The 72,089-nt window shown below is 44.0% G+C and overlaps 3 protein-coding genes and 1 long non-coding RNA gene across 4 annotated transcripts; all 4 read left to right on the top strand.

The window, feature by feature from the left end:
- The first annotated feature begins 37,465 nt into the window (after positions 1-37,465).
- On the top strand, positions 37,466-40,758 carry LOC125531889 (protein FAR1-RELATED SEQUENCE 5-like). Its single transcript, XM_087535652.1, has 5 exons — positions 37,466-37,626; positions 38,579-38,843; positions 38,975-39,665; positions 39,787-40,244; positions 40,345-40,758. The coding sequence occupies exons 1-4, from the start codon at positions 37,583-37,585 to the stop codon at positions 40,155-40,157; spliced, it is 1,371 nt and encodes a 456-aa protein (XP_087391778.1). The 5' UTR covers positions 37,466-37,582; the 3' UTR covers positions 40,158-40,244; positions 40,345-40,758.
- Positions 40,759-43,733: 2,975 nt separating this feature from the next.
- Positions 43,734-47,941, top strand: LOC125518728 (uncharacterized). The gene is made up of 3 exons (XR_007288076.2): positions 43,734-44,409; positions 46,205-46,359; positions 47,533-47,941. It is a non-coding gene; the product is annotated as an uncharacterized LOC125518728 (long non-coding RNA).
- Positions 47,942-49,570: 1,629 nt separating this feature from the next.
- On the top strand, positions 49,571-50,559 carry LOC147960305 (uncharacterized). Its single transcript, XM_087533266.1, has 2 exons — positions 49,571-49,635; positions 49,722-50,559. Exon 2 carries the CDS (start codon positions 49,735-49,737, stop codon positions 50,557-50,559), a length of 825 nt encoding a protein of 274 aa, XP_087389392.1. The 5' UTR covers positions 49,571-49,635; positions 49,722-49,734.
- Positions 50,560-50,636: 77 nt separating this feature from the next.
- On the top strand, positions 50,637-70,736 carry LOC147960304 (uncharacterized). The gene is made up of 4 exons (XM_087533265.1): positions 50,637-50,750; positions 50,853-50,996; positions 51,106-51,352; positions 70,579-70,736. Exons 1-4 carry the CDS (start codon positions 50,637-50,639, stop codon positions 70,734-70,736), a joined length of 663 nt encoding a protein of 220 aa, XP_087389391.1.
- The last annotated feature ends 1,353 nt before the right edge of the window (positions 70,737-72,089 follow it).

The raw sequence follows: 72,089 nt of genomic DNA, 5'->3' as shown, positions 1-72,089 counted from the left end.
GGTGCCTAGAACACACAACAACAACCGTTAGCCATGTGCGGCGCCCCCCTCCACAGTTTACACCCTCGGTCATAGTTTTGTGGTGCTTAGGCGAAGCCCTGCGAGAATAACTTCACCGTCACCACGCCGTCGTGCTGACGAAACTCATCTACTTCCTCGACACCTTGCTGGATCAAGAAGGCGATGGACGTCATCGCGCTGAATGTGCGCAGAACTCGAAGCTGTCGTACATTCGGTGCTTGATCGGTCGAAGCTAGAAGAAGTTCGACTACATCAACCGCGTTGTCTAAGAGGTTCTGCTTTCGGTCTACGAGGGTATGTGGACACACTCCCCCCCTCTCGTTGCTATGAATCTCCTAGATAGATCTTGCGTGAGCGTAGGAAAATTTTTGAAATTGCATGCTACGTTTCCCAAAAGTGTCATCCTAGCCAGGTCTATGCGTAGATGATATGCACGAGTAGAACACAAAGAGTTGTGGGTGGTGATTGTCATACTGCTTACTACCAATGTCTTATTTTGATTCGGCGGTATTGTTGGAGGAAGCGGCCCAGACCAACCTTACATGACCACATTCATGAGACCGGTTCCACTGACACACATGCAACTAGTTTTGCATAAAGGTGGCTGGCGTATCTGTTTCTCCTACTTTAGTTGAATCGAATTTGACTGCGACTGGTCCTTGTTGAATGTTAAAACATCAAACTTGATAAATCACCGTTGTGGTTTTGATGCGTAGGTAAGAACGGTTCTTGCTAGAAGCCCGTAGCAGCCACGTAAAACTTGCAACAACAAAGTAGAGGACATCTAACTTGTTTTTGCAGGGCTTGTTGTGATGTGATATGGTCAAGACATGATGTGATAAATGTTATTGTATGAGATGATCATGTTTTGTAAGATATCTGACAACCGACAGGAGCCTTATGGTTGTCTCTTTATTGTATGAAATGCAAACACCATGTAATTGCTTTACTTTATCACTATGTGTTAGCGATAGTTGTAGGAGAAATAGTTGGAGAGACGACCACAACGCTACGATGGAGATCAAGGTGTCGAGCCAATGAAGATGGAGATCATGACGATGCTTTGGAGATGGAGATCAAAAGCACAAGATGATGATGGTCATATCATGTCACATATTTTGATTGCATATGATGTTTATCTTTTATGCATCTTATTTTGCTTAGTACGGCGGTAGCATTATAAGATGATCCCTTAAACAAAATTTCAAGGTATAAGTGTTCTCCCTGATTATGCATCGTTGTGAAAGTTCATCATGTTGAGACACCACGTGATGATCGGGTGTGATAGACTCTACGTTCACATACAATGGGTGGAAGACAGTTTTGCACATGAGGAATACTCGGGTTAAACTTGACGAGCCTGGCATCTACAAACATGGCCTCGGAACACTGGAGACTGAAAGGTCGAACATAAATCAAATAGTAGATATGATCAACATAGAGATGTTCACCATTGATGACTACTCTATCTCACGTGATGAACGGACATGGTTTAGTTGATTTGGATCACGTATCATTTAGATGACTTGAGGGATGTCTATCTAAGTGGGAGTTTTAAGTAATATGATTAATTGAACTTAATTTATCATGAACTTTGTCCTGATAGTTTTTGCATATCTATGTTGTAGATCAATGGCCCGTGCCACCATTCCCTTGAATTTTAATGTGTTCCTAGAGAAAGCTAAGTTGAAAGATGATGGTAGAAACTACACGTACTGGGTCCGTAACTTGAGGATTATCCTCATTGCTGCACAGAAAAATTATGTCCTTGATGCACCGCTAGGTGTGCCACCCCCTCTAGCAACTGCGGATGTTGTGTATGCCTGGTAGTCGCGTGTTGATGAATACTCGATAGTTCACCGTGCCATGCTTTATGGCTTAGAATCGGGTCTTAAAAGACGTTTTGAACATCATGGACCCAGTAGTTGAAGTTAATAGTTAATAGTTCAACCAAATGCCCGAGTTGAGAGATATGAAGTCTCCAACAAGTTCTATAGCTGCAAGATGGAGGAGAACAGTTATGTCAGTGAACACATACTCAAAATGTCTGGGTATCATAATCACTTGACTAAGCTGGGAGTTAATCTTCCAGATGATAGTGTTATTGACAGAGTTCTTCAATCATTGCCACCAAGCTACAAAGGCTTCATGATGAACTATAATATGCAAGGGATATATAAGACAATTCCCGAGCTCTTTGCTATGCTCAAAGCTGCGGATGTAGAAATCAAGAAGGAGCATAAAGTGTTGATGGTTAACATGACCACTAGTTTCAAGAAAAAGGGCAAGGGAAAGAAGGGGAACTTCAAGACGAATGGCAAGCAAGTTGCCACTCCTGGGAAGAAGCCCAAATCTGGACACAAGCCTGAAACTGAGTGCTTCTACTGCAAAGGGACTGGTCACTGGAAGCGGAACTGCCCCAAGTATTTGGCGGATAAGAAGGATGGCAAAGTGAACAAAGGTATATTTGATATACATGTTATTGATGTGTACCTTACTAATACGTGTAGTAGAGCCTGGGTATTTGATACTGGTTCGGTTGCTCATATTTGTAACTTGAAATAGGGGCTATGGATTAAACAAAGATTGGCTAAGGACGAGGTGACGATGCGTGTCAGGAATGGTTCCAAGGTCGATGTGATCGTCGTCGGCACGGTACCTCAACATCTACCTTCGGGATTAGTTTTAGACTTGAATAATTGTTATTTGGTGCCAGCGTTGAGCATGAACATTATATCTGGATCTTGTTTAATGTGAGACGGTTATTCATTTAAATCAGGGAATAATGGTTGTTCTATTTATATGAGTAATATCTTTTATGGTCATGAACCCTTGAAGAGTGGTCTATTTTTGTTGAATCTCGATTGTGGTGATACACATATTCATAATATTGATGCCAAAAGATGCAAAGTTGATAATGATAGTGCAACATATTTGTGGCACTACCATTTAGGTCATATTGGTGTAAAGCACATGAAGAAACTCCACGCAGATGGGCTTTTGGAATCACTTGATTATGAATCATTTGATACTTGCGAACCATGCCTCATGGGAAAGATGACTAAAACTTCATTCTTCGAAACAATGGCGCGAGCTAATGACTTACTGGAAATAATACATACCGCTGTACGCGGTCTGATGAGTGTTGAAGCTCACGACGGGTATCGTTATTTTCTAACCTTCACAGATGATTTGAGCAGATATGGGTATATCTACTTGATGAAACACAAGTCTGAAACATTTGAAAAGTTCAAAGAATTTCAGAGTGAAGTGGAGAATCATCGTAACAAGAAAATAAAGTTTCTACAAACTGATCACAAAGGCGAATATTTGAGTTACGAGTTTGGCCTTCATTTAAAACAATGTGGAATAGTTTCACAACTCACGCCACCTAGAACACCACAACATAATGGTGTGTCCGAACGTCGTAACTATACTTTATTAGATATGGTGCGATCTATGATGTCTCTTACCAATTTACCACTATCGTTTTGGGGTTATGCATTAGCGATAGCTGCATTCACGTTAAATAGGGCACCATCTAAATCTGTTGAGACGACACCGTATGACCTATGGTTTGGCAAGAAACCTAAGCTATCCTTTCTTGAAGTTTGGGGTTGCGACACTTATGTCAAAAGGCTTCAGCCTAATAATCTCGAACCCAAATCGTAGAAGTGCGTCTTCATGGGATACCCTAAGGAAACAATTGGGTACACCTTCTACCACAAATCCAAAGGCAAGATATTTGTTGCCAAGAACGGAAACTTTCTAGAGAAGAAGATTCGCACGAAAGAAGTGAGTGGGAGGAAAGTAGAACTTGTTGAGGTAATTGTACCTTCTCTCGAATTGGAAGGTAGCTCATCATAGAAAACCGTTCCCGTGATGCCTACACCAACTAGAGAGGAAGCTAATGAATGATCATGAAACTTCAGATCAAGTTACTACTGAACCTCGTTGGTCAACCAGAGCATGATCCGCACCAGAGTGGTACTGTAACCCTGTTCTTGAAGTCATGTTACTAGACCATGACGAACCTACGAACTATGAAGAAGCTATGATGAGCCCAGATTCCGATAAATGGCTTGAGGCCATGAAATATGAGATAGGATCCATGTATGAGAACAAAGTGTGGACTTTGGTTGACTTTCCCGATGATCAGTGAGCCATAGAGAGTAAATGGATCTTCAAGAAGAAGACTGACGCTGACGGTAATGTTACTGTCTACAAAGCTCGACTTGTCGTGATAGATTTTCGACAAGTTCAAGGAGTTGACTACGATGAGACTTTCTCACCCGTAGCGATGCTTAACTCTGTCCGAATCATGTTAGCAATTGCAACATTTTATGATTATGAAATATGGCAAATGGACGTCAAAACTGCATTCCTTAATGGATTTCTTAAAGAAGAGTTGTATATGATGCAACCAGAAGGTTTTGTCGATCCTAAAGGTGCTAACGAAGTGTGCAAGCTCCAGCGATCCATCTATGGATTGGTGCAAGCATCTCGGAGTTGGAATATACGCTTTGATGAGGTAATCAAAGCATATGGTTTTATACAGACTTTCAGAGAAGCCTGTATTTATAAGAAAGTGAGTAGGAGCTCTGTAGCATTTCTAATATTATACATGGATGGCATATTGTTGATTGGAAATGATATAGAATTTCTGGATAGCATAAAAGGATACTTGAATAAAAGTTTTTCAATGAAAGACCTCGGTGAAGCTGCTTATATATTAGGCATCAAGATCTATAGAGATAGATCAAGACGCTTGATAGGACTTCCACAAAGCACATACCTTGATAAAGTTTTGAAGAAATTAAAAATGGGTCAATCAAAGAAAGGGTTCTTGCTTATGTTACAAGGTGTGAAGTTGAGTCAGATTCAATGCCCGACCACTACAGAAGATGGAGAGAAAATGAAAGTCATTCCCTATGCCTCAGACATAGGTTCTATCATGTATGCTATGCTGTGTACCATACCTGATGTGTGCCTTACAATAAGTTTAGCAGGGAGGTACCAAAGTAATCCAGGAGTGAATCACTGGACATCGGTCAAGAACATCCTGAAGTACCTGAAAAGGACTAAGGATATGTTTCTCGTTTATGGAGGTGACAAAGAGCTCGTCATAAATGGTCACGTCGATGCTAGCTTTGACACTGATCCGGATGACTCTAAGTCACAAACCGGATACATATTTATTTTGAATGGTGGAGCTATCAGTTGGTGTAGTTCCAAGCAAAGCATCATGGCGGGATCTACATGTGAAGCAGAGTACATGGCTGCTTCGGAAGCAGCAAATGAAGGAGTTTGGATGAAGGAGTTCATGTCCGATATAGGTGTAATACCTAGTGCATCGGGTCCAAAGAAAATCTTTTGTGACAATACTGGAGCAATTGCCTTAGCAAAGGAATCCAGATTTCACAAAAGAACCAAACACATCAAGAGACGCTTCAACTCCATCCATCATCAAGTTAAGGAGGGAGACATAGAGATTTGCAAAATACATACGGATCTGAATGTTGCACACCCGTTGACTAAGCCTCTTCCACGAGAAAAACATGATCATCACCAAGACTCCATGGGTGTTAGAATCATCACAATGTAATCTAGATTATATGACTCTAGTGCAAGTGGGAGACTGAAGGAAATATGCCCTAGAGGCAATAATAAAGTTGTTATTTTATATTTCCTTATTCATGATAAATGTTTATTACTCATGCTAGAATTGTATTGATCGGAAACCTTAATACATGTGTGAATGCATAGACAAACATTGTGTCCCTAGTGAGCCTCTACTTGACTAGCTCGTTGATCAAAGATGGTTAAGGTTTCCTAACCATGGAAATGAGTTATCATTTGATAACGGGATCACATCATTAGGAGAATGATGTGATGGACATGACCCATCCGTTAGCTTAGCATATTGATCGTTCAGTTTTATTGCTATTGCTTTCTTCATGTCAAATACATATTCCTTCGACTATGAGGTTATGCAACTCCCGGATACCGGTGGAATATCTTGTGTGCTATCAAACGTCACAACGTAACTGGGTGATTATAAATATGCTCTACAGGTATCTCTGAAGGTGTTTGTTGGGTTGGCATAGATCAAGATTAGGATTTGTCACTTCGAGTATCGGAGAGGTATCTTTGGGCCCTCTTGGTAATGCACATCATAAGAAGCCTTGCAAGCAAAGTGACTAATGAGTTTGTTATAATATGATGTATTACGGAATGAGTAAAGAGACTTGTCGGTAACAAGATTGAACTAGGTATGTGGATACCGACGATCGAATCTTATAGGAGGGGAGCACACCAGCCCACAAGGTCACCAAGATTGAACCAGGGGAAAGATATGGGCCATAGGAGGGGAGCACACCAGCCCACAAGGGGTTCCCCCCAAGGAAGGAGGCCGAGTGGGAGAAGGGAAAGAGGGGATTCCCCCCTTTCCTTCTCTCCTCCCTCTTCCCTTTTCCCCCTCCGGCAAAAAAGGAAGGGGGGAGGCCGAATTGGGGAGGACCCCAAGTAGGACTCCTCCTACTTGGGGTGCCCCCTTGCTACTCCTCTCCATTTCCCACCTATATATACATGGGGAGGGGGCACCTAGAACACACAACAACAATCGTTAGCCATGTGCGGTGCCCCCTTCATAGTTTACACCCCCGGTCATAGTTTTGCGGTGCTTAGGCGAAGCCCTGCGAGAATCACTTCACCATCACCATCACCTCGCCGTCGTGCTGAGGAACTCATCTACTTCCTCGCCACCTTGCTGGACCAAGAAGGCGAGGGTCGTCATCGCGCTGAACTTGTGCAGAACTCGGAGGTGCCGTACGTTTGGTGCTTGATCGGTCGAAGCTAGAAGAAGATCGACTACATCAACCGCGTTGTCAAACACTTCCACTTTCAGTCTACGAGGGTACATGGAGACACTCTCCCCCTCTCGTTGCTATGAATCTCCTAGATAGATCTTGCGTGAGCGTAGGATTTTTTTTTTAAATTGCATGCTATGTTTCCCAACAGCAGGACTATGTTCTCAATGATACCTCAGCCCGATGATAACATAACTACCTTCCGTGGCAAACACATATGGGAAGTTTTTGCACCTGGACAGCTGATGGAGGGTGATGTAATGGACTTCCTCATTGATGATTGGAAGCGAGATCCCGAGAGAAATGTTGATTTCGCATCTGAAAATAGGATCTTGCTGAGTCCATATTTCATCACGGTAATGAATCAGATCGTTTGTTTCTGTGAAACAAGACTTCCTATTGTTTTACAAGTTTTGAAAATACTTTCCTTGTTGATCCTTTTCCCCTGTATATTTCTTTTTGGCTTTTCGCAGGTTGTTCTTGACTGTTTGTTTTACGGTGATGAAGATAAATAGTTTAATGTGGAGAGTGCAGTGAGAGATTTCAAGAGCTATGTTCAAGATTGGGAAGACTTGCTCAGTGCCAACCTTGTGAGATCTACTAGCTGATTTTTGGTTTTATTTGTTTGCTGTGATGCTGGTTTTTATTTTGAATATTTAATATCTCTTTTTGGTCATTTGTTTTTAGGTCATGATGCCTCTACTCAAACCTATGGTTTTACCAAAGGATTTGAAAGTGTCGCACTTTTCCTTATATGTCATGAATTGGTACCAAAGTACCGTTGACATCCTTGACCCTTTACCTTATGGGAAGAACCATCGTCCTTCAAAGAACACCTATGACAAAGACTGCGAGAAGATTGTGAGTGATATTTATTATCTTTACTAGATTAATTTTCCCGCCTCTTGTTTCTGCTTTTCCGAGACTTGAAATGTGTGGTTTCTTTTCTTTTTTATAGATCTCTAGATTGGTCCAAGTAATGAAGGTTGTGTATGGTGATGCTTAGTATAATGTGAGCAAGCCACCCAAATGGGAGGTTTTAGCAAAGAAACCAATGTTTGTCAAGGTTCCATTTCAAGGGCCGAATGAATGTGGCCATTATACTCTGAAGTATGCGGGAACCTATGATGGTGAAAAGATCATTGAGAACATTCAAAATAATGATGTAGGTTCTAGTTCAGCTTTCACTTTCCGTGTTTGGCTGATTGTCTATTCCTTTTTTATGTGTCATGATTTTTGATAATTTGTTTTATTGTTTTGCAGCCACATATTGTTGATTGGAATGTCGAGGATCTGTATACAATTGTGTTCATCCGGCATAACTAGGTTATGGCCACGGAGCTTCCCGAGGAGGTTCAGGCCTTGGTTCCTGGTGCATAGAAGAAATGGTTATCATTTGCGTAGTGAATGGGACACTTGTGTGATTTATGTCTTGAAAGCATTGTAGGCTTTGTATGTAGTGTTTGGATGTCTTATCAACTATGTAATAACCAGTATACTTTGTGATGTTTTTAAGTGTGGCACAACGTTTTACAAACTTTTTCCATGATGGGAATGTGGTTGAACAACAGTTTCACTCGTGTATGTTTTCTCTCGGATTTGTTTTGGTTAAGTTTTATTTTTGCACTGAAGTCTTATACACTAGTTGAACTGAAATACTTTTTTCAACTGCACTACGAGTTGTTGCCAAAAAGTGAGATTTGTTTTATTTTCATCTGTCCCAACCTAAGTTGGACCTTTATAGTTTCTGTACCCTCTTTTCTTGTACTTATGGTATAGTTCTGTGAGTACTGAATTGTAATTTCATATAGCGTAAGGCTTTTAAATTGGTGTCACAATAGTATTTGTGGATGTAGTGTGAGTGGAGTGACCCTTTCTTGTTATGTAGAACTGATGTCATATAATGTGTTAGAACTGAAGTTTTTTTGGGATTGAGATTATTTACGATGAAATTTTTACGTGATCTCTAGCCAGATTTTATTTAAATATAATAAATATAGGAAAATTGAGTGCAAAATATTTGTTTGAACTTCTTGCATTTTGGTAGTTGAACTTCATAGTAAAAGTTAAACCACTGGTTTAAATTAACTACATTTAACAGATAGCCCTATTAAGTTCATAATCATTTTTGTAGCATATGTATTTGAACTTTTCTATATTCAGTTTTTGAACTTTTTTGTACTAGTTTATATTTCTTTGTCACATGCTCTGGTTTTATTCAGTGGGCCTTATGGGGTGGGGTGAGGAGAGTTTGTAGAGGAGGGAGTAGAAGTTGTATTAGGCCCTTTTCCAGCCCAAATGGCCCGTGCGCGCGACTGTGGACTGCTGGCTATGCGTGCGCTCTGAGTTTAGTCCCACCTTGCTAGCCGAGGGGGCTCTCGACCGGTTTATAAGTGTAGCAGTGCCTTATTTGTCGAACTCCTCTGTATACTGACCTGGGCGCTTATACATGGCGCTCGCTCTCTGTTCCATGGCCTGTGGGCCCTTGTCGGATGTCCCGCACAGTCTCTATTACTATGGATTTGCCAACGATTCCTCGTGGGCTCGAGTCCAAGTGTATCCTCCTGTGCATGGCTGGCCTGTCCTTGGGAGGTCATCATTTTTGTTGTTGTTTGAAACTAGTACATCACTGGTCAATGTGGACTGATGCTTCTGTTGTTTGTTCTTGTGATTTTTGTCCTTGGTTGAACTGTAATATTTTTGATTTAGTTTTGGCCTTCTTTTTCTATGCTGTGATCATTCTCAAGGCATTATTTGGTATCATTATAGTACTTGCCATATAAATTAAGTTGTACTGAGATTTTAATTGTACTAGCACTGTGATAATTTTTATTTTTGTTGTTTGAAACTAGTACCTCACTGGTCAATGTGGACTGATGCTTCTGTTGTGGTTCTTGTGATTTTTCTCCTTGGTCGAACTGATATCCTTTTGATTTAGTTTTGGCCTTCTTTTTTCTAGGCTGTGACTATTCTCAAGTCATTATTTGGTATCATCATAGTACTTGCCGTATAAACTAAGTTGTACTGAGATTTCAAATGTACTAGTATTGTTATTCTTAGTGTGTCACTGTTTTAGGGAATGCAAACTGACGCTTCCCGTTCCTTTATTATTTTTGTAGTATAGATGTATTGTGTGTTCAAGTGTACCAGTGCTTTCACTCCTAGTATGCTAGTGACTATGAAATACGTACAGATGGTTCTTGGCTTTTCATATTGCAGTACTTAGTAATTTTCTAACGACTATAAGCATGATGATGTTAGTACTGAATGTTGTCTTCGGTTGCAACTTAGTCTTTTTAGTGTTCTTCTGAAACTAAAAACTAATTTTTAGTGTGATAGTACTACCATACAGTACTAAGCTGTACTGAGCGTCCAAGGCTACTATTTGTTGTTTTCCTTAGTCTGCCACTGTTTTTGTGGAAATATCCCTGTGTGATTTGTTGCTCCATGACTAGTGTTGCATAGTGATACGTCTCCAACGTATCTATAATTTTTGATTGCTCCACGCTATTATATTATCTATTTTGGATGTTAATGGGCTTTATTTTACACTTCTATATCATTTTTGGGACTAACCTACTAATCGGAGGCCCAGCCCAAATTGCTGTTTTTTTGCCTATTTTAGGGTTTCCAAGAAAAGGAATATCAAACAGAGTCCAAACGGAATGAAACCTTCGGGAACGTGATTTTCTCAACAAACGTGATCCAGGAGACTTGGAGTGGCCGTCAAGAAACAAGGGAGGAAGGCACGAGGCAGGGGGCGCGCCCTCCACACTCGTGGGCCCTCCGTTGCTCCACCGACGTACTTCTTCCTCCAATATATATCCACGTACCCCCCAAACATCTAGGAGCACCACGAAAACCTAATTCCACCGCCGCAACCTTCTGTACTCGAGAGATCCCATCCCGGGGCCTTTTCCGGAGCTCCACCGGAGGGGGCATTGATCACGGAGGGCCTCTATACCAACTCCATGGCCTCTCCGGTGATGTGTGAGTAGTTTACTTTAGACCTACGGGTCCATAGTTATTAGCTAGATGGCTTCGTCTCTCTCTTTGGATCTCAATACAAAGTTCTCCTTGATTTTCTTGGAGATCTAGTCGATGTAATCTTCTTTTGCGGTGTGTTTGTCGAGATCCGATAAATTGTGGGTTTATGATCTAGATTATCTATGAACAATATTTGATTCTCCTCTGAATTCTTTTATGTATGATTGGTTTATCTTTGCAAGTATCTTCGAATTATCAGTTTGGTTTGGCCTAATAGATTGATCTTTCTTCCAATGGGAGAAGTGCTTAGCTTTGGGTTCAATCTTCGCTGTCCGATCCCAATGACAGAAAGGGAACCGATACGTATTGTATTGTTGCCATCGAGGATAAAAAGATGGGGTTTATATCATATTGCATGAGTTTATCCCTCTACATCATGTCATCTTCCTTAAAGCGTTACTCTGTTCTCTTGAACTTAATACTCTAGATGCATGCTGGATAGCGGTCGATGTGTGGAGTAACAGTAGTAGATGCAGGCAGGAGTCGGTCTACTTGTCTCGGACGTGATGCCTATATACATGATCATACCTAGATATTCTCATAACTATGCTCAATTCTATCAATTCCTCGACAGTAATTCGTTTATCCACCATAATACTTATGCTCTTGAGAGAAGCCACTAGTGAAACCTATGGCCCCCGGGTCTATCTTCCATCATATTAATCTTTCAATACTTAGTTATTTCCTTTGTCGTTTATTTTACTTTGCATCTTTATTTCTCTTTATCATAAAAATACCAAAAATATTATCTTATCATATCTATCAGATCTCACTCTCGTAAGTGACTGAGAAGGGCTTGACAACCCCTTTATCGCGTTGGTTGCGAGGTTCTTATTTGTTTGTGTAGGTGCGTGGGACTTGAGCGTGATCTACTACTAGATTGATACCTTGGTTCTTAAAAACTGAGGGAAATACTTACGCTGCTTTACTGCATCACCCTTTACTCTTCAAGGGAAAACCAACGCAGTGCTCAAGAGGTAGCAAGAAGGATTTCTGGCACCGTTGCCGGGGAGATTCACGCCAAGTCAAGTCAAGATTTGACTCCCACAACGAGTCATTTCTGGCGCCATTACCAAGTCAACATATACCAAGTGCCCATCACAAACTCTTACCCCTCGCATTACATTATTTGCCATTTGCCTCTCGTTTTCCTCTCCCCCACTTCACCCTTGCCATTTTATTCTCCCTCTCTTCCTCTCTCCCTCTCTTTCTATCTGCTTCTTTTTCCTTCCTGCCTTCTGTGTGCTTGTTCTTCTTGCGACCTATTGCCATCATGTCTGAAACTGGGGAGGTTATCGCTGATAAGGATAATAATATGGAAAATTTTGGTGCTTTTGATGACCCTTTTGAAAACTCTACTATTTTACATACTAAAAAGTTTCGGATTGGTAGCGGTAATATCATTGGGAAGGGGGTTATCCAAGATTTCTTTACTTGTGCCGGTGCTTTGCCTTCTATGGGTAGTTCTATCCTTCATAGAACTAGTAGTCTTGCGGACGCTGTCGCCATGCTTGTAGTTGAACTCGAAATGCAATTTATGCACATGCATCCTTGCATACAAAGGATTTTCCTAGAATTTTCTAATATTGAGCATTCTTCTGTTAAGCGTGCCGCTACTATATTTTTGGCTCATGAGTTCAGATTTATAATAAAAGAGGCAGCGGATAATCGACAACATCAGCCACATGCATGGATCAACCTGCGTAGTTGATGAGCTTGTCTGGCAGCGGGCTGATCCCCCACAGTTTGTGGTCTTCCTCCTTGTCGATCTTCTTCTTCATTCCTTTGTCGAATGGGTGGATGACGCTGGCTGCAACATCAGCCAAGGAGTCATACTCTTTTCTGGTGGTTGGAACTCTCCAGTTGCGCTGAATGTCGATGAAGTTCTTGGGGTTGATCTCCAAACCAGACTTCTTCAGCATCTGTTTGTCAACTTTAATGTTGAAACCGACAAAGGTGTACAAATTCTGCTCCTTTAGGAGCTCTTTGAGGCGCTTGGGCTTGCAAGGGGAGACACATATTGAAGATTAGTGTTCTTTTTTGAAGATTTAATTCTTCTGTTTTTTGGTTTACAAGTGATAATCCATGAGGTAGATGCTTATATAGTATAAGTCATGGATGAATGTAGTTCAGAAACTAGTACACAACGTTCTGAAATTAAATTAAAGTACACCATGTTATTTTTCTTTTTTGGTATCTTTCAGTGACTCACCAAATGTTTCACCAAGTTCAAGAACCTATAACTAGAGTCAATGTAGCGACCAGACCTCAAACAGTCTGATCTCTGTGCTCCGGTGTCATCCTTGGATCAGTAATGCTGACACCACACAGTACTCGGAGGATTTATAGCAGAGTAGCAATCACACACTTATTACATCGAGTGTCTCAAAAGAGAACTTATTACAATAAGTATGGCTTAAGGCCATCTAATAACGATAACAGCGGAAGGCTTGGAAGATAAATGAGTCCATCAACTCCAACAGCATCACTGAGTATAGGACCATGACCTAAAAACTCCTTAATCGTTGTCTGAAAAGTCTGCAACATTAATGTTGCAGCCCGAAAATGGGTCAGCACATGGAATATGCAGGCAAGGTAACACATAGAGGGTAATGGAATGAAATAGCTATACTATATGCATATTTGGCTGGTGGAAAGCTCTATGGTTACAGTTTTGCGTAAAGCCAATTTTTCCCTACTACAAAGGAATAAAATTTAATTACTATCATGGTGGTTGTTAAACATTGAGAATGGTTGACAGCATTCTCAATCCCAATTAAGCATCATCATTAAACATAACACAACAAAATTAATTTAGAGTAACATGTTGAGATTCACATGAAAATCCAAGTACTAGATACTCAAGATGTCCATAACCGGGGACACGGCTAACCATGATTAGTTTATTACACTCTGCAGAGGTTTGCGCACTTTTCCCCACAAGACTCGATCGCCTCCGTTTGTTTTCTCGCACTACATGGTGTTTGAGAAGACGGATGACCGAGACATAGTCTTTCAGAAGCGCTAGCACCTTACGATGGGTAGACCGTACGACCTACATCCCCTACATCTTCTAGTCTACCACTTTAAGAGTTCGCACGACTTAGTCAACTATGCTAGAGCCCATAATAGCTTGTGGCTACACACGGAAGTTTCTAGTATGAATAGTCTCATGATCCCTTTGAGCCTGGGTGGCGGTCCAAAAGAAAACAGGCAAGTCCTGGAATACCCAGGTGCCTCAATCCACCCAGATGTGTGTTTAAGTTGCCACCTTAGATAAACCATTAATTAACAATCTCACATCTGTCATGGATTTCACTCACCCGATCCACGTCTACTAGCATAGCATGGCATAATAAGCAAACGTAGAAGTAACTCCCAAAGGTTTGATAATAAACAGGTAATAGGTACTACCTCATCTACTTCCCATCCCACAATTTAATTAGATCCTAATCATGCAATGTGTGAGGATTGATCTAATGCAATAAAACTGGGTAGTAGAAAAGCTATGATCAAAGTGTTACTTGCCTTGCTGATGATCCGTGAAACCTAACGATTTGAAGTAATAGGCGGCGCACTCCGGATATTCTATCGCAGACAAACAAACAAGCATACAATAAGTACTCATCTAATGCACAGGTAAAACTCAAATAAGAGATCTAACCAGAAGGTTCAACTTACGAACTCCGGTTGGCAAAAAGAATCAAATCGAACGAAGCAACGGAAGACGAACGGCGAAAGAAAACAACTTCGTTCTAGTAATCTGGATCTAGGGCAAATTTTACAGTAGCAAAACCTTGTTTAAGTTGATTAAACGGATAGAGGGTTTCAAGACGAATCCCTAGGCGCTTGAATCACCTGATTCCGATAAACGAGCGAAAAGTTAAACTAAAACGAAAATCGGATCAAGAATCGCGATCAGAAAAATCGCGGATTTAATCCGAGAAAAAGAAAAACGACGAACGCCGAAATTTTTTTTATCTTTTTTTCTGCACGGAAAACGAGGCGCGACGAACCTCGGGCGACGGGATCGTCGGCGGCGGCTCCGGCGGCGCGCGCGGATCAAGGCAGGGCTGATGGGTTGGGGCGGCTCGAGGCGGCGCTATTTAAAGGCTGTCCCCGGGCGGTGTCCCGCTTGGGTACGGCCCGATGTCGGTTCGTTTTTTTTATTATTCCGCTCAGAAGAAAAATAAAAAGAAATACTAAACGGACTCCAAAAATTCTGAAATAAATTTTCACGGGCTTCTAAAATCAAGCAGCACAAGGTGAACATTTATTTGGGCCCTAAATGCAATTTTGAAAAACGCACTTTTTTCCTAAATTCAAATAAAACACCGAAAAACTCCGAAATAAAATCTTATTTGATTTTTTTATTAAATCCTCAATATTTCTTTATTTTGGGAAAGTCATTTTATTCCCTCTCTCATATTTTTGTAATAGAAATAATCGATGATAAAATAAATAAAATCAAATGATCCTATTCTCAAAATTTGAGAGAACTCAAATATGAAAATAACGAAAATCCCCAACTCTCTCCGTGGGTCATTGAGTTGCGTAGAATTTCTAGGATCAACCAAAATGCAAAATAAAATATGATATGCATAGATGATCTAATGTATAACATTCCAAATTGAAAATTTGGGATGTTACAAACCTACCCCCCTTAAGATGAATCTTGCCCTCGAGATTCGGGTTGGCTAGAAAATAGGTGAGGGTGGTCTTTGAGCAAATCTTCCTCTCGCTCCCAGGTGGCTTCATCCTCCGTGTGGTGGCTCCACTAAACTTTGCAAAACTTAATCACTTTGCTGCGAGTAACTCGTCTGGCAAACTCGAGAATCTTAACCGGCTTCTCCTCGTAGGTCAAATCGTTATCCAACTGAATAGTTTCCAATGGCACTGTGTCTCTCAACGGTATGACAGCCATCTCCACGTGACATTTATTTAACTGAGAAACGTGGAACACATCATGTACTCCTGACAATCCTTCGGGCAATTCCAACTTGTAGGCGACTTCTCCCATACGCTCCAAAACTCGATATGGTCCTACAAATCGTGGTGCTAACTTCCCTTTAACTCCAAAACGCTTTGTTCCCCGAAGTGGAGATACTCGAAAATAAGCTCTGTCTCCGACTTTGTAAACTGTCTCCTTGCGTTTAGAATCTGCATAACTTTTCTGTCTGGACTGGGCTACCTTGAGCCTATCGCGAATCAGCTTCACCTTCTGTTCAGACTCTTTAATCAAGTCAGGACCAAACAACTGGCGGTCTCCAACTTCGTCCCATGACAACGGTGTCCTGCACCTCCTTCCATACAAGGCTTCGAAAGGGGACATCTTTAAACTGGTTTGGTAACTGTTGTTGTAAGAGAACTCTTCATATGGAAAATTATCGTCCCAACTAGATCCATAATCTAGCGCACAAGCTCTCAGCATATACTCCAAAATCTGATTGACTCTCTCGGTCTGTCCATCTGTCTGTGGATGAAAAGCTATACTGAATTCTAACCTGGTACCCAAAGTTTCGTGTAACTGCTTCCAGAACTTTGAGGTAAACTGGGTTCCTCTATCTGATACGATACTCCTCGGAACTCCATGCAGACATACTATCCTGGTCATGTATATCTTTGCCAACTTAGTACTGGTATAAGTGGTCTTTACTGGGATGAAATGAGCTACTTTCGTCAATCGATCAACTACAACCCAAATCGAGTCATAGCCTGAACGAGTCCTGGGTAATCCCGTGATAAAATCCATGCCTAACTTATCCCACTTCCATTCGGGTATCGGCAATGGTTGTAACAATCCTGTTGGCTTCTGATGCTCTGCCTTTACTCTCTGACATACATCACAAACTGCTACATACTCCGCTATATCCTTCTTCATTCCGGTCCACCAAAAAATATCCTTCAAATCCAGATACATCTTGGTATTTCCTGGGTGAATTGAATACGGTGAGTCGTGTGCCTCTTGCAAAATCAACTTCCTGATCTCCGGGTCATTGGGCACATAAACACGGTCTTCAAACCATAGGGTGTCGTGCTCATCCTCACGAAATCCTTTAGCTTTTCCTTTGCTCAGTTTCTCCTTTATAGCGGCAATCTCTTTGTCAGCTTTCTGAGCTTCTCTGATTCTATCCATCAAAGTTGACTGAATCTCCAATGTTGCTACATAGTCTCTCGGAACTATTTCCAAACATAGTTCATGAAGATTTTCGGCTAACTCCCTTGGTATTCCTCCCGTCATTAATGTATTGACATGGCTCTTGCGGCTTAATGCGTCAGCTACTACATTAGCCTTTCCGGGGTGATAATGCAATTTCATATCATAATCCTTGATAAGCTCCAACCATCTCCTTTGTCTGAGATTTAACTCCTTCTGTGTGAAAATGTACTTCAAACTCTTATGATCCGTGTACACCTCACAATGATTTCCAATGAGAAAATGTCTCCATGTTTTCAAAGCATGCACTATGGCTGCTAACTCCAAAACATGCGTAGCATAATTCAACTCATGAGGCTTCAGTTGTCTTCAGGCATATGAAACAACTCTCCCTTCCTGCATAAGCACTACTCCAAGTCCTCGACGTGAAGCGTCACAATACACCTCATAATCTTTGGTCTGGTCTGGCAAAATCAACACTGGTGAGGTAACCAAACGTTTCTTCAACTCCTAGAAACTAGCCTCACATTCCTCTGTCCATATGAACTTGGTATCTTTCTTTAATAACTCCGTCATAGGCTTCGCAATCTTTGAGAAATTCTCAATAAATCTCCGGTAGTATCCTGCGAGTCCAAGAAAACTCCGGATCTCTCCAACTGTTGTTGGGGCTTCCCACTTGGTCACGGTTTCAACTTTAGCGGGATCTACTTCTATACCTTCTCCAGATATAACATGTCCAAGGAATCCTACTTCCTTCAACCAAAACTCACATTTGCTGAACTTGACATATAATTGATGTTCTCTGAGCTTTCCAAGTACCAAACGCAAATGCTCCTTATGCTCCTCTTCATTCTTCGAATAAACCAGGATATCATCAATGAACACTACGATGAACTTATCCAAAAACTCCATAAACACTTTGTTCATCATGTTCATAAAATAGGCAGGTGCGTTAGTCAGACCAAATGACATAACGGTATACTCGTACAGCCCATACCTGGTGGTAAAAGCTGTCTTCGGAATATCCTGTTCTCGAATCTTCAACTGGTGGTATCCTGATCGCAGATCGATCTTGGAAAATACCTTAGCTCCTTGCAATTGATCAAACAGATCATTGATCATTGGTAGTGGGTACTTGTTCTTGATCGTTACTTCATTCAATCCTCGATAATCAACAACCATCCTTAACGATCCATCTTTCTTCTCCACCAGAAGTACTGGCGATCCCCAAGGCGAAGAACTTGGGCGAATATATCCCTTATCCAGTAACTCCTTAATCTGCTTCTTAATTTCCACCAAATCCTTTGCTGGCATCCTATATGGTCTCTTTGATATTGGACCTGTGCCTGGCAATAGCTCAATCAAAAACTCAATATCTCTATCCGGTGGCATGCCTGCCAACTCCTCTGGAAATAGATCAGGGAAATCCCTTACCACTGGTACTTCCTCCTGCACAACTCCTGTTAGGAAATTTACTTGAGTCCTCTTTGGCTCATGCCGGGATACATACTTGATCCTTCTCCCTTCTGGTGTGGTAAGCAAAATAGACTTACTGGCACACTCAATACTCCCTTCATACTTTGATAACCAATCCATGCCTAATATCACATCCAATCCTTGAGATTCCAATACTGTTAGGTCTGAGAGAAAAACATAGTTACAAATCCTTAATGGTAACCGATCACACCATAGACTAGCCACATACTCTGCTCCGGGCGAGGTTACTAACATGGGTGACCTAAGGGCTTGGGTTGGTAGGTTATACTTATCCACAAATCCCCTTGAGATGTATGAATGCGATGCGCCAGTATCAAAAAGAACGAGTGCAGTAAATGACTTAACCAAAAACTTACCTATTACTGCATCGGGCTGAGCTTCAACCTCCTCCATGCTAACGTGGTTCACCTATCCCCTGTTGAAAGGGTTCGGCTTCTTCCTAGAACTTCCATTACTATTTCCATTTTGTAATTCAGGACGTTCATTGGCAAAATGTCCGATCTTTGAACACTTAAAGCAAGTGACTTGGCTCAAGTCCTTCTTGGCTGGGGTTGAGGGGTTGGTGCGGTTCTGGCCGTTGCTTCCTCCATTGACATTTCCATTCTTGGTGCCATTGTGATTGTGCGAGCTACCTCCTCCATGGGTATGCTGAAAATGTCCTCCCGGTCTAGGGGTAAAATGTGGCTTCTGCTGAGCTCCTGAATTGTACTTTCCTTGTCCATACTTCCTCTTGCGATTCTCAATTTGCTGCTGCTTCCCTTCAATCATAAGAGCACGATCTACCAACTCCTGGTAGTTGTTGAAGGTTGCTACCATCAACTGCATGCTCAGCTCATCATTCAGTCCTTCTAGAAACTTCTCCTGCTTAGCTGCATCCGTAGCGACGTCATCTGGGGCATAACGTGCTAACTTACTAAATTCCTCCACATACTGGCCAACTGTCCTTCCTCCTTGGCGCAAGTTGCGAAACTCATGCTTCTTCATGGCCATAGCTCCTGCTGAAACATGGGCAGTACGAAAAGCCTGCTGAAACTGGTCCCATGTGACAGTGCCTACTGGGAAAGTGGCGGTGAAATTCTCCCACCATGATGTTGCGGGTGCTTCTAGCTGATGTGCGGCAAACTTCACCTTCTCCGCATCTGTGCATCCTGATGTGGTCAACTCCCTAGCTGTCTTGCGGAGCCAATCATCCGCTACTATCGGCTCGGTGCTACTGGAAAACACTGGCGGATTCAGCCTAAGAAAACGGGCTAAGTGGTCAACAGGTGGTCGTGGTGGGTTGTTGTTGTTGTTCCCCTGATTTTGATTCTGGACTAGCAATTGCATCAATGTGTTCTGCTGCTGGATCAACTAGGTGAGCTCCGGTGGGAAGGCAAATCCGAGGTCACGTCTCGGAGGCATCTGAGGGTTTAGAAAAGATGAGATATAAGAATAGAGGGGGTCTAAAGAGAAAACACTACCCATATGCACATGAGGCAAAAGCAAACAATTCACTTCAATCAATCAAACAAGGGCATACAATCGATCTATCTATCGCAAAAGTGCTTGGACTACTATATTTACATGGTGGACTACTACTACTGATGAGGTGGTCTACTAGAAATATTCTTCGGTTGCAGACTCCATGATATCTGCTCCAGCTTCATCAATATAGTCATCATCGCTACTATCTGGTTCCGAATCGGTGCCGTCGATGATGATGTGGTCTTCCGGGCTAATCTCCTGGGGTTCTTCGTCTTCATCCACTGGTGTAAGGTCTCCCATAAATATTCCAATCTTCTTGATCAGGTCGTCATTCTTCTCCACCAGTACTTCAATTTCCTCTTCATAATATTCACGTGTAGCCTGGAGTTCTTCCTCCAGTTCCTTGATTCTAGTCTTAGCCTTCTTCAGGTCTATCATGTCGGCGCACATCTGGTTCTCCTGTCGTCGAATGTGCTGGTTTAACTCCTGGATAAAAGCTGCGATTGATCTATCCTTCCTGGTGCTGATCATCTCCCAGTGCACATCTCGGCGCCCACAAATCTGGTAGATAGTATCCTTGAGATCCTTGCAGTAGACTTCTCCAATGCGTCCCATGGCGATGTGAGCTGCCATGCTCTTTCCTAGACTCCAAGTTGGTGCATCAAAAGAAAACTCTATGGGCTCAGTGACTGGCATGAACGTCCTTCCTGGAACTTGAACTTGAATCATCCAGCGCTCTTCTTCAGGTAAAGTGGCGCTGTAGGTTCCTGTGAAGCTTGGTACTCCTATGTTCAGGTATCTGGTGACTTCCTTCAAGTGTCATCCAAAGGGTGTATCTTCATCCGGTTGTGTGAACTTGTTCCTTGCATCCGCCATCCTAAAGAGTAGAAAAGATGAGAGGTCAGAAGAGAAGAGAGTGAAAAGTGTTCTAGGTCTCTAACTTAGTGGTCGTGTCCTACAGTCAGCGTGTGCTCTGATACCATCTCTGTAGCGACCAGACCTCAAACAATTTGATCTCTGTGCTCCGGTGTCATCCCTGGATCAGTAATGCTGACACCACACAGTACTCAGAGGATTTATAGCAGAGTAGCAATCACACATTTATTACATCGAGTGTCTCAAAAGAGAACTTATTACAATAAGTATGGCTTAAGGCCATCTAATAACGATAACAGCGGAAGGCTTGGAAGATGAGTGAGTCCATCAACTCCAACGGCATCACTGAGTATAGGACCACGACCTAAAAACTCCTTAATCATTGTCTGAAAAGTCTGCAACATTAATGTTGCAGCCCGAAAATGGGTCAACACATGGAATATGCTGGCAAGGTAACACATAGAGGGTAATGGAATGAAACAGCTATACTATATGCATATTTGGCTGGTGGAAAGCTCTATGGTTACAGTTTTGCGTAAAGCCAATTTTTCCCTACTACAAAGGAATAAAATTTAATTACTATCATGGTGGTTGTTAAACATTGAGAATGGTTGACAGCATTCTCAATCCCAATTAAGCATCATCATTAAACATAACCCAACAAAATTAATTTAGAGTAACATGTTGAGATTCACATGAAAAGCCAAGTACTAGATACTCAAGATGTCCATAACCGGGGACACGGCTAACCATGATTAGTTTATTACACTCTGTAGAGGTTTGCGCACTTTTCCCCACAAGACTCGATCGCCTCCGTTTGTTTTCTCGCACTACATGGTGTTTGAGAAGACGGATGACCGAGGCATAGTCTTTCAGAAGCGCTAGCACCTTACGATGGGTAGACCGTACCACCTACATCCACTACATCTGCTAGTCTACCACTGTAAGAGTTCGCACGACTTAGTCAACTATGCTAGAGCCCATAATAGCTTGTGGCTGCACACGGAAGTTTCTAGTATGAATAGTCTCATGATCCCTTTGAGCCTGTGTGGCGGTCCAAAAGAAAACAGGCAAGTCCTGGAATACCCAGGTGCCTCAATCCACCCAGATGTGTGTTTAAGTTGCCACCTTAGATAAACCATTAATTAACAATCTCACATCTGTCATGGATTTCACTCACCCGATCCACGTCTACTAGCATAGCATGGCATAATAAGCAAACGTAGAAGTAACTCCCAAAGGTTTAATAATAAACAGGTAATAGGTACTACCTCATCTACTTCCCATCCCACAATTTAATTAGATCCTAATCATGCAATGTGTGAGGATTGATCTAATGCAATAAAATTGGGTAGTAGAAAAGCTATGATCAAAGTGTTACTTACCTTGCTGATGATCCACGAAACCTAACGATTCGAAGTAACAGGCGGCGCACTCTGGGTATTCTATCGCAGACAAACAAACAAGCATACAATAAGTACTCATCTAATGCACAGGTAAAACTCAAATAAGAGATCTAACTAGAAGGTTCAACTTAAGAACTCCGGTTGGCAAAAAGAATCAAATCGAACGAAGCATCGAAAGACGAACGGCGAAAGAAAACAACTTCGTTCTAGTAATTTGGATCTAGGGAAAATTTTACAGTAGCAAAACCTTGTTTAAGTTGATTAAACGGATAGAGGGTTTCAAGACGAATCCCTAGGCGCTTGAATCGCCTGATTCCGATAAACGAGCGAAAAGTTAAACTAAAATGAAAATTGGATCAGGAATCGCGATCAGAAAAATCGCAGATTTAATCCGAGAAAAAGAAAAACGACGAACGCCGAATTTTTTTCTCTTTTTTTTCAGCACGGAAAACGAGGCGCGACGAACCTCGGGCGGCGGGATCGTCGGCGGCGGCGGCGGCGGCTTCGGCGGCGCGCACGGATCAAGGCAGGGCTGATGGGCTGGGGCAGCTCGGGGCGGCGCTATTTAAAGGCCGCCCCCGGGCGGTGTCCCGCTCGGGTACGGCCCGAAGTCGGTTCGTTTTTTTTATTATTCTGCTCGGAAGTAAAATAAAAAGAAATACTAAACGGACTCCAAAAATTCCGAAATAAATTTTCACGGGCTTCCAAAATCAAGGAGCACAAGGTGAACATTTATTTGGGCCCTAAATGCAATTTTGAAAACGCACTTTTTTCCTAAATTCAAATAGAACACCGAAAAAATCCGAAATAAAATCTTATTTGATTTTTTTATTAAATCCTCAATATTTCTTTATTTTGGGAAAGTCATTTTATTCCCTCTCTCATATTTTTGTAATAGAAATAATTGATGATAAAATAAATAAAATCAAATGATCCTATTCTCAAAATTTGAGAGAACTCAAATATGAAAATAACGAAATCCCCAACTCTCTCCGTGGGTCATTGAGTTGCGTAGAATTTCTAGGATCAACCAAAATGCAAAATAAAATATGATATGCATAGATGATCTAATGTATTACAGTCAATGATCCATGTGCTTCTTACTTCAAGTTTAGTTTTCTTTTTGTTGAATAAAAGACCTATACCAATGCTTCACCAAGTTCTTACTTTATTTTTTGCTTCTCAAAATAACATCAGACCAGGTTTAGAAACTACTTTTGTACATCAAGTTTAGGAACATCTTTTAATACATCATGTCTATAAACTACACTAGTGCATCAAGATCAGAAACTACGCTAGTACATCAAGTTCAGAAATTAATCTGGTGAAAAAATTTCAAATGCTAATCCAGTGCATCAGGTTCAAAATATATTATAGTGCATCTACTTGAGAAACATGTACTCGTGCATCCACTTCACAAACTATAGTAGTTCATCTAGTTGGGAAACAAGTTTAATGAAATTTTGAGGGAGTAGTACTAATAGAACAGATGAGTGAAGAGTAGTATTGTCGGTGTCAAAACCGGCGGATCTCGGGTAGGGGGTCCCGAACTGTGCATCTAAGGCGGATGGTAACAGGAGGCAGGGGACATGATGTTTTACCCAGGTTCGGGCCCTCTTGATGGAGGTAAAACCCTACGTCTTGCTTGATTTATTCTTGATGATATGAGTATTACAAGAGTTGATCTACCACGAGATCGTAGAGGCTAAACCCTAGAAGCTAGCCTATGGTATGATTGTTGTATATCTCTATCGGCTAGCCTGGCCCTGGTTTATATAATGCACTAGAGGCCTAGGATAACAAGAGTCCTAGCTGAATACGCCGGTGGGGAGGAGTCCTTGTCTTGATCACCAAGTCTTGTGGAATCTTCCATATATGCGGCAACTATCTGAACTGGCCCATGAGTATACGGCCATGGGGGTCCTTGTCCCAATCTAATAGATCGGGAGATGACGTGGTGAGTACCCCCTAGTCCAGGACACCGTCAGTAGCCCCCTGAACCGGTCTTCAAGTTAGGGACGCTCCTCGATTCTTCCGAACTGTTCTTCATCTTCGGTTGTCGGTCTTGAAAACTGGTTCAACAAATCTTCTTATCTTCGATCTTGAGGATCGCTGAAATGCATTCAACAAGTTTATACGTCGGGTATCCGAGGAGCCCCTTTAAGTTTCCGGCCTTTATCAATGCCTTGTTATTTTTATGCCACACCTCGGGTTTGAAGTTGTTCCCGGGAGGCAGTGTCCTCTTGCGTCCGAGCTCCAACGCCGGACTGCATTCGAGGTATCTTTTGCAGTCGAACACCAATGCCGGACTGCTTCCGAACTCCAACGCCGGACTGTGTCCAAGCTCCAACACCGGACTATATCTAAGATGTCATAGATCATCTTGGTACAAAAAAGTTGAAGGAGTTTAGCCGAGCTTAATGCCAGAAATACCCTCTATGGAGCCAGCCACTAGCGCCCGAGCTTTATGCCGGACTGCTTCCGAGGTGGTGCACCACCCCGACTGTGGGCCGATTTTTTGTCAATATTTTTTATTGGTGCAATTTATTCTCTGCCGAGATATACAGCCAGTAGCCCTCAAAGTGTGTATCGGTCTAAAACCCGAGATGCACCTGAAGGATGACGTAAGACCGCTGATCCCATTAGCCGCTGAGACTCAGGTTGATTTGCAAAATCGGCCTGAGGATCAAGTCCTAGGTCGGCAGAATACTTCGGGACACAAAAAGCGGCATGCTCAGTCCTCGAGACTCAGGTTGGGTGCGGCCGACCAACCTGAGGATCAAAATCTCCTCGGAAACTATATTGCACATAAAATTTTCTGCATTGGACAGGCAACGCAGTAGCCCCCGAGACACTGGTCGGGTGGCAACACCAGATCAGGGGATCGATGTGCCCCTTTAATATTTGTAAATAATAAGCCCGAAGCACAGTAGCCCCCGAGCCTTAATGCAGGCACGGGTGGCCGAATTAAGGATCGATATCCATAGTAAAATCACAAATTATGTGTACTGACTCTATGTATCCAAGTAGTTTACATCATTAATGCTCGGATCCGCATTGTACAAAAATTTGTTGACCGACCATCGGCTTCCACCTCCTTGGCCATTAGCCGAGGAGTGTTTGTCTTGCTTTATAAAGCCTTTATGAGGGCAAAGATTTACGACAAACAAGGCAATCTGACCATACGGTTTTATAAACAAAGGTACGCAGAGAGATATGTTATATTTACTATTTAACATAAGAATTGTCTTCCAAAGAAAATAGTCCCGCTATCGGTTCCTTCCTTTGGGTTGTCATGCTAAGCATGATCATGAAACCTCAGCTCTAATGTCAGAGCAAAATATCGAGGATTTAGTTTGGGAGGCCAGTTAATAGCCCCCGGCAGTGTTCGGCGACAGTCGAGGTCAAGCCGTAAACACTTCGGCCATTGTTATGAATGGCCCGTCATTTAACACAGTCATCGGATCACTGACCAATTTACGCTTATTGTGACAGTCAGTTTTCGGCTTTCTCCACTGAGGTGCTTAACCATGTGAGCTGGAAGCACAATCACAGTGGTTCTCCCTTTGCACGCCTAGCCGAACAAAGCGGAATGTAGGAAGCAAGTGCAGGAGCCGGGCAACCCAACTATTGACCGAAGACACAATTCGAAACCGATGCATATATAGCAATATCCGAGGATGTTTTTGCCGAATCTCTAAAGGTGTCCGGCGTTGCACTGCAAGACTTGTGCTAAAAACACACAAATAGTTTGAAAGTGCCATAAGCTTGGAAAACCAAAAAACGTCAGTAAAAACATGACGTCCGAACAAGATCAAGTGTTCGCTGCCGATCCGAAAATTGGCCTCAGAGAAAAAAAGTGCTTCTGTCATGCTTTAACATGACACATCCTATCTCAAGACTTCAAGCGGGTCAGCCTACGGCTTCAACCTCCTATCCTAAGGGCGGAGTATTTCTCATTAGGCCAGTTTAGCAAACTAAACTCTAGCGGCTTTGAGAGAGAAATTAGGCTCCCCGGCTAGTGACCACACGCTCGTGTCAAAAAAAAGAGTGATAAATAATAATAGTAATAAAAACTTTGCAACGACTAAGAAGAAGAACACTTATTATCAAACGGCTCATATAAATTTAAGAGCCCCCAAGTGACTTGGGTAAAAGAATTTTATGTATAATGATTGTATGTACCGAAATACTAATATCATATCTTTGTTCACCCGAACTTTAAACACGTCTTAACCGACCGTCGGCTTCTCCCCCTTCGGTCAAGGACCGAAAAGTGTTATGTATTCCACCTCTTGAAAATATCGACAATGTTTCCGATAACCAGGCAACCGGGCCATAAGGCTGTAACAGACAAAGCGCGCTCAGGGAACTTATGCTATATTACAGATGAAGTGTAAGAAGCATCTTCGAAGAAAATAGTACCCCCACCGATACCTTTCTTCGGTGCTCATTATTACTATGAGACTTGTGCAATAGATTTTTTGTACTCACGAGTTCCGTTGTGTGCCGACCATGATTGAAAACAATAAGAGTGCTAGCTTCCGGCTTCACCCAGTCTGAGGTCAGAGCTCGGAGGACCCGGTCATGACAATCGCAGAGGTGCTCCCTTTACTCCCTAGCCGAACAATCGGGAACGTAGGGGTAAGCACAGGAGCCAGGCAACCCACCTTGCAAATCGCTTAAGTCAATATGGTGCATATTGTGGCGTAATACACGAACAAGGAACGAAGCCGTACAAGTATAATCATATGCAAGAGGAAAAGCTTCATAAAGGAAGCCCCCAAATAAACAGGGTATTTGAATTTGTGCGTCACAAACAAAGTTTGGACAAGGAAAATTTTTTACAAGCAACTTTTTTCGAAAAAAAAGTATAATGCTTGGTTGAACCAAACACAAGTTAAAAATTTGAAACTTTGAGCATGAAGGCAACTTAGCTGGTTAATGTGTTCGGTATTGATGACGCGGCCCGAGCTTGATGCGGGACAAGGTTCCATCCCCCAAGCCGGTCCCAAGGTGGCGGAGCAAAGAGCTCGGCACTCCGAAGTGGTGACATAGCACGGCCAATGCGGGCCGGCAGAGTGATGCCGAAGTCCCTGGCATGGGGTAATGAAGTGTTGACGAAGCCCCCCGTCCAACCGAGGTGACGTGGTATGTCAGTATGCCGAGTTGACAGTACTGCCCAACCCGGATCATTTTCCTGTGCACAAAAAATAGTGCAAACCGGAGATAATAGTGATAATAATAATTAAAAAAATCGTTGCATAATAAATAATTTATGCAAAGTGAGTAATAAAATAAATATGTCCTGACGCCGAAGTCAATGTCGATGTAGGGCGTCAGCGTGATGCAGTGAAGGCGTGACAAAGCCTGAATTTGCAGGGCGGTCTGGGCTCCGGATGCTGCGTTCGCCGAACTATGTACGGCAACTGACCGAACCGCCACGCGACCGTTTTTAATGTGGCCTCTATTTGATAGACCTGTGTACAGATGATGGAACAAACTAGAGTAATAATTCCTTAAGAAAAAATAAACCCAACAAGCAAAAATTGTTAGGATTAAAAGCACCTGGTTTATTTGTTGTAGCATTCCGAAGAAAAGCGACTCCCAAAATCGGGAATCGATCCGCACACCCATTGCCTGATGGGTGATAAAGCGATGGCCTGGCAATGCTAGCAAAGGTTGGCTCGCCGAGGAAAAGCCCGTGGTCCAGCTAATGCGATGAAGCTGGTCGGCTGGTGACGCCGAAGTCTCGGAAGTAAGTTGATGAAGAGATGGTGAAGCCCTCGGTCTAGCCGAGGAGACGGAGCAGGTCGGTAAGAAGACGTTGCAGCTGCAGTGTCAGCCGAGGTGTTGAAGCAGTTTGGCGTGATGGACATCGGCTTAAAGAATCAACAGTGCGGCCATGCCGACGTAGGTCATAACTTGTGACGCGGACAATGCCAGTTTGATAAAGTGACCATGCGGCGATGCCTGTGTTCCCGATCCGTGTAATCCGTGGGGCGGCGATGTTGGTGATGATTTATCCTTCGCGATGCTGAACTCTTGTTCGGCTTGCCGAGATGATGATCGAAGGAATTGAGCTCGGCTCAATAAAGCGGCGACGTGTTTAGCGCAGGTCGGCAGCCGTGGAGCAATATTACCGGACTGGTTTGACACCAGCATAATGATGAAGACGACCTCAGGGGAGGCTTAAAAATTTACGGGCACGTGTTTAAAAATAATGCACAATACCCTAGAAGAGAATTCCTCTAAAAAGATTGTCCAATATCACGTTCATAAAGAAACATGAATTCGGGTCGGACCCGTATTCGCGCAGAAAACGGATCCGAAAATTGGTCCACTCATCGGAAGGTTCCCGGAGTTTGAACCGTCGGATCGAGCTGAAATTTGGAGGGGTGGTAGATATGGGAATTCCGCATTAGATGAACGGTTGGATCTTCCAAAGGACATCCGAGCTAGAATCTGTACACCACTCCCTAAACTCATCCAGATTCTCATCCAGATTTGACAGGGCTCCGGTATATCGTAGATTGTCGGAAATTCCTCCATCGGAACTCGACGAAATTTTGCATGGCTGTTGTAGACGTAATTCCGCACTATTCCACCAAATCAATCAGCAAACCAACACTCGAGGAGGCGGTGGCGGCGGATACGAGTTCGCTCTCCAGAAAAACAGCACGGTCGCCCGAGGGCAATGTTGACGTTGAGCCCCCGGGCTCCCTGGATGATTCCTCCATGATCTTGATAGAGATCGGAGTTGATGTTGATGAAGGCCCTCATCCGAACATTACGGTCGGAGGTAGGGCACAGTCCTCGGTCCAGCCAAGGTGACCGGCCGAGCCGGTGACGAAGAAGCTGACGTCGCAGTTGACCTGCGGGCGAGCCATCGATCCTTTTGCCGATCACACAGCGGAACTCTCAATGAAAGCACCAATGTCGGTGTCAATACCAGTGGATCTCGGGTAGGGGGTCCCGAACTGTGCGTCTAAGGCGGATGGTAACAGGAGGCAGGGGACACGATGTTTTACCCAGGTTCGGGCCCTCTTGATGGAGGTAAAACCCTACGTCCTTCTTGATTTATTCTTAATGATATGAGCATTACAAGAGTTGATCTACCACGAGATCATAGAGGCTAAACCCTAGAAGCTAGCCTATGGTATGATTGTTGTATATCTATATCGGCTAGCCTGGCCCTAGTTTATATAATGCACCAGAGGCCTAGGATAACAAGAGTCCTAGCCGAATACACCGGTGGGGAGGAGTCCTTGTCTTGATCACCAAGTCTTGTGGAATCTTCCATGTATGCGGCAACTGTCCGAACTGGCCCATGAGTATACGGCCATGGGGGTCCTCGTCCCAATCTAATAGATCGCGAGATGACGTGGTGAGTACCCCCTAGTCTAGGACACCGTCAAGTATGGTTCACCATTTTGTGGCCACTGCGATGTGGTACACCAAGCAGAGTTCCTCCATGCATAACTGCTGCCATCTGCGGAGGTTCATCTTTTCTGGTAAACTCCACATCAACTCCGATGAAGCTAGGATACAAGTCGCCGCCCTTCATCTTGAGCCTGCTGATCATCTCATCGGCCTTGACTAGTTCGCTGGTGCAGACGACCTCCAGCATCTCCTTGCCGTGGAGCTCAACCCCTATGAGGGTTCTGGTGTACTCGCGCTTCTTACCGAGGACATGAACATCGTCGTGGTTGCTGCTTTGGTCGGACGTCTTGCCATGATGACGCTTGGCAGATGATTCCTTCGCCATTGCCCTCCTTCGGCGATTGTGGGCTCGGAAGAGAGATGTTTGTGAGTTGTTTGTAGTGGAGATGGAAGCGATAATGGTGGTTTTTTGGAGATGTGGCATGGATGGAGTCGATTTGGGGCTTTTTGAGGGCATGGTTTGGGATGTGGGGGAGGCGGTTCGTCCCGGTCATGGGGGTAGTGGTCATGGGGTCGCCGTTGCTGTCTGTCGTGGCAATCGCCCAGTGGGTGGTGCGGGCGGTGGCCTGGAAGAACCAACCGCCTAGGCCAATTTCTTTGCCAGGGTATTCACTAGTCACACAGATGAGTCTTGTCAAGCTGTACTTATCAGCTGCTTATCCCACTTGCACGTCTCAGGGTCGGTGATGATGGCATTTTGTACTATTTAAGTGACGTATACTTTGTGATGTTTTCAGTGTGGAGGTTAAGTCTTATTTTTGCACTGAAGTCTTATACATTGCGAGTTGTTGCTCAAAACCGAGACTTATTTTATTTTCATCTATCCTAACCTAAGTTAGGCCCCTAAGATAGAGTGAGGGCTTTTGGTGGCCGGGCTATAGGCAGGCCACAATCTCGCCCCTTGGAATGGGCTTTGGGATTCGCGATCCGTCATTTCACTGCTGTGGGGTGGCAGGCCTAGTGGGTGAATTATGGTCTGTGATACAGCTAGGCTTCAATAGGCTTATTGTGTTCGGCCCATCACCCGTCTCTGTACCCCGGCCCGCGGCATGACCCCATGGCCTGGACCGCAGTTTTGGTACAGAGCGATCTTTGAAACAGCACATGTATGTGGGCCTAGTGACATGTGTGGAGCAGGTTGATCCATGCATGTGGGTTTTGTCGGGGATATACCCCGCGGCGTAAACCGGCCGGAAGTATAACCCGGCCGGACTAGGCGTTTCATTGGTAAACCGCCAGAGGATTGGCAGTTTACGTGATTGGCGGTTTACATGTCTGGCGGTTCACGTGTCTGGCGGTTCACTGGTATGACGATTCACGAGCCTGAAGACTCATTGGTGACCCGGCGCGTGTTCCAGATGGATGACAAGGACCAAGGCCCAGCATGCCGGTTTATGATAATGGTGGGCCGGTTTAAGAGGAAAGGCATGAGAAATATTTACCTTACAAGGAGTTACGACCAGGACTTATATCCGGTTTGTATTAGAGATAGACTAGTCCCAATCCTAATAGGACTCTACATGTAACCCGCCCCTCCAACATATATAAGGAGGGGCAGGGCTCCCCAAAAGGGACAAGATTCACAAGTTCCACAGGTTGGACAAGTTAGGTTTAGACAATAGCTCTCGAGATAGAGCACTCTTGTAACCGTGATCATGATCATCAATATCAATGAAGCAGGATGTAGGCTTTTACCTCCATCGTGAGGGGCCGAACCCGGGTAAAACATCGCGTCTCTCGTCCCGCTCAACCCCTCTCAAGCTACCATATAGATGCGTTGGCCTCGCGACTAAGTCCTGACACTAAGGACATCTGCCGTGACAGTTCCACGACAGTTGGCGCCCACCGTGGGGCCTGCGCACGGTGGTGTTGAGTTCTTGGAGGCGTCATCTCAGGGATTGAGAAGCTCCGTCCGGCTCAACGAAAAAGTTTCGGTCGGTTTGTTGGAGAGTTCCAGCCGGCTCACCGAAAAAGTTCCGTCAGGCTCATCGAAACGTTCCGCCGGTTCGTCGGAAATTTCCGGCCGGATCATTGAAAAGTTCCGACCGTCTCGACGAAAGGTTCTGTCTGAATCATCAAAAAGTTCCGATCGCCTCGACGAAAAGTTCAGTCTGAATCGCCGAAGGGTTCCAGCCGCATCGCCGAAAGGTTCTGTCCGAGTCGTCAAAGAGTTCCGACTTCGGCTACAGAAAAGTTTTGAATTATCAAATACTTCCAGATTAGTAAAAAGTTCCGGCCGGATTATCAAGAGGTTCTAGCTCAAAAGATTCCAGATTATCAAAATTTCTGGTTGGATTATCAAGAGGTTCCGGTTCAAAGGTTCCGGATTATCAAAAGTTTCGACCGGGTTATACAGAGGTTCCAGCTCAAAAGGTTCCGGATTATCAAAAATTCCGGTTGGATTATCAAGAGGTTCCGGTTCAAAAGTTCCGGATTATCAAAAGTTCCGGCCGGATTATCAAGAAACTTCGGTTCCAGAAATTCCGGTTCAAAAACTTCCGGCCAGGTTATGTGGAGACCTCAGGCATTACAAGACACAGAACCAATCAACTCTTTTGTCAAAACAAAAGCAGCACTATGCATTATCCGGCGCCAGCGTCCGGCAAAAAATAATAGGTGCTATCGTTTCTATGTATTTTATCAGTACATGTTAATTCATCCGACAACAATTACTCTGGCCTGTAATATTTTTACGCAGGGCAACTATTAAAAGAAAAAGGGGTGGTGTTATACCACGGATGCACGTTCGGCTGTATCGCGCGGCTTCACGAACAGGGTGTCGCGGTCTGGTTTACGTCAACATACCGGCTGACTCGCCCGTCTGCACCACCTTACAACACCACGGATGACTCGCCCGTCCGCCATGGCCACCGGTTCATGCGTCCACGCCGGCTTACAACGTGGAGGACAACTTGCTCGGCCGCACCGGATTACAACGCCGGGCCGACTCATCTGTCTGCTCCTACGGTTAACTCGGCCGTGATTAATTTTAGCATCACTGTGGTGATCATCAACTCGATGGCAGATAATTTCCGGCCTAGCACATCAGGTGATATCCATCTAAAATATATTTTATTAGCACATATTATTTTTGTCAAAGAACAGTTTACCTGTGCCTTGGTCTGCAATATTGTTTATGCAGGACAATTGTTCATTGCAAAAGCTATGGTTGTGTCATGGATGTATAAACTCGCGCAACCATTATGAATGCGCTAGTATCTTACCATGCCATCAAGCTCGGTGAATATATGTGCAAACCGCCATTCTGCAGACCGGTTTACATCAATATGACGTGGCTAAGTCGCCCGTCCACGCCGGTTTACAATGCCGCGGCCGACTCATCTGTTTGTGCCGCCTTTGAAAGCCGCGGTCGTATTTGCTGTCCGTCTCTCACGGCCTGGTCTACATCAACATACCGGGCCGCACCTGTCTGCATGAGCTGTTTATTGGGTATGAGCAAGTCACAGCTTGGGTAGCCCGGTTTTCTTTCAAATTGGAGACAAATTATCATCAACCGCCGTTTGCGCTGGATGGTTCAATGGGTAGGCGCACAAGTCGTCGCCACTACAGTTTTGATTAACTTCAAATCGCCAGTTGGAAGGAACCATTGGCCGAGTTGCTGACACGGCTCATATGGGATCATTTACAACCAGCAGCAGTCACCTCAACCTTCTATGGATTCACATCGTGCTATCAACACCAATGATATACAAGTTATGCCGGTTTATATCACGGTCAAATATGGAGAATCTCAAGCCAACTCCTCGAGTCACCTTGAGACTTGGGGGCTACAATGATATGACTTAGCAAACGTTGCCGGTTTTCAGTGAAGTCAAGAACCCAAATACGTTGGAGGGAAAGATAACCCGGTCCCGGATTCACATCGTGCTGTCAGAAGATTTCCGGATTAGAAAGTATATGACAGTTACAAAATCCCGACTCAATGAAGAAGTTTCGGGCCATCAGAAAAGGATTCCGGTTTACAATCTGGTACAAGGGAAATTTGTTCTCCGACAAAGCCCTGAACCTCTCAAATCCGGTTTAAGAATTTCCGGTTCAAAAAGGAATTAACTTCTCGCAAGTTCGAGTTTAAAGGCCGTCAGAAAATTTCCGACTAAAAATGAAGATTCCGGTTTAAAATCCGGTTCAAGGGAAAGATGTCTCCCACAAAGCTTCGAAGCTCTCAATATCCGGTTCAAGATCCCGGTTCAAAGAAGAATTTATCTCTTGCAAAAAGTTAAAAATTGCCGAAGAGGACCTGCTGCCACGATGCACGGTTCAAACATGGGTATCCCGCCTTACTGGCCTGACATATTATTGATCACATGGAGGCGTCTGCTTCATAAAGCGGGGTCTCTGTTCTTTTACATCATGCGTGGTTACACAGAGTTGTTCTGTCTTAAAGCGGCCTCCGGTTTACCCCTTGAAAATTTTATAAACATCACTTGGGGGCTTGGTCGTGTCCGAATCGATGCAATACCTTTTGATAGGCGAAAGCCACCAGATCACTTGGGTACATGGTCAAGTCTGAACCAGTCACGCCTCTTGCTCAGTCTAAGGCCATAGAATCACTTGGGGGGTTGGTCGAACCCGAACCATTGCCACGCCTCTTGATCGGCATAATGCCACGGTTTCATTTGGGGACCTGGCTGACTTGAACCATAGCTACACCATTGGGGAGCTTGGTCGTGTCCGACCATGGTAACACCATCTGATCGGCTCAATAAGCCTCTTTTTGCAAATGGTTTTATCATTGCCTTTGCTTCAATATTTCCCTTGATAACTGTTTCTTTTATTTTGTTGCGTTTTTAAATTGACAATTCTTAAACCGGTTCGACTGTCAAATTACAAATTGACGGAACATGGTCAAATCTTAATCCGGAGGCTATCTGCCCGGTTTGATTTTCTGTTACCATCCTATTATGGAGTAAACCGGTGTTTATCAACCCGGCTCGGCTTTCAACTACAAGTTGTCAGTACACTATCAAATCATAATCCGGAGACTATCAGCCCGGTCTGGTTTCGACTATAAGTCGCCAGAATTGAATATGGATAAACCGGTGTTTATCACAACCCGGTACGGATTTATCATAAACCGGCACAATTATGGAAGGAGTTATCAGTACTCAAGATTGGGGTTATCACCTTTACTACAAAAAGTTGGTAAAACCAACAATGTGATTCAATGTCACAGGTATGATATATTTCATATTTGATTATTCTTAAGTGCAGCCTTGGTTATAAACCCGGGTTATATGTTGGGCATTATGACCCGTCTGGCGGTAAACCGCCAGGACACTTTAAACTTGTTGTATGCAGAAATAGGTTTGTTAAACCGACCTGGCTTTGGACTATAAGTCGCCAGTATATATATTTGGATTGCGCCATTGGAATCATGCGCTTATAAATCATTGGGTTATATTATTCAAATAGCCAAACTTGGCTGAATTTTCATTATGATATTGAATGAATAAGGTTTTCATACCGGATTATATTATCTTGAATAGCCAACATGGTTGGATTTTTATGGTTATTAATAACCGGTATTATTGAGTTTTCAAAGTTGCTTTAGCGCAATGGCTATTATTTTATCAAAGGATATGATTTATTCTACAATGGAAGGAATAGCTCCGAGTCGCTGCAGGCTTACAACCCGGCACTTGGGAGCTACATTATTCAAATTGAGATTACATGCAAGTCTCATGTCGCTGCAAGCATGCACCATGACACTTGGGGGCTAATGCAAAGTCATTTTTACTAGTCTTATTAAAGACCCGACTCATCATATTATAATGAGCCGACCCTTGGGGGCTACCAATTGCTCCTGTCAACAATTCAAGGTACACAAGTTTTCGTCCATAATATTGAAGGATCCATTGCTCAGTTGGTAAAGCACAAAACTCTTAACCTTGTGGACGTGGGTTCAAGCCTTGCGATGGAAGCTACATTATAATATGTTATTTTCATTGAAGTATATATCAAGTCCTGGTTCAGTATTATCTTACTAAGCCGACCCTTGGGGGCTACACGTTGCTGTTCAAAGTTTACAAGATTATATTTACAAAGTCCCTGCTCATTATTGCATAATGACCCGGCCCTTGGGGGCTACACTGGTTGAAGTTTTTATGAGCATCAAGCAATTACAAGTCCCAGGTTGCTGCAAGCATGACAACCCAGCACTCGGGGGCTACATATATGGAGTATTCAGTTTATATGATTGAGATGAACAAACCGGATTTCTTCAAGGTTGAAACACTTATTGGAGCAAGTCTTAAGTTATCATTATGTTCTCCTCTTAAGACTTGGGGGCTACATGTATTATGCATATATAAGGAGGAACATCTTCATTTTATCAGTTTTGAGCAAATCAGGAAGATCAATTACATGACCCGGTGTCGACAACAATTATGACCCGGTGCCATTAATATTTATAAACTGGCCATTTTGGTAATATTAAACCGGCAAGTTTTACATCTTCAAACCGGCTGAATATCAGATAAGTATTTTCAGACCCATATTTCTTAAACCGGCGCTTTGGGAGCTGAGTCAAAGGAGTTATTCTTCACAATATTTCTCAGTGACAAACCAATGTCGGCAAATTGATTATGAAGCTGGTCTGTTGACCCGGATTTCCCAGAAGGAGGAAATAACAAGGACTTAAGGATGATCAGGTACCGGTTTACAAAAATTCTTAACCCGGAGCATAACTTGTCAAATTTGTTCTTGTGTTTATTTTGCAACATAAGTTTACCATGGATAAATCCAAGCTAAACTTGGGGGCTAATGTCGGGGATATACCCCGCGGCGTAAACCGGCCAGAAGTATAACCCGGCCGGACTAGGCGTTTCATTGGTAAACCGCCAGAGGATTGGCGGTTTACGTGATTGGCGGTTTACATGTCTGGCGGTTTACGTGTCTGGCGGTTCACTGGTATGACAATTCACGAGCCTGAAGACTCATTGGTGACCCAGCGCGTGTTCCAGATGGATGACAAGGCCCAAGGCCCAGCATGCCGGTTTATGATAATGGTGGGCCGGTTTAAGAGGAAAGGCATGAGGAATATTTACCTTACAAGGAGTTACGACCAGGACTTGTATCCGGTTTGTATTAGAGATAGACTAGTCCTAATCCTAATAGGACTCTACATGTAACCCGCCCCTCCAACATATATAAGGAGGGGCAGGGCTCCCCAAAAGGGACAAGATTCACAAGTTCCACAGGTTGGACAAGTTAGGTTTAGACAATAGCTCTCGAGATAGAGCACTCTTGTAACCGTGATCATGATCATCAATATCAATGAAGCAGGATGTAGGCTTTTACCTTCACCGTGAGGGGCCGAACCTGGGTAAAACATCACGTCTCTCGTCCCGCTCAAACCCTCTCAAGCTACCACATAGATGCATTAGCCTCGCAACTAAGTCCTGACACTAAGGACATCTGCTGTGACAGATCCACGACAAGTTTCCTCAGCATTACCCTCTCCTTCACAGAAAGCTTGCGTCCGCGACTGCTCTCTTTTTCTAGACAGGCGCACTGCGGTGGCGATTCCCCACCAACGAGATGTCGACGGACGGACTGGAGGTCAACAAGTATGTTCTTGTTCCTCCAAGTTCTCTCCCCCCTAGTTCCTCCCCCACTTTTCTTTGCAAATCCATTCACCGATGGCGTTAGCTTTGACCGCAGGAGCAGTGGAGCTAACATCACCAGATGGAAAAGTGTTGTGTTCCCGATGGAATCCCAAGATTCCATGAGTGCTCCAGCCCCAGAGCTCGAGAAAGACGAAGAAGCAGCTGTGGTTGGAGATGGGCAAAGATATGAGGTGTGCTATGAAGCTACAAGCGGCTGGGTAAGGAGGTGCAGTTTTTTCTGTCCCCCAAGCATCTATTCAGCTTAAGAGATGCATTCTCGACATACCTTGCTGCTACAATCATGTGATGGATTATTTAGGTTTGACTGCGGAAATCCAAATGTAATATAGTTAATGGTTCCAGGTTGTTCATTTTAGATCTCTGAACAGATTTCTGGTTAGTCTTTTGGATTCTATGATTAATAAGACCAACCTGACATTGACACAAAATATCTATGATGTTTGGATTCCTAGCATGCTTTGTTGGATCTTGAAATTATGGGTGTTTTTTGTGGATTTAGCAGGCTGCAAAGAATAGATAGAATGAGTTATGTTAATCATGCGCGTGCATTTTTGGATTGCGTAACTAGAGCTGCTTTCTTATGGTGAAATACATAAATGCAAATTAGTAGGCGATACTAAACTATGTAGTTTTTTTATTTTAACCGTGGTGTCTGACATTTAGGCAAGAGTAAGCGAGATAACTTTTTGCGGTGATTATGGCTGGAGTACTTAGGCTCACCGTGCATGCAGACACAAAATATGTTATGTTTGGATTCTAGGATGAGTGTGCCCTTAAAAAGATGGCTGGTTGTGTATTCAAAATGGCTGATAAAAATGAGGATGAGTTATAACAATTATGATTGTGGATTTGGCTTTAGTAAGTAGAGCTGGTTTCTGATCGTGACAGGAGAAATGCATTTTTCCAGCTAATAGTGAGCTGGATATGTGTATGTGATTTCTACCGTGGCGTTTGATATCTATGTAGTTGGGTGCCATATCTCGTAATTTTTTTGGGTTTCTCTAGTCTCTCGTGGTAGTAGGTATCTTGATTATAAGAAGTTTTCCGTTGCATACAGATTCTTTTGCTGTTATTGATTTATGCTAGTGCTATACCATGAATAGATCACTAATTGATGGCTGTTCTTTTTGATGTGACGCACTGGCGCAGGGTGAGGCTCGGGAAAGCACCTGATGAGAGGGACATGAACCCCGACAGGAAAACACCACTTGAGCTTTCTGTCCGTGCTTATGCTGAAAAATGTGAAGGGCATGTCATCAATCCAACAATTGGCACAGAGTTTGACTCGTTGGATGAGGCATATGAGTTCTACAACCTATATTCATGGGAAACTGGGTTTGGTATACGGCTGGCGAAGAGCAGGCTAAATGTGCAGAGAACAAGATGTATGAAAGAGATTGTGTGTGCATGCGTGGTACGTCTCTGTAAAAAAGAAAAGCATTCGCTCATGCCGTTGCATAGTTACTATGCGCCGGAGTGAGTATGATATGACGAAATCCAGTGTCAATTTGAACATTGAGGTTGATATTTCTCTACTTTTTTCAGGGGTCCCCATTGAAGGAGAACAGTCGTTCTTCGAGGTGTGGTTGCAATGCAATGATAAGGCTGCTCCTATCAAAGGATGCAGGTTGGTACATATCAGAGCACAAAGCAAGGCACAACCATCCGTTGTCCATTACATGTGGACAAAAAATGCATTGGAAGTCGCATAGGCATATAGACATATACACCAAGGATCTTGTGAAGCAGCTCAGGGATAATAATGTTGGCCTTGGGAAGGTTTTCAGAATTGTTGGTAGTTTTTTTGGTTCCACGAAGAATGTGCCTTTTACAAAAAGGTCACTGAAGACATTGTGCAAAAAGCTCAACAAAGAACAGTCAGATTTTGATGCCGTCAAAACAATGAACCTGCTGGGAGAGATGAAAGCAAATGATCCAGACTTCAACTACACCGTGCAAGTCGACGAGGAGAGCCGCATGAAGACACTAATGTGGGTGACAAGTAGAGGGTGCGATCAGTACATGTATTTTGGAGATGCGATAACATTTGACACCACATACATGACAAACTTGTATGATATTCCCTTTGGTCTGTTTGTCGACATCAACAACCACTTCCAGAGCATAATTTTTGGGGGTGCCATGATGAGAGACGAGAAAGAGGAAACATTCAAATGGATCTTCAAGGAGTTTGTCTGTATGGTTGGTGGGAAAAACCCGCAGACAATACTCACAGGTGGGTGTGCCGAAATCAGGGGATGGGGGTTCGTATCGACATTATGTATGCCGCGATTTACATGTACAGTTCTCATGTTCTCATACTTTTCCCATTTGCTTTTGTTGTGATGCAATTGCAGACCAGGCACGCTCCATGGAGCTGGAAATTGAAGCAGAGCTGCCAAATACCGTGCACCGTTGGTGCAAATGGCACGTTTTGAAAAAGGCAAAAGAGTCCATGGGTGTTCTTTGGAGCAAGAACAACGACTTCAAGCTGGAGTTCCACAAGCTTGTGCATCACATGATCATAGAAGAAGAGTTTGAGGAGGGATGGAGGCAGATGTTGGAGAAGTACTATTTGAAGAAACATCCTTTTTTGACGCAGATATACGAGGTCACGCATAAATGGGCAAAGCCATATTTCCGAGGGGTGTTCTATGCTAGGATGACAAGCACTCGATGGAGCGAGAGCGCCAACCATTTGTTGAAAGGTTATGTGCCACCAGGGTGACCGATGCATCTGTTTCTGAAGCAGTTTGAGAAATTGCAATTTGACAGAGAGGCGGAAGAGAGCTTTCGAGAGAAGAGGACATCCCTGGTGAGTGCGTTGCAATTTCTTTTTTCATATCATTCTCCTGGGGTGCTTTCATTGTTTCTGCACCATGATAATCCCCTCTGCCTTGTGTTTCTTATCGCAGAGCGGTGTCTGTCTTAGGGTCAATCTTCCAATTGAGAAGCATGCTAGCAAAGTATACTCCAGAGCTATGTTTGAAAAGTTTGGCAAAGAATTGTATAAGTGTGGGGCACATGTGTTGGACGAGGTCGTGCCTAGAAGGATTTATAAGTCGACCCATGTAGAAGCGGCGAACAAGGAGAAATGGAGCAAAGTAGAATTCAAGATAGAAGTGAATGAATACGAGAGTTTTTTTAGTTGCGAATGCAGGTACTTTGAACATGCTGGGCTAGTGTGCTGCCATGCATTGCATGTGAGCTCGATTTTGCACCGTCCCCAGTTTAATTATGCTCCAGTGCCATGTTTGCTACCCTAGATGTGAGTCTCACAGAAATGATTTGTTCCCCCTTGTAATAGGTGATGGTTCATTTCCGATTGCAAAAATAGCCCAAAGCATATACTTAAAAGATGGACGAGAGAGGCATGTGACATTCTTCCTGAACATTTTGTTAGGTATCAAAGAGACCGAGGACCTCTAGCTAGTGATACATTCAGGCATCACACCATGTACATGAAAGCATTGGAGTGTGTCGTGCTAGGAGACAGCAATGTTAAGTGCTATGATGTTTTCATGGCTATGATGAAGGAGGTGCATGCGACTCTGCTTCCGCTTAGCATTGATAAAGATGGAATGGGGCTTGCAGAGAGAGAGAGAGAGAGAGAGATCAGCAGGTTGTAGAGAAGAAGGAACTTCCATCCGCGGAGGGCGATGCTATGATGAAAAAACATACTGGAGACGGTGAATCCAGTTGCTCAGCTGTTGGGCTGAATGAGAAGAAGAGGAAAAGGGGGAGGCCGACAACCAACAGGGACAAGGCTCCTTATGAGCAACAACTTAAGAGGTCGCAGTTTTGGACGATCTGCAGAGAGCAGGGGCACAAGTGCACAACGTGCCCCCAGTGAGGCGATTTGTCGAAGGCCCCAAGGAAGTCGTCGAAATGCACGAACTGTGGTGTGGTTGGACACCGGCGCAATACTTGCGGCACTAAGAAAAGTGGCCCATTTGAGCCAAACTTCCTGTAGGCAACTTGATTTCCTTTTGCACTTGTTTTGGTTGCTTTGTCTCATGTTTTTTAGACTTCATGTCATCCATGGATGAAAAGAACTCGATCATATGCGATCTAAATCAGTTGGTTAGGATGTATGCTGCAAATTAAAACGTGCGAAAATGTTGCCGCCGTCATGGCTTAAATTTTGCATCTCTTGCTCTCGGGTGTGGGGGCGAACGTAATTGCGCATTTTGCAAGTCGGAGATGCAAAGCAGTCAAGTTCTTGTGTGCCAGGTTCTGCTCCAAGGTGAGAGTCGTCCAAGGTGTTTGCTTTAATCCTATCCATGTACCACAATGGAGCCTAGAGTCAACATTTCTAGCCTAGAGTCAACATTTGTACACAGATGACGGCACTGCTGTCATATTTTGAAGTGACAAAAGCCTAGGGTTGGTAGCTTGGCGTAGGGTCCTCTAGTGCACTGTGCCCCCAGGCGCCAGTGGTGAGCACACGACCTCTGTCTTGCACATGTGTGCCCGACGTATGGAACAACCATTGATGGCTTGCATCAGATCGACGTGGGTGGGGTGCTGAGTTCCAGGGTCCATTACAAGGCATGGGCATGGCTCTGGCTTCGGTGTGGATAAGAAAAATGTTCGATGAAGAAATTCCTAAGTGAAAATCTCCAACGTTTAGAGAAAATGTCATCACGAAAAGAGCTGTTTTATGTGATAACAATACTCTTGTGCTTAGTGACCCGTGGGTGATGAAAATTTGCCCAACCGTTTGCCGCCCTGCTTATAGCTATGCGCCAGACTGCGCGGTCTCTATTGCTAGCTTGTGGGTGGTGGCGCGAGCACGCTTGCATCGACAGGGTTCTGAAGTGACTACTGATGGAAGCGCTGCCCCCAAACCTTTTCCTTTGAACTGATCTCGCTGCTTCACCGGCACGCCACCCGTGTCAGTTGTTGACAAGATCCATGGGCAAGTGCACCACACCGCCCATCTGTGCTGCACTTAATGGACGGGACAGGGCATACTATCTCTGGGCATAGGGAGTAGCCATCGTATGTGCGCTCCGTGGTTGATTTGGTGCCACAAAATTCAAATTCGTAACTAGATATGAGACGTAGATGGTATTGTTTGAAATTCGAAAATCGTGTTTGGGAGGGAAACCAAAATTTTCGGTGCTCTATTTATGGACGTGGCGCAGACACCTGGAAAATCATTCAAGCAGCGAGGGAGGGAACACTACAAGAAATATGCTCGTTTATGACAAAAAATAATGACCGTGGTCAGATTGGTCATGGATCTGTGACCAAAATTGACGAAATGGTCGTGTGGTGTCTAGCATGGTCCAAACCCTACAACATTACGACCATTTCTACCAGGAAGGTCATGATCTCATTGCACAAAATGGTCATAAAGATGTGTTGAACTATCCATATTCTCATTATTGGTCCTCCTTGACCAAATTAATAAGGTCATAGGCTTGAATAGAGATGACATGGCAGACACCTCAACAGTTTCACCTACATGTCGCGTATAGATGTCAATTTTGCCTACATGTTGAGGCCACAAAGTATAACTACACCTAGATATGAATTCACAATCCTTTTGTGTGCATTGTTTTACTTACTTGTTGTTCAAATTTCAAAATATCCATAAAAATGCACAAGTATCCGTTGAAATGACTTAAAAATAGCAAAATGACATTGATAAATGTCAAGTTTTGACATGAAAGGCATGTCTATATATCCGAATACGATGACGTCTATTTCACCCATGCTTCCATCTACGCTGATATCTTACTTTGAAAATAACTAAACTCTAAAACCCCATGATTTTAAAATTGAATATAATGGCCGATGCAAATCATGCCATCACCTAATCACATTAGAATGCATCAGTTGGTGATGCCATTTGACCACCATATCCAGTACAATTGTAAATGGTAAGGAACATTTTTTTACTTAAAATAAGAGATCACGATTCAAAGTGTTACAATGTGTTAACAAACTTCATAAAACATTTATTGTCATATCAAGGTTACATCATCAACAATTATCAGAGTATGTTTTATTTGTATAACTTTGCATCAAGATGTCACTTTGTATTTTACTCTAGTTTTTTTACTAGCCATACCATACTTTCTATGCAGTGTGGGGTAAAATAGAAGACGGGGCCCACGCTGCAGCTAGCGAACATGAAAGGATGGCGTGAAAAATAAAAAAGGAAAATCACGCGGAGTTAAGATCATTTTGGAGAATGATGGCGGGATCACGAAATTTCGGCTTTTGGAATGAGGGCGTTGTGCAAGTGGGCGGTGTCTTCTCCTCCACCCATTCTACATCACAGCCGCCACACAACCCTATCAGGCTCACCTCCCACTCCTCTCTCTCATTCTCCAAGATCCGCCACCGCCCCCTCCCCCACCAACCCCCTGCCGGCGTGTGACCTCTCCCGTCATCTCGCTGGCCGGCGAGCCTTCCGCCTCCCTTCACCGCCACCAGCTCCCCAGCATGGCTTACCTCCCTCTTCCCCGCTTCCTACACTGCATCTCCATCGGGCCCTCCTCGACCCCCTCTTCTTCTCCCCGGCCTCGTCCACCGCATCGGGCACCCATGGATCTGCCGCCACTTCTTAAGGGGTGCCCTCTGATGACCGATTCATGGTACTGCCAGCCAGATCCGCGCGGTGACCCAGGGGTACTGATGCCGTGCACCCAGCCGCCGCCACGCCCGACCACCAGGGCAACTGGACGGTGCTCCCGTCTGCGAGAAAATCACCTGCGCGGGCAAGGCGCTGAGCGCCGTGCTGGTGACGGTGCTACTATGCCTGGCCGCCATCACAGACGTGATTGTCGCCTCTAACGCTCCCGCCTACCGAGTGGCGCTGGAGCATCCATGCCTCTTCCATGCCGACCTCCGTTCCGTGCTTCGCCCCGTCGGCGCCCTGCTCGTCGCCTTCCTCCTCGGATCCTTTACGCACTACATCAACTCCGACCTGTGTCACTGCCGTCAACCTCCTCTCCAGCGGCAAGGTTAGGCCATCTCTCGACTCTCTTTCCAGTTTTTGTTATAACATTGTGTATTCGATTTGTTAATGGGCACCTCTGTTGGTGTATGCTTGGAAATGTTGTATCTGTAGTTCCACATTTTTTGCTTAGGTGTGGTAAAATAGAGATGTGATAATGGGACAGGGACGAGTGGCTATCAGGTGGGCAACACCCTGAATTCTTCACCACTGTCTACCTACTTTGAGATAGCCGCATTTAAGGATTTCTGAATTAGTCGAATACACATCCAATACGAAGTTATACACAGTGGTATCCTGGCATACTAGTGAATGCACACCAATTGCTATTTGCGGATCGAATGGGAAGAGATGAGCCATGTGATACTTGGCTGCACCCGCACTCTTCTTCCCCAGCTCAACATACACCACACCACACCAAACATTCCCTAGAAGTTACAGTCCAGAACATAACCATGGTTCACTGACTACATGAAAACGTAAAACACTTAGAGCTAATTAATGTGTCAGGCATATAATTACATGTTAATCCAACACTAGTTATTGTCAGTTACTATATTAAGCATAAGATTATTTTGCATCCCATTTCCGGAACCAACAGTGGCCAATCTTTGCATGAAAGAGAGAGGTTAAAGAATTTCATGGAACACGTGGAAGTCTCTCAATCCAAGAACCTCCAGTGCCTTGCTCTTGGATTCCACCATGGTCACTGCATCATGTCAGAAAACAAAATAAGTAAGGTTTTGACTTTGAGCAAGGACACACACAGGAAGCATGAATTTTCAATGAACACAAGAGTCTGGAGTGACTACTGTGCAGGGGGCTCACCCTACTCCACCCTCTCATGGCCCAAAATAAGTGTCGTTGATTTAGTACAACTATATATTTAGTACAACTATATAATAACCTTGTACTAAATCAACGTCACTTATTTTGGGACGGAAGGAGTAGAACACATTCGTGCAAAATATGCGATACCTCTGATTGTGGGAAACCCATTTTGGCTGCTATTAGTTCTTTTGAGATCTTGTGAATTCTTTCATAAGCAGTTAAAAATTTAGCACCATGTAAATTATAGCTTGAACAAATGCATATTTTTTAGTTTTTTTTCTCTTGATGCAAGTCTATGCAATTCTTTTGGGATCTTGTCACTCTTGTTGTAATTTCAAATAGTTTATGCAATTCTTTTCTTGTCTTCCCTTTTGTTCTGCTAATGGCTCAATCGCCTGAGATCTGATCTGCAAATTAATTGAAATTCTAGATGCTAGATCTTCCTCTGCCACGCTTCTTGGTTGCTGCACACGTGCGATTATAGTCTGTTGAGCTGTTAAGAATAAACTGATGATCCACTTCAGTCCTATAAACTAATGAGGTGTTTTATTTTGCAAGATATAATGGTTATTTGGCATATAGCTACATATCAAATATATGGTATTGTATTACAATTGTTACTATGATCATGCAATTGAACACATTTCTTGCCAGAACAATGGCTAGCCTGTCAATTATTATATCATATGCTCCAAGCTTTGTAGTTTCTGATTGTATCTCAAGCATTGTCTTCTGTATTTGTTTCCGTGGACAACTACTGGTGTAATATGCAAACAATAACATAGCTAGAGATGCTATGTTATAATTAATCACCATTTACTAAAATTTAGCTTCTGCTTGCTACTGGTGCAATATATTTCCTGTTTTTGTCTACTAATCATCAGTTACTAGAATATACCTTCTGCCTGCTACTGCTTGGTTCTTGACGCCACTAGTTTGTACTGAAACATGGAGACTTTACCCCTTGCAAGATAATTTGGTCATGGTGACCCATATGATGGCGATTTGCTCTGGCCATCTTAGTTCTGGCGGTGGTGGTGGCGCTGCTCCTATGATGGTAGGCTCGTCTGCCTCCCCTGGCCGCCGCCGTGGTGATGAAGCTCGGCCTAGGCTACAACCCCCTCCGGTGAGCTCCTCACGTCCCCTTCTACCCCTCCTACTTGCTCCATGATTCTATGCTCCGCATTTGTGAGGTGTAATTGTTCAATTTTGTTCATAGTCAAGCATTGGATGATATTGTATTTGTCACGATGTACATGGTTCATGAACTATGCCAACCTGCAGCTTGTTATACTAGTGATAGTAGGATAATGCAAGTTTTGACAATCCATACATATTTCCGCATGTTTAGTGTCTCTCCGGTTTCTGACCTGTCTGCCTTCTAACGAAGAGAAACCAAGAACAGACACTTTGATCGATGCATGATTCAACTTGTTCTCTATTTAAGGACCTTCTTATTTTTGTTACCGAACATTATGGATTGCTGCTGCGATCGAATTTGTTTCACTCATGGAGATTAGCTCCTTTACTTGCTCTGTTTTGGTTAAGATTGATGATCCATGGATAAGAACATGCACATTACTACTGAATCTGTTTCATGTCTCTGTCTACTAATCATCAATTACTAGTAGTTGGCTTTTACATGCTGACCATTGTTGATAGTTAGATACTAGGTATGTGATGCGCTAATTGTACACCTACATTTCCAAGTTCCAACTCCTATAGTCTCTGCTCGCGTTGGATTTTGTTGCCTGTGTAATAAAATTAGTGTATGTCTTTAAAGGAGTTCGTGATTTTAGTTCTGGTTGTGTCAAATCTTCACTATGTACCATCCTTAGTGTTTACTTAACCGAGGCATTGGACATCGGAATTCGGGCATGATGTATAATTTCAGTTCTAGATGTGTCCAACACAAACATTACTATCAATTATCAAGTTGATTCTAAAATGTCTTATTAACTTCAGTTCAGATGGTTATTTTTGGAATCGGTACCAGTTTATTGTTGGCCTGGCCTGTGCTTCGTACCTTGCTTTGGTTTCCTGTAGCAAGTAGTGCCTCAATACCTTTTCTATGTGGTGTCCATGGATTGAAATTTTGGCTGTATGTATTTATTATAGTATTGAAAATGGATCAAACCTTAAGTTCTTAGGTTGTGCATATGGCTACGCTCCATTCTTTTGTGCGTGTTAATTCAGTTTTGGTGTTGATTTGATGCCGATGTTTGGAAACAAAAAATTGATGGATGGGTTTATTTCAGTAGTCTAAATAGGTTAATCTTCTTGGTTTGTTGGCGTGCAGATGATTGATGAGCTGATCTTCTTCCACCAGTTGTAGCGGGAGTGATGCTGGAGCAGTACAACGATCATTAGATACATGTGCCATTTGGGCAGGGAGAAGCTGGGACGGCCCTAATGCAGTAACACCACCATGTGGCAAATCCAGCAGATGGACACAACATTGGTGCCTGGGTGATGGGATAATGTATGTGTACCAGTGACATGATATTTGTGCTTCTCTTCCAATCTATATTGTTGTGCACTTGTGTACTTGTTGGGCCTTTTTGCCGTGCACTTGCAATTTTAGAACTATTTTTTTGTTGTTGTGCACTTCTTGGTCCTTGAACCTTGCTGTGTATAGGAGTCAATGGATGATGTATTGTATTTCCTGTGATGTGTTACTGAAATGAAATATACAGTTTTTTTGGAAATATTGTATTATGTTGTACTTGTTTTCTAATGGGCCTATCCTAAGACGTGCATGCTTTTGACAAAATAATGCATTAGCCCAAATAAATCAAACCATTTCAATTAAGAAAATAGGTATTGGGCAGGGCCCATGTCGTTTGGATTGGGCTGTGAAATCTATGATGATTGGGCCGGGCCCATTTAGGCTAGATTGGTGGACTGGGCTATGAAATTTATGATGATTCCATTTGGTCACTAACAATGCCACGTCATCTCAACCAGGTCAGATCCTACGTGGCTCAAGCAAATGGGTAATGACCTTTCTGAAATTTTGGTCACAAATCTATCTAAGACCGAAATTCCAAAAAGGTAACATTTGTTCGTTCTTGACGGCCAACTGTTGACCATCTGAATTTGGTCAAAAAAAGGTCAATAAAAGATAACAATGACGAATCAACGACCAAAATGGGGAGTCACAATTGACCGTATTTCTTGTAGTGGAATGGTGCCTAGCAGCGACCCCATCAGCGCGCACTCGCCAGCTTCCCAGCTGACGGAAGTATCAGGCTCAGCATTGATAGTTGGGGGGATGCAGGTTATATCGTGGATCTCAAGCTTGCACTTTTCCGTTCCTAGGCATTGTTTCATCTTGTAACATGTTCTTGCCATGTGTTCCGATGCATCACCAGGTTCTCAGTGACGGGGTAGGGCTCGATGATCTGGTATTCCATGACCCGCTGTTGGACATAGAAGTCGTGAGAGATGAGGTCCTTCGCTTTTGCACCAACTTTCCATAAAAATGTTAAGTTTTTGCGTGTGGAGAGTGATTGTAAACTCCATCTTGTTGCTATTTTTCAGGCTAGCATTATGGGGCAAGGGCCGCCGATCCCGATGGGTCACCAGGAGATTGTTGGAAAAGTGAGTGATGTTTTCGTTGGCAGTTTTATTATGCCATAGGGATTTCGATAGCTAGCTCTTATTGCAGTAGATAACTGAATCTACAACTTTTTTAAGCAGGTTGATCTTACCGTGGAAGTGTCGTTTTGCTGCTTGAAAGAGGAGTACGCAGACTTCGATCCTTGCATGGCACATGCAACACAAATCATTGCATGCGCCCTGGACGATGGGGATCACATGTCAGCTACTGGCACTGCCGAGAATGGTGTTGAAGAAGATGACGCTGAGAGCCCTCCATGCAAGCGTCCCAAAACCTAGATTAGTTAGGCACTTTGCAAGATGTACGTGTGCGTACATAGTGGTTAGTGTTAGTCATGGTTTATGTCATGATTTGTGTAACCACGTTGTCATGTGTTCTGTTTGAAACCCTTTCTGGCTAGTCAATTATCGATGTGACGTAAAAAAAGCACTCTTGCCTCCATTGTTGTGAGGTTAACATGTAGTGATTAGTGGATCGGGAGAATTGATGTTAATCAAATTTGTTCAATGAGGTGAGGTGTCGCTCTCTCATTTGTTGAATGGAAGCAGGTGAATAAAACAATCCGGCTCCGCGCTAGTGGATGTGGATGGCTACAAGCGTGGACACATTGGTGGCCATTCGGTTAAAATACAATTGGAGGCACATGGTGCCATGTGGGCGGTGCATGTCTATATATGCAGTGCTAGCGGCAGAGAGATGCATTCAACGAAAGCAAACGAAGCACATCTTCACAAGCTGGGCGGAGGAGGAGGAACTGAAAGCTAACAACAAGTGCTAGTTGTTCGTCTTCTATCTCCTCCCCATTTCACATTCGCTCCTCTCTCATTTTTCTTGGTCTTCTTACGGTCGTGGTGTTCTTGAAACAGATTTGGATCGAAGATGGGCCGGAGACCAAAGTACTACTCGCCTACACTGCCGCCGGACGTGCCGTCTTCCTCGACCATGGTGGCTACGAAGAAGGTCCCCGTCCGCAACACAGCCTACCAAACTGGTATGCTTCACTCCATCGCGGGGGAGTGGAACCCAAACATGAAGGGTGTGTTTAGGGGAGCGAGGATGGATGAGTTATGTAAAATCAAGCTCCTAGGCAATAACAACCGTATCTTCTCAATGTGTCTTCTAGCACGGATAGACCCCCAAAACATGAAAATGGACATGGGTGATGGTAACTTTGTAGTGATAAATGGTAGGGAGGTTTCGAAATGCCTCGGGCTAGAGCCATGTGGTAGGAAGATAGATATTCCCGATGCTGCTTGTTTGGTAGACCGAGGAGCCTTGCTAGCAAGATTGCATGAAATTTTACATACAAAAATGCACAAGTCGTGCAAGATCCCGATTGTGAGAGTAAAGAACATAGTGCAAAATGCAAGCAAGGTAGCAATAGTTGGCGCTGAGAAGGAGAAGATGATGGCAGCCTGTACAATCATAACCACTTCCACTTTTCTTGTTCCTAGAGGAGCTCATCCCAAAATTTCCGACAAGCTGCTGCCTGTGCTTGCTGATCCAAGTCACATATCAGACTACGATTTATGTGATTATGTCGTCGAGGGGTTGAGAGAGGCTGCAACCAAGCTGAGGGAGGATCTTCTCCATGACCCTTCTCAGCTAATGCTTCAGGGGTGTCTCCTGGTACCACAGGTTAGATTTAGTGCTTGTTATGGTTTCTATTTTTTTATTTGTGAGCATTTGATGTGGCCCTGCTAGCAATGACAAGTTTTGCTTGTTGTTCATTTGCAAACATGAAATCATAGATGATTTTCTGCGACTACCACGAGCATGGGATGCAAGGGCGTGAGGGTTTGCCGCTGCCTAGGCTGGCTCACTACTCGGACACATTCATCACGCTCCAAATCAAGAAGCATGCAACGAGGAATGGGGTGGATGCTGGCTTTGAGGTGACAGCACTAGAGAACATTATGTTATTTAAATGCAAATTCTATCATTTATTACGCTGGAACTGCTGGGTTAATAAATTCCCTTTGATTGTTCGTCTGCAGGCTTTAGATATCCCAAGATCTCCCGCATTCAGTGTTGCTTCCGGGAGTGCAGCTCCAGCCCAAACCTTGAACACGCCAAGCCCTGGTGTGCATGCTCTTCCTGCTGGATTTGGCGTGACCCATGAAAAGGTGGTGGATCCACATGTGTGTATCAACTTTCTTGTTTGTTTCTGACAAAAATTGTCCTTCTAGTAGCTTTTTGTCGATCCCCCAATGAAAGTAGACTGACTTGTCTGTGCGTGTGCACGTGTAGATTCTAGCGGCGCTAAGGGAAGCAGTGGAGCACCAGTTCAGGAAACACGAGGAGGCGTTTGTCAAGATGGTTGATGAGGTGAAGGAGAATGTACTGGAAGAAATACGCACAAAGTCAGTTGCAAAACAACAGAGAGATTTAGAGGAAACACTTGAGGATTTCATGGAAAGGGTTAAGAGGCAAGCTCCGGTAGCTGCGACATTCCCTAATATCAGCCAGAGCTCGCATGTTCCAAGAAGGATGACAGGTGCGTGCTGATACGTCTCCAATGTATCTATAATTTTTGATTGTTCCATGCTATTATATTATCAACCTTTGATGTTTTATATGCATTTATATGCTAGTTTATATGATTTTTGGGACTAACCTATTAACCTAGAGCCCAGTGTCAGTTTTTGTTTTTTCCTTGTTTTTGAGTATCGCAAAAAGGAAAACCAAACAGAGTCCAATTGACCCGAAACTCCACGGAACTTATTTTGGACTAGAAGAAGGACACAGAGTAAAAGAGTTGGGCCAGAAGAGTCCCGGGCTGCCCACGAGGGTGGGGGGCGCGCTCACCCCCCTGGGCGCACCTCCCTACCTCGTGGACATCCCGGAGACCCCCCTGCCTTGTTCCCAACTCCAACACCTCTTATATAACCCAAAACTTCTGGAAAGAAACCTAGATCAGGATTTCCGCTGCCAGAAGCCTCCGTAGCCACCGAAAACCAATCTAGACCCGTTCCGGCACCCTGCCGGAGGGGGGAATCCCTCTTCGGTGGCTATCTTCATCATGCCGATGCTCTCCATGACGAGGAGGGAGTAGTTCACCCTCGGGGCTGAGGGTATGTACCAGTAGCTATGTGTTTGATCTCTCTCTCTCTCGTGTTCTGGAGGTGGTACGACCTTGATGTACCGCGAGCTTTTTCTATTATAGTTGGATCTTATGATGTTTCTCCCCCTCTACCCTCTTGCGATGAATTGAGTTTTCCCTTTGAAGTTATCTTATCGGATTGAGTCTTTAAGGATTTGAGAACACTTGATGTATGTCTTGCATGTGCTTATCTGTGGTGACAATGGGATATCACATGATCCACTTGATGTATGTTTTGGTGATCAACTTGCGAGTTCCGTGACCTCGTGAACTTATGCATAGGGGTTGGCACACGTTTTCATCTTGACTCTCCGGTAGAAACTTTGGGGCACTCTTTGAAGTTCTTTGTGTTGGTTGAATAGATGAATCTGAGATTGTGTGATGCATATCGTATAATCATACCCACGGATAATTGAGGTGACATTGGAGTATCTTGGTGACATTAGGGTTTTGGTTAATTTATGTATTAAGGTGTTATTCTAGTTCGAACTCTATGATAGATCGAACGGAAAGAATAGCTTCATGTTATTTTACTACGGGCTCTTGAATAGAACGATCCGAAAGGATAACTTTGAGGTGGTTTCGTACCCTACAATAATCTCTTCATTTGTTCTCCACTATTAGTGATTTTGGAGTGACTGTTTGTTGCATGTTGAGGAATAGTTATATGATCCAATTATGTTATTATTGTTGAGAGAACTTGCACTAGTGAAAGTATGAATCCTAGGCCTTGTTTCCTAGCATTGCAATACCATTTGTGCACACTTTTATCATTTGCTACCTTGCTGTTTTTATATTTTCAGATTACAAAAACCTATATCTACCATCATTATTGCACTTTTATCACTATCTCTTCGCCGAACTTGTGCACCTATACAATTTACCATTGTATTGGGTGTGTTGGGGACACAAGAGACTCTTTGTTATTTGGTTGCAGGGTTGTTTGAGAGAGAACATCTTCATCCTACGCCTCCCACGGATTGATAAACCTTAGGTCATCCACTTGAGGGAAATTTGCTACTGTCCTACAAACCTCTGCACTTGGAGACCCAACAATGTCTACAAGAAGAAGGTTTTGTAGTAGACATCAAGCTCTTTTCTGGCGTCGTTGCCGGGGAGGTTAGCGCTTGAAGGTATATCTTTGGATATTGCAATCAAATCTTTTAGTTTCTTGTTTTATCACTAGTTTAATCTATAAAAGAAAACTACAAAAAATGGAATTGAGGATACCTCATATGCTTCATCTTTTTAACGTCTTTCATGAAAATAAGGATTCCGATATTTGTGCCAAAGTGTTAGAGAAGAATGCATTAGAATGTTTGGCACTAAATATTTGGATGATGAGCATGATTGCAATGTTGTTAGTATGAATTCTTTGAATATCCATGATGCTAATGATATGCAAAGCCACAAGCTTGTGGATGCTATATTTGATGAATATGATATTTTTTGTCCCCCAAGTTTTGATGAGCAAATTTATTATGATGATAGCATGCCTCCTATTTATGATGATTATATTGATGAAAGTGGGTTTGGAAGAGTGTCAACTTTAGGAAGTGATGATCCCACTATTTTGGAGGATGTTGAATCTTATTGTGATAATTATGAAAGTGGGTTTGGAGAGGTCATGACTTTAGTTAATGTTAATCCCACTATTTTGGAAGAGTGTCAACTTTGCATACTTGTAGATCATGGAAATAATGCTTTATGTGATAGTTATATTGTTGAATTCATTCATGATGCTACTGAAAATTATTATGAGGGAGGAATATATTCTTGTAGGAATTGCAATAATATCAAGTTTCCTCTCTATGTGCATAAAGTTTTAAAGTTATGCTTATTTTGCCTTCCTATGCTAGTTGATTATTGTTCCCATAAGTTGTTTGTTCACAAAATCCCTATGCATAGGAAGTGGGTTAGACTTAAATATGCTAGTCATATTCTTCATGATGCTCTCTTTATGTTTCAATTATTATCTTTTATGTGAGCATCATTGAAATTATCATGCCTAGCTAGGGGCGTTAAACGATAGCGCTTGTTGGGAGGCAACCCAACTTCATTTTTGTTCTTTGCCTTTTGCTCCTATTTAGTAATAAATAATTCATCTAGCCTCTGTTTATATGTGGTTTTATGTTTTAATTAGCGTTTTTGCCAAGTAGAACCTTTGGGAAGACTTGGGTGAAGTCTTTGCGATCTTGCTGTAAAAAACAGAAAATTTAGCGCTCACGAGTTTTGCTGCCATTTTTTACTGGAGAGTATGATTAGGTTGATTCTTTTTTCAGATTATTAATAGATAAATTCCTCACGTCCACCAATTTATTTCAGAATTTTTGGGGTTACATAAGTATACGTTTGATACAGATTAGTACAGACTGTTCTGTTTTTGACTGATTCTGTTTTATATGTGTTGTTTGCTTATTTTGATGAATCTATGAGTAGTATCGGAGGGTATGAAGCATAGGTAAGTTGGAATACAGTATATATTACACCAATATAAATAAATAATTAGTTCACAACAGTACCTAAGTGGTGATTTGTTTTCTTATACGAACGGAGCTTACGAGTTTTCTGTTAAGTTTTGTGTTGTGAAGTTTTCAAGTTTTGGGTAAAGATTCGATGGACTATGGAATAAGGAGTGGCAAGAGCCTAAGCTTGGGGATGACCAAGGCACCCCAAGGTAATATTCAAGGAAAACCAAGAGCCTAAGCTTGGGGATGCCCCGGATGGCATCCCCTCTTTTGTCTTCGTTCATCGGTAACTTTACTTGGAGCTATATTTTTATTCACCACATGATATGTGTTTTGCTTGGAGCGTCATTTTATTTTATTTTACTTGATGTTTGAATAAAATACCAAGATATGAAATTCTTAAATGTTAGAGAGTCTTCACATAGTTGCATAATTATTCGACTACTCATTGAGCTTCACTTATATTTTTCGGAGTAGTTTGTCGTTTCCTCTAGTGCTTCACTTATATCTTCTTAGAGCACGGATGTGGTTTTATTTTGAAGAAATAGATGAACTCTCATGCTACACTTATATTATTTTGAGAGTCCTAAACAGGATGGTAATTTGCTTTGGTTATGAAACTAGTCCTAATATGATGGCCATCCAAGATGGGTATAATAAAAATTTTCATATAGAGTGCATTGAATACTATGAGAAGTTTGATACTTGATGATTGTTTTGAGATATGAAGATGGTGATATTAGAGTCATGCTAGTTGATTAGTTGTGAATTTGAGAGATACTTGTGTTAAAGTTTGTGATTCCCGTAGCATGCACGTATGGTGAACCGTTATGTGATGAAGTCGGAGCATGATTTATTTATTGATTGTCTTCCTTAGGAGTGGCGGTCGGGGACGAGCGACGGTCTTTTCCTACCAATCTATCCCCCTAGGAGCATGCGCGTAGTACTTCGTTTCGATAACTAATAAATTTTTGCAATAAGTATGTGAGTTCTTTATGAATAATGTTGAGTCCATGGATTATACGCACTCTCACCCTCGCACCATTGCTAGCCTCTCTAGTACCGTGCAACTTTCGTCGGTACCATAAACCCACCATATATCTTCCTCAAAACAGCCACCATACCTACCTATTATGGCATTTCCATAGCCATTTCGAGATATATTGCCATGCAACTTTCCACCGTTCCGTTTATTATGACACGCTTCATCATTGTCATATTGCTTTGCATGATCATGTAGTTGACATCGTATTTGTGGCAAAAGCCACCGTTCATAATTATTTCATACATGTCAGGACCCCGATTCCAAGTCACATCGATCTAGCCGGTAACACATCATATCACTTTGCGGCCTCACGCACGGTATTCCCACGGGTGTCGCCTTACCATGGCCCGGGACCGTTTGCGCCTTTTGGCTCATGTATATGATAGTGTCGCTAGCATCCATATGACAGAGAACCCGGGCCGACATGACTAGTCATGAACCCAAAGTGGCACTAACTTACGGGGACAGGCATACATGAATCAACATCGAGCATGTCGGTCAGCAGCGTGCGAATCCGGGCTGTAGCACTGGGCTAACAGGACTCCGGGAACCCGGGCTGTAGCAGGCTAGGCAGGACTCCGGATGTCACCGCGTGACATTTCCCCGAAGGGACAGACACATGAACGAAGTGAATCACATGCCGGCCAGTCAAGTGTTCCGGAGCAGTAGTGCTGGGCTAGCAGGAATCCGGTGAACCGGGCTGTAGGGGACTACTATGGCTCATGGAAGCACAAGACTACATTTCCCCATAAGAGAGGCTACCAAGGATAAACAATTAGGTTGTCGGATCCCACACATACCAAGCATTTCAATCATGCACACACTATGCTCAATATGTGCAATACAACATGGCATCACAACAAGCCTCTACGACTCAGAGTATTTATTCATTAGGCTCCGAGGAGCCAAGTAATACAAACATGGGTCTCATGACCCAACATACAGAGCATACAAACAACAAGCACATGCGGAAGCTTAACTTGTCTGAGTACAGACATCTACAAATGAAAAAGGCTAAGAAGCCTGACTATCTACCAGATCTTGCCGAGGGTACAAGATCGTAGCTGAGGCATCAAGCTAAATGTCGAAGTCCATTCGAAAGTACTAGTGAGACTGAAGTCTCTCTGCAAAAACATAAATTAAGCAAACGTGAGTACAAATGTACCCAGCAAGACTTACATCAGAACTATCTACATATGCATCAGTATCAACAAAGGGGTGGTGGAGTTTAACTGCAGTAAGCCAGCTTTGACTCGGTGGCTATCCTGAACTACGACTACAAGTAACTCTTTTGAGGTGGCACACACGAGTCCACATATTCACCATATCAATACACCACTATGGATCCGCTCCCGTCTCCCTACGAGAATGCCATCCATAGCACTCACGCTTATCTTGCGCATTTTAGAGTATCCACTTTTACTTGTCTATGAACTATGCAAGGGGTCCAAGTTTCCATATCTGAGGAATCCGGCTATTCGAATAGATAATGTTAACCCTGCAGGGGTGTACTTCTTCACACACGCTCTCGCCACTTACCACCATGTACACATCGTGTATCTCGGCAACCTTCAAGCGGAAGCCTGGCAAGGGAGTCGGCCACGACCTGACTAACCAACAAGTCTCTAGTCTAGGTTTATCGCCTATTCGGGTTCCATCCGCAAGGAGATCCGGCCGGGGTGTCGCTCATGGCCCCAAACGATGTGTGCAGGGTTCCCAAGCCCACCATCCGGGTGCCACTTGGTACACCGTGCCACTGTGCCTAGTCTATCCCAAGCCCACCTGTACCGGATGCCACTTGGTAGACTACTAACACTACCTACAAACACCAGAAACTAGTTGCAACTCCTGGACAGAGATCGAGTTGATTAATAAGTCGAGAGGGGTCGAGTTACCGGAACCCAATGTGTGGTAGTAACTGTTCATGGATCACAAACACAGAACTCAGTTCCTGAGGACGGCTGCAATGAGACAACCCACCATGTACTCATACATGGCCTCTCACCGCTACCTTTACCAAATTGTGTTCACACACTTAGCTCACACAGTAAGACATGTTCATCACCATTCCAATTCATTCCCGATGAATCGGACCTGACTCAACTCTAAGCAATAGCAGGCATGACAAACAAGCATGAATGAGTAGGCACACCAGGGCTCAAACAACTCCTACTCATGCTAGTGGGTTTCATCTATTTACTGTGGCAATGACAGGTCATGCAAAGGAAAGGGGTTCAACTACCGCATCATGTAACAGTTGAATCGTTCTTGTCCTAATGCAGTAAAAGAGTGCAGGAGCGAGAGAGTGCGATTGTATCAGAATGAACAAGGGGGTTTTGCTTGCCTGGCACTTCTGAAGATAGTATAGTTCTTCATCGGTGTCATCGATCTCATCGTCGGAACATCATCTACTGAGAGGGGACAATCACTGGCAACTGAGAAAGAACACAATCAATGCAATGCCACAATATGATGCATGATCATGACATGGCAATATGCTGTGATTTGAGCTAGTGCATCTAGCTATGATTTAAATGAAGTTGGTTTGAATACATGATTCAAATTCCAACTCCATATATGATTATTTAAATGCCCTTTATTTGTTTTGTCCAAAACAGAGGACAAACATTGTTCAAACATGCATGAAAATGGTACAGATGGATTCCTTTTTCTAATAATTTTTCATATATAAATTATTTCATTTGGAGTTATAGATTAATTTCTATGGATTTTTGAAGTTTTGGATATTTTCTGAAATAAATAAATCATTTATGATTTATATAAATCCCAGAAAATATCTTCTGTGCCAGCATGACATATCAGTGAGGTCAGCAGGTCAACATGCTGGTCCAGGTCAAACCTGACCAGTAGGGCCCACCGGTCAGTGACACAGAGTCAACTACAGAGGCTGACACGTGGGACCCGGTCAATGCTGATGTGGCCAAGTCAAAGGTGACAGGCGGGGCCCTCTGAGATTAGTGCTAGTTTAACAGAGAAGTTAAACTAATTAATTTAGGCACGGGGGCCCACTTGGCAGTGGCTCTAGGGAGTGATTAACTAGGTGTTTAGGCACTAATTAAGTGGCCACGTCGGCGGCTAACCGCCGGTGACACACAGATGCGGCGGCGGCACTTGTTCCGGCGATTCCGGCGATGGGAGGAGGCGGGGTTGGTCTCTACGGCTACTACACGAGGAGGCGCATCGATTGGTGGCCGTGTGCGGTGTCGGGTCGGTCTGCAGCGGCGACTGCGATGACAACCGCGGCGGACGGAGCACGGCTATGCGCGGGCGCGTGCTGCAGCTCGAGGGAGAGCGAACGGAGGCGCTAGGCAGCACGTAAAGAGCAGCAGAACCACGCAGGAGCAACTGGTTGGAGTGGAGGGGCTCGGAAGCACGGAGCTCACCGGCCATGGCGGCGGCCGGAGCTTGGGTTCGCGGGGACGGCAACTAGCGAATGGGAAGGGAGGGGGTGAGCAAGGGGGGAAGGGCAGGTGCTCACATCGGTCCATATGAGCAGCTCAGCCGGCCCGGGGAAGCTCTGGAGTGGACGGAGTGGCGGGTTCGATCTCGGCGAGCCGAGGTTGAAGAAGATGGCATGGACGTCGCTTCGGGGCGTCCAGCATTGCTCGACTCGGCCGGGAGGATAACAAGGTCATGGCGAAGCTCAGGGACACATCGGAAAGGCAAGGGGGTGGTTGTGGCTACGGCGACGACGAGCGGCGGCGACGGCAGCGTTCGGTCGCGGGAGAGAGAGGGCGGCAGAGGAGATGATGAGCGCGGGAGAGAGTGAGAGCGGTCTGGGGGGGGGGGCGTGGCGACCTCTAGGCGCTTCGGGGCGGCGAGGAGACAGGCAGGCAAGGTGGAGGAGGTCGGCGCGCGTCGGGCACGCGCCCGGCGTCCTTCTGGCGCAAGGAGGAGGATGATTGGCACATGGGCCTGTTGGGCTGGCTTCTCTCGTGGGCCAGGTAAGTTACATGTACTCCCTCCTTCTCTGTTTTCTATTTTAATTACTGTTTTCTATTGTTCCAATCTGTTTTGATTTAGTTCAAGCACTAAATCATTTTTTTCTTCTGATAGTTTTTGCAGGGACTGAAAGGAATATTCTAGAGCCCCTCACAAAATAATAGAATTATTGAAGTATTAAATATATTTATAACATATATTTGCTCCAACTCAAATACAATATGTATTAGTTCAAAGATCCAAAATGTCATGGAAAAATGTGCATCATCTCTGGTTACTGTTTCCAGCATTTTCCAAAAATGATGAACATTTTTAAGGCCATTTGGGTACATTGAAAAAAATATTTTTAGTTGAACCTATTTGAATTGGTTTAGTGCTAGGGCTTGGTCATCCCCAATTCAAACTTCCTTTGAAATTAAACATGATGCATGGATGCAGATGCAACTAATTACAAACAATTCTAAGGCCGTGGCAACTCACCCCCACTAAACAAGAATCTTGTCCCGAGATTCAAGTCGTGAAGTAAGAAGACAGAGGGAAACAAGCTAACACGATCTTCATGATCCAACCTGCACCTCATAGGAGCATCGATTCCTTGCATCATCTTGGTCTTAACAACTCTGCTTTCGAGTTCTTCATCAAACGCGAGGACAGAGACAACTCCATAGGAATCGATCTTCTTAAAGATCGAGCAACTCACGATCAATTCACAGAATGAGATGTTGAACATCTCTCGAGCTAAGACACGAAACATACATCCAGAGGGATGGAGTGAAACAGATGACGAAGATTCACTAGGTAGGCAACAATTCCACACTTAAGAAGGTGGTGAACGGCTGTCAATGTAGCGAGGAGTTGAGTTGCCATGATACCACAACGAGACATCTTAGAGGAGGTGACTCATAGATTTATTCCCTTAAATGGAAAAAAGAATTACTTTTGATACATAGATCATTGAAACTCTCTAAACCAGCCTAAGGAAAATTACAAACGATCGGTCGAAGGTGTTCGGAGAAATGGCATACTCAGACTAGAATGGATGATGTGGACTACCTTGTCGAAGACAACGCAATGAGTGATTTTTGCTTATCATTGGAGATGGATGGACCCATGGTAAGCCCACTTTGAGGATAATCCTGAGTAGTAATTACCGAGAGGGCAACCCATGGTTGGATTGGCACAATGGGGTGCAAGCTGGGAACAAAATGCAAATGGTGTGAATGTTCCAACCATCATATCTGCTTGAGATTCAGATCTGGTTAGAAACAGGATACTTCAGACTCAACATGTCTGAAAAGAAGAGTTGCAACCCAAATCGATGAGATGATGTTGCGAGATTCTCGGGAGATGAACTATGATAGCAAGCTCCAAGACATGAGCGGGTTCTGCTACTCGCATGTGAACACGTTGTCGCGGACAAGCATGACCACATGGTAGTCTTACAACGAAACACTACTGAGTTCTGATTGGAACCATCATTGAAATAAAGAAGTCTTGTGCATGTCCGTATGGGCCCTTCGGGAATAGCATTTGAACTTCTTATCCTTGAACAAATCAATCAGTGGCTTCGTGTGCTAGGGATACATATAGAATGAAGGTTGCAAGTCTCCAAACCATAGAATACTTCGCACATGTGCATGACTGACTTGGGATGATTCTAGAGGAAGCAAAACTAACTTTCTCGAATTCACAGCGACAACTTTCACCAAATGCACGTGAATCAGAGGTAGTAACTTTTTTCATCCAAACATATGCTTCATGAACGAAACATGAAGATAATGCTTATAAAGTTTCCAATACTAGCTGGATGTTCAACACGAATCATGGAGAAGGTAGCAATGTTGCTGATGGGCTCAACAACAATTCATCCAGGTTTCCATGGAGATGGAATTCCATAATTATGTGAACAAGTGATAGCATTGGTCAGACCCAAAAGATATAATGGTGTATGCTCGAGGGATCAACCACGAGTAAGACAGCATTATGAACATCGTTGGTTCTGATTTGATTTGATGATAGCCCATACTCAAATCAAAGTTTTGATACGACAATAGGTCCAACAACTGATCACAGGGACCAATCGATGAAGATATCATCTATCTTCAACACACGCAAATATATCCCTTGAGATGAACTAAGCTGGTAAGCTTTTATCTTCCAACTCTCCAAGTTATTGTTTAGCTTAACCAACTAGCTCAGGGGCTAACCGACACAGATTCTTGGAGAATGGCTGGTTTGCAAGAAACCAACTTGATCACGAACTCCACATAGCGATCAGGTGACAACCTGGTAATACTTCCGAGAAGATATTCAAAAAATCACGAACCACCGACGTGATACTAAGCTCGAGATTAATCTTGGTTTTCAAGGCAAGACGATATGATCAAAAGAGCAAGGGTTTGGCAAAATCCTAACCTGTTGATCGAAGAGTGCACCAGGAAATAAGGACTAGGTAGCACGATCAACCTTAGGGTGATGATTCAATAATCAGCACACTAAGAATGATATTAATGTCCATTAACTAGCAAGCAAAGGGTTGCTAGGAGTATTGATTTCACACATCACAATTCACTTGTCGGCATTCTGGTTACAGTAACACGGGAACCGATGAATGAACAATGATGGCAAGAAGTATCACTGCAACAAGAATTTATAAGAGTTGGTGCAATTATCATGACATTCCTGGCATCAAGAGGGCAATACTTCAGGGTAGAACAGAATCAAAAGCTGGATTGGCATTTTGATCTGCGGAATACAACTACTTTGACCCAATCCTAGATATGGATGAGGCACTGGAGTTTGTTTCTCCTAGTCATTCTGAAATAGAACGGCTCGATGGACCACAAGAATAATAGGCACCGATGAACAAATGCTCACATACTCTTGACTATCAATTGATAGATGAAGGTCGGAATATAACTGAAGGGGGACAACTCAAAGGAACATATAACTTTCTGAGTTGTGGATGCATAGATTAGTATGTCAAACGAGTTCAACATATTTCTTCCGGATAACCCATGCAGAAAGGTAGAGCTGACAGAATCACAATTATGAATGGAGAACTCCTCAGGAGTACTCTAATGGTGATCTTTTGGTTCAAAGAACTTTTGCCTTAATGGTTCATGGTATTTGGAAGAAGGAAATACCACGGACCTCGAGGACTATCGCAAAGGTTAATAATATCCTAAAGGAACTAGCAACAATATCAACTCGAAGTGAACAGAGTGATACTTGGGTCAAGAACACAGGAGTAGAATACCTACTACTAAATGGCATCACGAGATGCTTTCAAGAATGATGGCCAGAATCATCACACCGGGGATACGAAAACATTGCTAAATTACAGAGTGGTTCTCGAGGACACCTAGGGTCATAATACTAACTCCAACATACATGTCAAGGCAACAGAGTACCTCAACACACCGATTAGTGTGCTTAATCTGGCCCAAAAAATACAACGGGAACATGGAGGAAAGATTTGCAAGTGCATCAGACTATTTAGAAACCTGGGATGACTTGGACAGCATAACGGCTGTAAATGCTCAAAATGATTTGAGACATCCTACAAAAATGGTGGCATAGCCACTCAACATCACAAACTCAAGGTTCTGAGGCCAGCTATGAACATATGGAAGTAGTAGGAACTGAACTGAGGCTTGAACTCAACAATCCTAGGCAACTACGGTTTAGTAACACGTCATCCTGAGAGATAGAAGATAAGCCTAGTTCTTAACCCCGTAGAAAAGATAAGATGACTCAGATTAGAAGGTCATCAGGATAAGGAGTAAAAAGAGCCTTACGTTCCCATCCACAATCAATTCCCTTACATAACTAAAGCATTTCTAGACACGACTTCGACCAGTTGGCTTGGTAATCCTACAGGCAGTCAGGCTCTGATACCAAAGCTGTCAGGACCCCGATTCCAAGTCACATTGATCTAGCCGGTAACACCTCATATCACTTTGCGGCCTCACGCACGGTATTCCCATGGGTGTCGCCTTACCATGGCCCGGGACCGTTTGCGCCTTTTGGCTCACGTATATGATAGTGTCGCTAGCATCCATAGGACAGAGAACCCGGGCCGACATGACTAGTCGTGAACCCAAAGTGGCACTAACTTACAGGGACAGGCATACATGAATCAACATCGAGCATGTCGGTCAGCAGCGTGCGAATCCGGGCTGTAGCACTGGGCTAACAGGACTCCGGGAACCCGGGCTGTAGCAGGCTAGGCAGGACTCCGGATGTCACCGCGTGACATTTCCCCGAAGGGACTCACACAGGAACGAAGTGAATCACATGCCGGCCAGTCAAGTGTTCCGGAGCAGTAGTGCTGGGCTAGCAGGAATCCGGTGAACCGGGCTGTAGGGGACTACTATGGCTCATGGAAGCACAAGACTACATTTCCCCATAAGAGAGGCTACCAAGGATAAACAATTAGGTTGTCGGATCCCACACATACCAAGCATTTCAATCATGCACACAATATGCTCAATATGTGCAATACAACATGGCATCACAACAAGACTCTACGACTCAGAGTATTTATTCATTAGGCTCCGAGGAGCCAAGCAATACAAACATGGGTCTCATGACCCAACATACAGAGCATACAAACAACAAGCACATGCGGAAGCTTAACTTGTCTGAGTACAGACATCTACAAATGAAAAAGGCTAAGAAGCCTGACTATCTACCAGATCCTGCCGAGGGTACAAGATCGTAGCTGAGGTATCAAGCTAAACGTCGAAGTACATTCGTAAGTACTAGTGAGACTAAAGTCTCTCTGCAAAAACATAAATTAAGCAAACGTGAGTACAAATGTACCCAGCAAGACTTACATCAGAACTATCTACATATGCATCGGTATCAACAAAGGGGTGGTGGAGTTTAACTGCAGCAAGCCAGCTTTGACTCGGTGGCTATCCTGAACTACGACTGCAAGTAACTCTTTTGAGGTGGCGCACACGAGTCCACATATTCACCATATCAATACACCACTATGGATTCGCTCCCGTCTCCCTACGAGAACGCCAGCCATAGCACTCACGCTTATCTTGCGCATTTTAGAGTATCCACTTTCACTTGTCTATGAACTATGCAAGGGGTCCATGTTTCCATATCCGAGGAATCCGGCTATTCGAATAGATAATGTTAACCCTGCAGGGGTGTACTTCTTCACACATGCTCTCGCCACTTACCACCATGTACACATCGTGTATCTCGGCAACCTTCAAGCAGAAGCCTGGCGAGGGAGTCGGCCACGACCTGACTAACCAACAAGTCTCTAGTCCATGTTTATCGCCTATTCGGGTTCCATCCGCAAGGAGATCCGGCCGGGGTGTCACTCATGGCCCCAAACGATGTGTGCAGGGTTCCCAAGCCCACCATCCGGATGCCACTTGGTACACCGTGCCACTGTGCCTAATCTGTCCCAAGCCCACCTGTACCGGGTGCCACTTGGTAGACTACTAACACTACCTACAAACACCAAAAACTAGTTGCAACTCCTGGATAGAGATCGAGTTGATTAATAAGTCGAGAGGGGTCGAGTTACCGGAACCCAATGTGTGGTAGTAACTGTTCATGGATCACAAACACAGAACTCAGTTCCTGAGGACGGCTGCAATGAGACAACCCACCATGTACTCCTACATGGCCTCTCACCACTACCTTTACCAAATCGTGTTCACACACTTAGCTCACACACAGTAAGACATGTTCATCACCATTCCAATTCATTCCCGATGAATCAGACCTGACTCAACTCTAAGCTATAGCAGGCATGACAAACAAGCATGAATGAGTAGGCACACTAGGGCTCAAACAACTCCTACTCATGCTAGTGGGTTTCATCTATTTACTGTGGCAATGACATGTCATGCAAAGGAAAGGGGTTCAACTACCGCAGCATGTAATAGTTGAATCGTTGTTGTCCTAATGCAGTAAAAGAGAGTAGGAGCGAGAGAGTGGGATTATATCGGAATGAATAAGGGGGTTTTGCTTGCCTGGCACTTCTGAAGATAGTATAGTTCTTCATCGGTGTCATCGATCTCATCGTCGGAACATCGTCTACTGAGAGGGGACAATCACCGGCAACTGAGAAAGAACACAATCAATGCAATGCCACAATATGATGCATGATCATGACATGGCAATATGCTGTGATTTGAGCTAGTGCATCTAGCTATGATTTAAATGAAGTTGGTTTGAATACATGATTCAAATTCCAACTCCATATATGATTATTTAAATGCCCTTTATTTGTTTTGTCCAAAACAGAGGACAAACATTGTTCAAACATGCATGAAAATGGTACAGATGGATTCCTTGAATTTTTCTGATAATTTTTCATATATAAATTATTTCATTTGGAGTTATAGATTAATTTCTATGGATTTTTGAAGTTTTGGATATTTTCTGAAATAAATAAATCATTTCTGATTTATATAAATCCCAAAAATATCTACTGCGTCAGCATGACGTATCAGTGAGGTTAGCAGGTCAACGTGCTGGTCCAGGTCAAACCTGACCAGTAGGGCCCACCGGTCAGTGACACAGAGTCAACTACAGAGGCTAACACATGGGACCCGGTCAATGCTGACGTGGCCAAGTCAAAGGTGACAGGCGGGACCCTCTGAGATTAGTGCGAGTTTAACAGAGAAGTTAAACTAATTAATTTCGGCATGGGGGTCCACTTGGAAGTGGCTCTAGGGAGTGATTAGCTGGGCGTTTAGGTGCTAATTAAGTGGCCACGTCGGCGGCTAACCGCCGGTGACACACAAATGCGGCGGCGGCACTCGTTCCGGCAATTTCGGCGACGGGAGGAGGCGGGGTTGGTCTCTACGGCTGCTGCGCGATTAGGCGCGTCAATTGGTGGCCGTGTGAGGTGTCGGGTCGGTCTGCAGCGGCGACGGCGATGACAACCGTGGCGGCCGGAGCATGACTATGCGCGGGCGCGTGCTGCAGCTCGAGGGAGAGCGAACGGAGGCGCTAGGCAGCACGTAAAGAGCAGCAAAACCACACAGGAGCAACTGGTTGGAGTGGAGGGGCTCGGAAGCACGGAGCTCACCGGCCATGGCGGCGGCCGGAGCTCGGGTTCGCGGGGATAGCAGCTAGCGAACGGGAAGGGAGGGGGTGAGCAAGGGGGGAAGGGCAGGTGCTCACATCGGTCCAGATGAGCAGCTCAGCCGGCCCGGGGAAGCTCTGGAGCGGACAGAGTGGCGGGGTCGATCTCGGCGAGCCGAGGTTGAAGAAGATGGCGTGGACGTCGCTTCGGGGCGTCCGGCGTTGCTCGACTCGGCGGGGAGGATAACAAGGTCGTGGCGGAGTTCAGGGACATGTCGGAGAGGCGAGGGGGTGGTTGTGGCTACGGCAACGACGAGCGGCGGCGACGGCAGCGTTCGGTCGCGGGAGAGAGAGGGCGGCAGAGGAGAGGATGAGCGCAGGAGAGAGTGAGAGCGGTCCAGGGGGGGTGCGTGGCGTCCTCTAGGCGCTTCGGGGCAGTGAGGAGACAGGCAAGGTGGAGGTGGCCGGCGCGCGTCGGGCACACGCCCGACGTCCTTCTGGCGCAAGGAGGAGGATGATTGGCACATGGGCCTGGTGGGCTGGCTTCTCTCGTGGGCCAGGTAAGTTACAGGTACCCCCTCCTTCTCTGTTTTCTATTTTAATTACTGTTTTCTATTGTTTCAATCTGTTTTGATTTAGTTCAAGCACTAAATCATTTTTTTCTTCTGATAGTTTTTGCATGGACTGAAAGGAATATTCTAGAGCCCCTCCCAAAATAACAGAATTATTGAAGCATTAAATATATTTATATCATATATTTGCTCCAACTCAAATACAATATGTATTAGTTCAAAGATCCAAAATGTCATGGAAAAATGTGCATCATCTCTGGTTACTGTTTCCAGCATTTTCCAAAAATGATGACCATTTTTAAGGCCATTTGGGTTCATTGAAAAAAATATTTTTAGTTGAACCTATTTGAATTGGTTTAGTGCTAGGGCTTGGTCATCCCCAATTCAAACTTCCTTTGAAATTAAACATGATGCATGGATGTAGATGCAACTAATTACAAACAATTCTAAGGCTGTGACAATACATGTCACTCATGAGTCATTGCACATCCTGGTACACTGCCGGAGGCATTCATATAGAGTCATATTTTGTTCTAAAGTATCGAGTTGTAATTCTTGAGTTGTAAGTAAATAAAAGTGTGATGGTCATCATTATTAGAGCATTGTCCCATGTGAGAAAAGGATGATGGAGACTATGATTCCCCCACAAGTCAGGATGAGACTCCGGACGAAAATTAAAAAAAAGAGAAAAAAGAGGCCATAAAAAATAGAATGCCCAAAAAACAAAAAAATGAGAGAGAAAGAGAGAAGGGGCAATGCTACTATCCTTTTACCACACTTGTGCTTCAAAGTAACACCATGATCTTCGTGATAGAGAGTCTCCTATGTTGTCACTTTCATATACTAGTGGGAATCTTTCATTATAGAACTTGGTTTGTATATTCCAATGACGGGCTTCCTCAAAATGCCCTAGGTCTTCGTGAGCAAGCGAGTTGGATGCACACCCACTTAGTTTCTTTTTGAGCTTTCATACACTTATAGCTCTAGTGCATCCGTGGCATGTCAATCCCTACTCACTCACATTGATATCTATTGATGGGCATCTCCATAGCCCACTGATACGCCTAGTTGATGTGAGACTATCTTCTCCTTTTTTTCTTCTCCACAACCACCATTCTATTCCACATATAGTGCTATGTCCATGGCTCACGCTCATGTATTGCGTGAAGATTGAAAAAGTTTGAGAACATCAAAAGTATGAAACAATTGCTTGGCTTGTCATCGGGGTTGTGCATGATTTAAATATTTTGTGTGATGAAGATAGAGCATAGCCAGACTGTATGATTTTGTAGGGATAGCTTTCTTTGGCCATGTTATTTTCAGAAGACATGATTACTTTGTTAGTATGCTTGAAGTATTATTATTTTTATGTCAATATTAAAATTTTGTCTTGAATCTTTCGAATCTGAATATTCTTACCACAATAAAGAGAATTACATGGATAAATATGTTAGGTAACATTCCACATCAAAAATTCTGTTTTTATCATTTACTTACTCGAGGACGAGCAGGAATTAAGCTTGGGGATGCTTGTTACGTCTGCAACGTAACTATAATTTTTGATTGCTCCATGCTATTATATTATCAACCTTGGATGTTTTATATGCATTTATATGCTATTTTATATGATTTTTGGGACTAACCTATTAACCTAGAGCCTAGTGCCAGTTTTTTTCCTTGTTTTTGAGTATCGCGGAAAAGGAAAACCAAACAGAGTCCAATTGACATGAGACTTCACGGAACTTATTTTTGGACCAGAAGAAGGACACAGAGTAAAAGAGTTGGGCCAGAAGAGTCCTGGGCTGCCCACGAGGGTGGGGGGCGCGCCCACCCCCTTGGGCGCACCTCCCTGCCTCGTGGACAGCCCGGAGACCCCCGTGCGTTGTTCTTGACTCCAACACCTCTTACATAACCCAAAACTTCTAGAAAGAAACCTAGATCGGGAGTTCCACCGCCAGAAGCCTCCGTAGCCACCGAAACGCAATCTAGACCCGTTCCGGCACCCTGCCGGAGGGGGGAATCCCTCTCCGATGGCTATCTTCATCATCCCGGCGCTCTCCATGACGAGGAGGGAGTAGTTCACCCTCGGGGCTGAGGGTATGTACCAGTAGCTATGTGTTTGATCTCTCTCTCTCTCTCTCTTGTTATTGAGGTGGTACGATCTTGATGTATCGCGAGGTTTGCTATTATAGTTGGATCTTATGATGTTTCTCCCCTTCTACTCTCTTGTGATGAATTGAGTTATCCCTTTGAAGTTATCTTATCGGATTGAGTCTTTAAGGATTTGAGAACACTTGATGTATGTCTTGCATGTGCTTATCTGTGGTGACAATGGGATATCACATGATCCACTTGATGTATGTTTTGGTGATCAACTTGCGAGTTCCGTGACCTCGTGAACTTATGCATAGGGGTTGGCACACGTTTTCATCTTGACTCTCCGGTAGAAACTTTGGGGCACTCTTTGAAGTTCTTTGTGTTGGTTGAATAGATGAATCTGAGATTGTGTGATGCATATCGTATAATCATACCCACGGATAATTGAGGTGACATTGGAGTATCTTGGTGACATTAGGGTTTTGGTTAATTTATGTATTAAGGTGTTATTCTAGTTCGAACTCTATGATAGATCGAACGGAAAGAATAGCTTCATGTTATTTTACTACGGGCTCTTGAATAGAACGATCCGAAAGGATAACTTTGAGGTGGTTTCGTACCCTACAATAATCTCTTCATTTGTTCTCCACTATTAGTGATTTTGGAGTGACTGTTTGTTGCATGTTGAGGAATAGTTATATGATCCAATTATGTTATTATTGTTGAGAGAACTTGCACTAGTGAAAGTATGAACCCTAGGCCTTGTTTCCTAGCATTGCAATAACGTTTGTGCTCACCTTTATCATTTTCTACCTTGCTGTTTTTATATTTTCAGATTACAAAAACCTATATCTACCATCATTATTGCACTTGTATCACCATCTCTTCGGCGAACTAGTGCACCTATACAATTTACCATTGTATTGGGTGTGTTGGGGACACAAGAGACTCTTTGTTATTTGGTTGCAGTGTTGTTTGAGAGAGACCATCTTCATCCTACGCCTCCCACGGATTGATAAACCTTAGGTCATCCACTTGAGGGAAATTTGCTACTGTCCTACAAACCTCTGCACTTGGAGGCCCAACAACGTCTACAAGAAGAAGGTTGTGTAGTGGACATCACGCGCCTGAGAAAAGTTTATTTTCTATTATGGGTAAATAAATTCACTGTAGAGTGCATAGGAGGGTGCATGCATAGTGCTGGTGTGTTTTGTTTAGAATGTGTGTGCTGAAGAAAAGGTGGGCCATGCCCGGTTTAGTGTGGCATGCATGCGGTATGTGTCACGAGTTTGTATGGGGGTGGGCCATGTGTTTCCATGCACTAGTTATTCTAGTACGTCGCTATCTCTGTTTAGGACCTGGTCGTTAACAACCAGGCATCTAATCCGTTTGTTTTATTTGAAATAGACATTGTCACCAATCTTGCAGCAACTTCACGTGAGGCAGCGCGATCTCTCATGGCTGTTGTGGTCCGTAATGAGGGAGCGAGTGAGCAACCTGGTGTGTTTGGTTGGGATTATCGAAGCATTTCCCATGTCAAAATTATTGTAGATTGCAAAAGCTAATTGTTAACTGTTGATCCAGTGCCCGAAGCAGATGCAGTTGCTGTCAGATTTCGGGTTCCGGCAAAACCCTTGAGGTTCGAACTTTGGGGTGCGCACGAAGATCTCTCCTCCCCCTAGCTCACGCTCTCACCACAATCTCAAAGCTCAGCACGTCGAACTCGCAGAACAAAGGACACAAGTTTTATACTTGTTTGGGCCACCGTTGTGGTGTAATACCCTACTCCAGTGTGGTGTGGTGGATTGCCTCTTTGGCTGAGGATGAACGAGTACAAGGGAAGAACAACCTCCTGAGGAGAGGTGTCCTTGAGCTCGATGAGCTTGTGTGGTTGAGGATGATCTGAATGGTACAAGATCAGTTTTCCTTTCCCATTCCTACTGTGGTGGCTAGTCCTATTTATAGAGGCCCTGGTCCTCTTCCCAAATGTAGGAGGGAAGGGATCCAACAACGACGAAAGTTGAAGGGAGACAACTAGTAAAAGTTATCCTGACAAAAGGTGGTCTTCGCCTGCCAAAGGCTCTGGTGGTGACGCCGTCCTGGGCTCCATGGTGACCTCTGTCCTGCTGGTCTTGGTCTTGTTGCATCGATATGGAAACCTTTTCCTGATGCCTCGGGATTCCTCGCCTGCGCTTGCCTCTTTAGCACCAAAGAGGAAACGAGTACACTACGCGCGCTGGCGCCCGCCTGGCCTTGGTCGCATGGCTTGCATCAAAGGGACCTCACGAGGTGCCCCTCGTCTTGATCTCTCCACCCCTCGCGAGCCAGCCTGGTGAGGCTGCCCCCGAGGAAGTCCTGTGTCATCCGCCTCACGAGGCTTGGCCCCTCGCGAGGGTCTTGAGTGTTCGCTGCTGAAGGTGGGCCGTACAAGGCCGCTGGTGGAGCCACGCCGTGGGCTGCAGACAGGCAAGTCTCGAGACCCCCGTTCCCAGGACACCGACAGTAGCGCCCAGGCCCAAGGCGTGCTCGGACTTGGCTTCGAGGCGAAGCCAAGGGGCAAATGCGGAGCGCCGCGGGCCCCAACAGCCCGTGGCCTCGGTTGACGCACCGCGATTGATGGGACGTGGGCGTCTCCGCTTCCCCATGCTGCCTCGGCAACTGCCTGACTGACAAAAGGCTGGCGCGGGCTGCATTTGCCTTCATTGCTTTCCATCGCCTTGCTCCAGATCTCCTTTCTCCCTACTTGCTTCCAGAGACTCCAGATCCGCCCGGATCCTCCTTCAAGTCTACCGCCAATGGCGCCCAAGAAAGCTCGGGCCACTCCCTCGTCGTCTTGGTACGAGCCGGCGCTCGATGCGCTGAGCGTTTCGGAGAAGAACCTTGCCGCCGTGCTCCTGATGACGGTGGAGGGTGATGAG

The sequence above is a fragment of the Triticum urartu genome, chromosome 7A, assembly GCF_056163025.1.
Source record: "Triticum urartu cultivar PI428250 chromosome 7A, HENAU_Tu73, whole genome shotgun sequence".
NCBI lineage: Eukaryota > Viridiplantae > Streptophyta > Magnoliopsida > Poales > Poaceae > Triticum > Triticum urartu.
The sequence above is the reverse complement of the archived record's forward strand: the minus strand, read 5'-3'. Positions and strand labels throughout refer to the sequence as shown.

Excerpts from the sequence above, each read along its gene's own strand:
- LOC147960304 (XM_087533265.1), top strand. The coding sequence starts at position 50,637 with ATGCAAGGGCGTGAGGGTTTGCCGCTGCCTAGGCTGGCTCACTACTCG. Across the intron at positions 50,751-50,852 it reads GGGTGGATGCTGGCTTTGAG|GCTTTAGATATCCCAAGATC; the intron begins GTGACAGCACTA and ends GTTCGTCTGCAG. Across the intron at positions 50,997-51,105 it reads AAAAGGTGGTGGATCCACAT|ATTCTAGCGGCGCTAAGGGA; the intron begins GTGTGTATCAAC and ends GTGCACGTGTAG.
- LOC147960305 (XM_087533266.1), top strand. The coding sequence starts at position 49,735 with ATGGGCCGGAGACCAAAGTACTACTCGCCTACACTGCCGCCGGACGTG.
- LOC125531889 (XM_087535652.1), top strand. The coding sequence starts at position 37,583 with ATGGGCAAAGATATGAGGTGTGCTATGAAGCTACAAGCGGCTGG. Across the intron at positions 38,844-38,974 it reads AGATTGTGTGTGCATGCGTG|GGGTCCCCATTGAAGGAGAA; the intron begins GTACGTCTCTGT and ends TACTTTTTTCAG. Across the intron at positions 39,666-39,786 it reads CCCGCAGACAATACTCACAG|ACCAGGCACGCTCCATGGAG; the intron begins GTGGGTGTGCCG and ends ATGCAATTGCAG.